At 38.0% G+C, this 59,381-nt stretch overlaps 3 pseudogenes; all 3 read left to right on the forward strand.

The window, feature by feature from the left end:
* The first annotated feature begins 17,021 nt into the window (after positions 1-17,021).
* LOC125248374 lies at positions 17,022-26,277 on the forward strand (annotated as a pseudogene).
* A 5,215-nt stretch (positions 26,278-31,492) lies between these two features.
* On the forward strand, positions 31,493-42,638 carry LOC125248376 (annotated as a pseudogene).
* Positions 42,639-57,453: 14,815 nt separating this feature from the next.
* The window catches only part of LOC125248373, an 8,396-nt pseudogene continuing 6,468 nt past the window's right edge, over positions 57,454-59,381 (forward strand).

A 59,381-nucleotide genomic window follows, 5' to 3' on the forward strand; every position in this document is an offset into this window, starting at 1 on the left:
AGGAGAATCAATGAATTGTGAACAACTTACTGCCATTGTGTAAATAAAATGTAATCATGTAATCCATAAAAAAGTAACTGTAGTCTGATTACAAGTATTTTAAAAAAGTAGTTTACTGTAATTACCAGTACTTGATTTTTGGAATCTGATTAAATAATCCGGATTACATGTAATCTGTTACTACCCAGATCTGCATATAACACTTTCTTTGACACTGGATTTACTAAAATTTCAGTCACACATGGGAATAAACACTCAGAGCAGTAAAAACTTTAAGTTATAAGCCTACAGCTGTCTGTTCCATTTCTATTAGCTATATAAAAATACTTTACTATATTTTACTATACTATAAATACTATAAAATAATTTACTATATACATGAGTATACCATTTAACATTTACTGGAATGCTCTAAGAATCTTTAGTTTTCCTCCTCTTGTCTGTATCCAGGTTTGATTTCACATGGATGCTTTAAAATGATCTCCCTTCTGACTTCTAATCCCTATTAGCTGTGTTTACTCGAATGGTTCTAAAGACTGCGGTCAAGCCAGCCGCAGTTTGAAAATACACGGTCAAGCCAGCCGCCCAAAAAAAAAAAGTGTGTGCGCCTATTACTATAAATACGGTAATTTCAGGAACAGCAGAGAGAGAACGCGCTTTCAGAGCGCTTGAGTTGCCCATATCTATCTATCTATCTATCTATCTATCTATCTATCTATCTATCTATCTATCTATCTATCTATCTATCTATCTATCTATCTATCTATCTATCTATCTATCTATCTATCTATCTATCTTTATTCAGTCTAATATATAAAACATCTTTCTTTCTTTCTTTCTTTCTTTCTTTCTTTCTTTCTTTCTTTCTTTCTCTCTCTTTTTTCTTTCGATTATATATCCATCTCTTTCTTTTTTCTTTTAATGTTTCTTTCTCTTACTATATCTTTCTTTTTTCTAATATATCTATTTCTTTTTTCTTTCTAATGTCTTTCTTTCTAATATTTCTTTCTTTCTCTTAACATATCTTTCTTTTTTTGTATTATATCTTTCTTTTTTCTAATATATCTCTTTCCTTTTTCTTTGTAATGTCTATCTTTCTAATATTTCTTTCTATCTCTCTGTTGTTATTTTCATATATATATATATATATATATATATATATATATAACAATTACTCTTGAATTAAATTGTGTTACTGTCTTACTGCATAAGGATTACTATCTGATTAGGCCTATAAAGACCTCATTTTAAATAAGTAGAAAATACCAATGGTCTGTTTCTATAGGGGACGTCCCATACAGTATGCATACCTCATAAATATCCCTTTTACTGCAGCATTTTGGAGATATGCCACATTATTCGACTTCAAAAGCCTATAAACACCTCATTTCAAATAAGTAGAAAAAACTAATGGTTTGTTTCTATAGGGGACATCCCATAGAGTATGCATACTTCATAAGAGTACATTTTACTGCAGCATTTTGGAGATATGCCACATTATTTGACTTTGGAGGCCTATAAAGACTCCATTTCAAATAAGTAGAAAAAAATAATGGTCAGTTTCTATAGGGGGCGTCCCATAGAGTATGCATACCTCATATGAGTACATTTTACTGCAGCATTTTGGAGATATGCCACATTATTCGACTTCAAAGGCCTATAAACACCTCATTTCAAATAAGTAGAAAAAACTAATGGTTTGTTTCTATAGGGGACATCCCATACAGTATGCATACCTCATATGAGTACATTTTACTGCAGCATTTTGGAGATATGCCACATTATTTGACTTTGGAGGTCTATAAACACCTCATTTCAAATAAGTAGAAAAAACAAATGGTCTGTTTCTATAGGGGCGTCCCATAGAGTATGCATACCTCATATGAGTACATTTTACTGCAGCATTTTGGAGATATGCCACATTATTCGACTTCAAAGGCCTATAAACACCTCATTTCAAATAAGTAGAAAAAACAAATGGTCTGTTTCTATAGGGGACGTCCCATAGAGTATGCATACCCCATATCAGTACATTTTACTGCAGCATTTCGGAGATATGCCACATTATTTGACTTCAAAGGCCTATAAACACCTCATTTCAAATAAGTAGAAAAAACTAATGGTTTGTTTCTATAGGGGACATCCCATAGAGTATGCATACCCATATGAGTACATTTTACTGCAGCATTTTGGAGATATGCCACATTATTCGACTTCAAAGCCTATAAACACCTCATTTCAAATAAGTAGAAAAAACAAATGGTCTGTTTCTATAGGGGACGTCCCATAGAGTATGCATACCCCATATGAGTACATTTTACTGCAGCATTTCGGAGATATGCCACATTATTCGACTTCAAAGGCCTATAAACCCCTCATTTCAAATAAGTAGAAAAAACTAATGGTTTGTTTCTATAGGGGACATCCCATAGAGTATGCATACCTCATATGAGTACATTTTACTGCAGCATTTCGGAGATATGCCACATTATTCGACTTCAAAGGCCTATAAACACCTCATTTCAAATAAGTAGAAAAAAACTATGAACTGTTTCTATAGGGGACGTCCCATAGAGTATGCATACCCCATATCAGTACATTTTACTGCAGCATTTCGGAGATATGCCACATTATTCGACTTCAAAGGCCTATAAACACCTCATTTCAAATAAGTAGAAAAAACGAATGGTTTGTTTCTATAGGGGACATCCCATAGAGTATGCATACCTCATATGAGTACATTTTACTGCAGCATTTTGGAGATATGCCACATTATTTGACTTTGGAGGCCTATAAAGACTTCATTTCAAATAAGTAGAAAAAATAATGGTCTGTTTCTATAGGGGGCATCCCATAGAGTATGCATACCTCATATGAGTACATTTTACTGCAGCATTTTGGAGATATGCCACATTATTCGACTTCAAAGCCTATAAACACCTCATTTCAAATAAGTAGAAAAAACAAATGGTCTGTTTCTATAGGGGACGTCCCATAGAGTATGCATACCCCATATGAGTACATTTTACTGCAGCATTTCGGAGATATGCCACATTATTCGACTTCAAAGGCCTATAAACACCTCATTTCAAATAAGTAGAAAAAACTAATGGTTTGTTTCTATAGGGGACATCCCATAGAGTATGCATACCTCATATGAGTACATTTTACTGCAGCATTTCGGAGATATGCCACATTATTCGACTTCAAAGGCCTATAAACACCTCATTTCAAATAAGTAGAAAAAAACAATGAACTGTTTCTATAGGGGACGTCCCATAGAGTATGCATACCTCATATGAGTACATTTTACTGCAGCATTTCGGAGATATGCCACATTATTCGACTTCAAAGGCCTATAAACACCTCATTTCAAATAAGTAGAAAAAAACAATGAACTGTTTCTATAGGGGACGTCCCATAGAGTATGCATACCTCATATGAGTACATTTTACTGCAGCATTTCGGAGATATGCCACATTATTCGACTTCAAAGGCCTATAAAGACTTCATTTCAAATAAGTAGAAAAAAATAATTGTCAGTTTCTATAGGGGGCGTCCCATAGAGTATGCATACCTCATATGAGTACATTTTATTGCAGCATTTTGGAGATATGCCACATTATTCGACTTCAAAGCCTATAAACACCTCATTTCAAATAAGTAGAAAAAACAAATGGTCTGTTTCTATAGGGGACGTCCCATAGAGTATGCATACCCCATATGAGTACATTTTACTGCAGCATTTTGGAGATATGCCACATTATTCGACTTCAAAGGCCTATAAACACCTCATTTCAAATAAGTAGAAAAAAACAATGAACTGTTTCTATAGGGGGCGTCCCATAGAGTATGCATACCCCATATGAGTACATTTTACTGCAGCATTTCGGAGATATGCCACATTATTCGACTTCAAAGGCCTATAAACACCTCATTTCAAATAAGTAGAAAAAACGAATGGTTTGTTTCTATAGGGGACATCCCATAGAGTATGCATACCCCATATGAGTACATTTTACTGCAGCATTTTGGAGATATGCCACATTATTCGACTTCAAAGGCCCTATAAACACCTCATTTCAAATAAGTAGAAAAAACAAATGGTCTGTTTCTATAGGGGACGTCCCATAGAGTATGCATACCCCATATGAGTACATTTTACTGCAGCATTTTGGAGATATGCCACATTATTCGACTTCAAAGGCCTATAAACACCTCATTTCAAATAAGTAGAAAAAACTAATGGTTTGTTTCTATAGGGGACGTCCCATAGAGTATGCATACCTCATATGAGTACATTTTACTGCAGCATTTTGGAGGTATGCCACATTATTTGACTTTGGAGGCCTATAAACACCTCATTTCAAATAAGTAGAAAAAACTAATGGTCTGTTTCTATAGGGGACGTCCCATAGAGTATGCATACCTCATATTTATCATTTTTACTGCAGCATTTTGGAGATATATCACATTATTCGACTTCAAAGGCCTATAAACACCTCATTTAAAATAAGTAGAAAAAAACAAAGGTCTGTTTCTATAGGGGGCATCCCATACAGCATGCATACCTCAAATGAAACTGTTTTTACTGCAGCATTTTGGAAATATTCCATATTATTTGACTTCAGAGTCCTTTAAACACCTACTTTCAAATATATAGGAAAAAACAGTGGTCTTCTTTTATAGGGACGTATGCATACCTCACATCTATTATTTGTTATTGTTCTATTTTATACACCTATAAAAACCTCATTTCTAATATTTAGAAAAAAACTATTGGTTCTGTAAGACTTGATTTTCAGTTTTAGACAAAAACTGAGATCAAGCACCCTGCAATAAAGCAATAAAACTCAGAGAAATAGCATAGGACAACGCCTTGCCCTAAACTGTCCTCACACGTCTACAGGAAACACACACATACACAAGCCCTCCTTCCTTTCCCCCTGACACAAGTTACTGAAAGTTCTCCAAGATAAATAATGTATCTGGTATATCTATTGTTTTTTCCTTTCATGTTTGGTATCATTTTAAATGTCTCAGTGCGGTTGGTAAAATGGTCTCAGATTCACAGCAGTCACTGGTATTATGAAGAAGGTTGAAAACTAAGGAGAATTTAGTCCTCTTTTTGAGTGGTGTTGTGAAAACCCACTCCTCTCCCCCTAAAACAGGTGTTGGTGTAGTAAAAAATTACAACCCTTTTGTTCTGGTCTGTGTATATAAGGTAAAGTGCAAAGCAGTCATGTGGGATCTTCTGTAGCCAGAAACCCCGTACAGTGATGGGTGCATGTCTTAAAAACACTAATCCACCACTTTGTGTATATGCAATTGTTACTCTTAGAGTCATCTTTGAGCAACTGATGTTATTATTTCTGATTTCTGATTTCTGAATTGGCTTCTAATTGGTTATTTGTGTAACTGGCATGATACACTTTTACCTGACAAATAAAATGGGTAACACTTTATAATCTCACACAATTAAGCATAAGTTAAGCATTAGTTAAGCACTAGTAAATAGTCAATTCATCATTTATAAAGCATTAATAGACATTAGTAAGCCATTATACAACTATAAATGCTTTGTTCTTGATTTATAAGCATATCTATAATGAGTTTATTGATTGTATTTTCATACTTTATTAATGATCAATTTATTATTTCTAAATTATGTATTACATTATTCACAAACCAGTTATTTAGGAATTGTCAGTGGTTCATAAGATCATTTGTGAAGTGTAAGTAAATGATTAATAAAATATTTAAATGTACATTTATGCATCTCAATATTCAGACATATAGTATTAGTTACTCAGTGTGTTAATAAATGCTTTATTAACACATATTCCTAGTGTCAAAACTACCTCAGTACTAACTTTAAAACATGAGAGAACAGCACTGCAGAAGATCACTGAACCTTTAAATCTCATTTATAAAACCTTTACAAAGCATAAATAGTCCTCACTTTAGATGAGCTCACAAAAATTGTTAACTAAACACTTCTAAATATTTTATAATTATCTGAATTAATCATGAATTGCAATAGGAATATGTGTTAATAAAGCATTTATTAACATATTAAGTAACTATTATTATATGTCTAAATAATAAGATGTATAAATTAATGTTTAAATAGTTTATTAATCATTTACTTACACTTAATAAATGATTTTATGAATCACTGACAACTTCTGAATAACTGGTTTGTAAATAATGTTATACTTAATTTAGAAATGATAAATTGGTTATTAATAAAGTATAAATACAATTATTAAACTCATTATAGATATGCTTATAAATCAAAAATAAAGCATTTATATCTGTATTTATAAAATGGCTTACTAATGTCTTTTAATGCTTTATAAGTGATGAATTAATCGTTTACTAATGCTTAACTAATGATTCATAGCGTGCAGTTATTATAAAGTGTTACCATAAAAGGTTATATTTGATTTACTCTGGATTCTCCTGATATAATTATTAGCAGTAAATTATGGGAGGCTAATGTTACCGTAAATCTGTGTCCAGGGTAGAACAAACTGAAGATGCATTAATGAAGGAGCAGTAGGCACTTCATCTGAAGACCTTTTGATTTCAGTTTACCACTGATTTAGTAAGGTGTATGGAAGTGGCTAAATTAAAATACACTTTTGTTCGAGTAAGCAGTAGGCAACTGACTAAAGGTTTAGCTAACTTATTACACCCTCTGACGAAGATCAGACTGGTGAGTTTATGTTTGTGAGTTTACCGCAAAAGCCAGGAAGAGTACCTCTGTGTGGCATTGGGTCCTTGATGAACGAATAATTGAAAGGATACCCAGAATAATCAAATATCTAAGTTAATACATAACCAATGATTAATTTCTTATTGGAAACACAACCTAAGACTAATAATCATTTGAAATCGGAGTCAGATTAAACAAGTGAAATTAAGTGAACTTCACAGGGGCACTGAAAAGACATACATGCGTTAACCTTCGCCCAGGCCGTCGGATTCCATTTTTGGGTTCCCTATACAGTTCGTTTCTAAAGGGGATGTTCCATACAATATGCATACCTCATATGTAACCATTTTACTGCAGCATTTTAGAGAAATGTCACATTAATCGACTTCAGAGGCCTATAAAGTCCTCATTTCTAATAAGTAGAAAAATATCAAGGTCACTTTCTATAGGAGATATCCCAAATACACACCACATATGAAAACATCTTACTGCAGCGTTTTGGAGCTATGTCACATTTTACTACTTCAAATGCATATAAAGTCCTCATTTCTTATAAGTTGAAAAAATAATGCCCAGTTCTCATAAGGGATGTGCCTTACTATATGCACAACACACATGAAACCATTTTACTGCAGCGTTTTGGAGACACACATCTTTATTCTACTTTATTCACCTATAAAAACCTAATTTCTAATAAGTAGAAAAAACGAATGGCCAGTTCTTATAGGGGACATCCCGTACCATATACACACACCACATATGAAAACATTTTACTGCAGCATTTTGGAGATACGCATGTCACATTTCACTACTTCAGATGCCAATAAAGTCCTCTTTTCTAATAAGTAGAAAAAAGTATTGGCCAGTTCTTATAATGGACGTCCCATACTATATGCACAACTCATACGAAACCATTCTACTGCAGCATTTTGGAGATATATCACATTTTACTACTTCAGATGCCTATAAAGTCCCCATTTCTAATAAGTAACAGAAAAACTAATGGTCAGTTTCAGTGGAGGTGTGTCAGGCATTAATGCCCAGCCAATCCCTGTTTCCTATCAGTTGAAAAAAATGGGTGGTATATTCCTGTAGGGGTCATCCCACATTATATACGCACTTCATATGTAGCAATCTAACTGTGGTGTTTGGGAGAAATATGCAATTTTTCAAGGACATTATGAAGTCCTTATAAGTATAAAAAAAAAAAAACATAGTCAGCTCTTGTAGGGGACCTAAAGAAACATCTCAGGTTACGTATGTAACCTTGGTTCCCTGAGAGGGAACAAGACGCTGCATCAAATGCTTTGTGAATGCCTCTGCATGATTGCGTCGTGAAGCACATGTGAAATCAGTCCAATGGCATCATGACGTCATGACCAGGAAACTATAAAGCACACCTAAACCAAACAGAGTCAGCTTCTGATAGGTCGAAGTCGGTCACAGGTACGCCCGTTACCCCTCAGGGAACCATGGTTACATACGTAACCTGAGATGTTTCCTTTCAAGGGAACTCGTTTTAGGAATGAATTCAGCTCGAATTAAATAATTGATTTATAGTGAATTATAAAGAGTCATTTAGTTTACAGCCGAGCAACTGAATCATACAGCGTCCATCTGCTCAGGCCGTAATAAGCTCTTGTAGTGGATATTAATATCCACTATCGTAAAAACTCTAATTAGAGTGCGGTAACTTTAAGATTGACAGTTTAAGACATTACATTTTCGAGCACATAATACAAGACACTTTCTTTTAAAATCTACAAGAGACTTTATTTATTCTAACACAAACTAATCTAACACAAACACGCAAACACACGCAAACATTCATACACGTTGCAGAAAGAAAGGACATGAGAGAAAGAGTTTTGAGAGAGAATGAAATGATGAGCATGATTTTTAGCAAAATATGCACTTTAAAAGACCTGACCTGAATGAACTATGAATCATTAATTTAATGCACCAGTTCAGTGTTAGAATCTGGTGGTACTTGCTTGTTGACTTCAAATGGAGAGAAGGGTTTTTCAGAGTCGATGATTTGTTGCAGAATCTTTTCAGGTCCGGATTGTGGTTAGGTAAAAACCAATCACGTTTGAGCGTGCTAGCAAATGAAATTAAGTCTCTTGTTGTGGCTGGAATTAAAGTTGAGGCGGCAAAAGTCGTTAGAAGGCGGCAAAATAACCCTTATCTATCGTTATCAGTCTCTGGAATCACCGGCTTTGCCAGAGAGCACCATTTAGACATGATTTCTATTAAATGGAATATGATACATTTTACACAGATTTCATTCAAGCCATGATTTAAACATACATTTGAGATTTAAATTAATTTCAAACCAGACCAGACATGCTTTTAATCAATCATTCAAAAGTTATCACACTTTCATGAATTGTGGGTGTTCTAAAGCATAACAGCTTACATGTAGCATGTTTAGACATGATATAAAATTTATGCAGTTGAAAGATGTTTGATACAAATTGTTTGGAACAATTCAATGCTGTTTTAGTTGTAGAAACAGTCTCTGTATGTTTTTCTGTAAAGTTATGTCACTCAGAGAAACAGACCTGCATAATCTCTGTCTCTTTTGATCTGGAGATCAAAGATTCTTTATTTTCTGGTGACCATTTGGTTTCTACAAATGACTTAAAGGTTTGTCTCCTCTCCTTCAGTCAGAAAGCATGGGTGCCATAAAAGTACCTAGCAGGGGTGGTTCTGTAGATGGACTGGAGCCGAAAATTAGATTCTTTTGGGTTTCTGGAATTATGTTTTGAAATAATCATCTAAATGATTAATTTGTCTGGTTCGTCCTTAGTCCTTACATTGTGCTGCGTCAAGCACTTTAGGAACGATATACCCACGCCGCCGTGAAACCAAGTGCCTGTCTGTGTGAAATCGTGACCCCAGGGTCAAGGTCAGGTCCAGGTTATAAAACCTGACAAACGTTTGCGGCGAGGACCAACCTGCCGCATCACACACTTCTTGAAGAGAGACTCCAAAAAGCAAATCCTTAGAGGCAGCCATTCTCCGAGTAGAGTGGGCTCTGATCATAAGAGGTGACGGTTGGCCAGCCAACTTGTAAGCAAATGAGATAGCCTCGAACTATCCACTTACTTAAAGTTTGTTTAGATGCAGGTTGGCCTCTTCAAGGGGACCCGAAACACACAAAGAGTTGTTCAGATTCACACCACAGGGCAGCTCTGTGAATGTAAGCATCTAAAGCTCTGAAAGGACAGAGAAAATTAAGTTTCTCCTGGTCTGAATCCTGGAAAGGAGGAGGACAGGAGGCCTGCAGCATAATAGGGCCTGCCACATTAGTGGGAACCTTAGGAACATAACCTTCCCAAGGAAACAAGAAGGCTTTAACCATGCCTGGAGCAAAGTCCAGGCAGGAGGGAGAGACCAACAGAGCTTGAAGGTCTCCAATTCTGGAGACAAAATAGCGAGCAGAACAGAGTCTTGAGAGTGAGGAACTTCTCAGGAACCTCTTCAATGGGCTTAAATGGAGAAAGAGATAGGCCTTCTAAGACTATGGCCAAATCCCAAGTTAGCACCCTCTGATGTACCTTAGGTCTTAGCCTCAAAGTGCCACAAAGGAAGCAAGTTACCTATGGGTGTCTCCCCACTGATGTACCATCCAGAGGAGTATGGTAAGCTGAGATGGCTGCCACATATACCTTCAAGGTGGAAGGAGATAACCAACATACAACCTCTACAACATGCAGCAAACACATTCCAGCCTCTGCCATGTCTGTACAATTGCATCCAACCCCAGGGGGGCCGGATATGTGAGGGAGTAAAACAATGGACAGTGTGTTATCTCTCGAGATGCAAACAGAGTGCTCCCACAGGAGCTCCACCACCACGAGGTGAAGTCTTCACTCCCCAGGCATCAGCCCCTGCCTCGACAGGATGTCAAATAATGTGCCATATCTCCAAAATGCTGCAGTAAAATGTACTAATATGAAGTATGCATACTTTATGGGATGTCCCCTATAGAAATAGACCATTAGTTTTTTTCTACTTATTTGAAATGAGTTGTTTATAGACCTTTGAAGTCGAATAATGTGGCATATCTCCAAAATGCTGCAGTAAAATGTACTCATATGGGGTATGTATACTCTATGGGATGTCCCCTATAGAAACATACCTTTCTTTTTTCGTACTTATTTGAAATGAGGTGTTTATAGGCCTTTGAAGTCGAATAATGTGGCATATCTCCGAAATGCTGCAGTAAAATGTACTCATATGAGGTATGCATACTCTATGGGACGCCCCCTATAGAAACTGACCATTATTTTTTTCTACTTATTTGAAATGAAGTCTTTATAGGCCTCCAAAGTCGAATAATGTGGCATATCTCCGAAATGCTGCAGTAAAATGTACTCATATGGGGTATGCATACTCTATGGGACGTCCCCTATAGAAACAGTTCATTGTTTTTTTCTACTTATTTGAAAAGAGGTGTTTATAGGCCTTTGAAGTCGAATAATGTGGCATATCTCCGAAATGCTGCAGTAAAATGTACTCATATGAGGTATGCATACTCTATGGGACGTCCCCTATAGAAACAGTTCATTGTTTTTTCTACTTATTTGAAATGAGGTGTTTATAGGCCTTTGAAGTCGAATAATGTGGCATATCTCCAAAATGCTGCAGTAAAATGTACTCATATGGGTATGCATACTCTATGGGACGTCCCCTATAGAAACAGTTCATTGTTTTTTTCTACTTATTTGAAATGAGGTGTTTATAGGCCTTTGAAGTCGAATAATGTGGCATATCTCCGAAATGCTGCAGTAAAATGTACTCATATGAGGTATGCATACTCTATGGGACGTCCCCTATAGAAACAAACCATTATTTTTTTCTACTTATTTGAAATGAGGTGTTTATAGGCCTTTGAAGTCGAATAATGTGGCATATCTCCGAAATGCTGCAGTAAAATGTACTCATATGAGGTATGCATACTCTATGGGAAGCCCCTATAGAAACTGACATTATTTTTTTCTACTTATTTGAAATGAAGTCTTTATAGGCCTCCAAAGTCAAATAATGTGGCATACCTCCAAAATGCTGCAGTAAAATGTACTCATATGAGGTATGCATACTCTATGGGATGTCCCCTATAGAAACAAGCCATTAGTTTTTTCTACTTATTTGAAATGAGGTGTTTATAGGCCTTTGAAGTCAAATAATGTGGCATACCTCCAAAATGCTGCAGTAAAATGTACTCATATGAGGTATGCATACTCTATGGGACGCCCCTATAGAAACAAACCATTATTTTTTTCTACTTATTTGAAATGAAGTCTTTATAGGCCTCAAAGTCAAATAATGTGGCATACCTCCAAAATGCTGCAGTAAAATGTACTCATATGAGGTATGCATACTCTATGGGATGTCCCCTATAGAAACAAACCATTAGTTTTTTCTACTTATTTGAAATGAGGTGTTTATAGGCCTTTGAAGTCGAATAATGTGGCATATCTCCGAAATGCTGCAGTAAAATGTACTCATATGGGGTATGCATACTCTATGGGACATCCCCTATAGAAACAGACCATTTGTTATTTCTACTTATTTGAAATGAGGTGTTTATAGGACCTTTGAAGTCGAATAATGTGGCATATCTCCGAAATGCTGCAGTAAAATGTACTCATATGGGGTATGCATACTCTATGGGACGTCCCCTATAGAAACAGACCATTTGTTTTTTCTACTTATTTGAAATGAGGTGTTTATAGGCCTTTGAAGTCGAATAATGTGGCATATCTCCAAAATGCTGCAGTAAAATGTACTCATATGAGGTATGCATACTCTATGGGACATCCCCTATAGAAACAGACCATTTGTTTTTTCTACTTATTTGAAATGAGGTGTTTATAGGACCTTCCAAAGTCAAATAATGTGGCATATCTCCAAAATGCTGCAGTAAAATGTACTCATATGAGGTATGCATACTCTATGGGATGTCCCCTATAGAAACAAACCATTAGTTTTTTCTACTTATTTGAAATGAGGTGTTTATAGGCCTTTGAAGTCGAATAATGTGGCATATCTCCAAAATGCTGCAGTAAAATGTACTCATATGAGGTATGCATACTCTATGGGACGCCCCCTATAGAAACTGACCATTATTTTTTCTACTTATTTGAAATGGAGTCTTTATAGGCCTCCAAAGTCAAATAATGTGGCATATCTCCAAAATGCTGCAGTAAAATGTACTCATATGAGGTATGCATACTCTATGGGATGTCCCCTATAGAAACAAACCATTAGTTTTTTCTACTTATTTGAAATGAGGTGTTTATAGGCCTTTGAAGTCGAATAATGTGGCATATCTCCAAAATGCTGCAGTAAAATGTACTCATATGAGGTATGCATACTCTATGGGACGCCCCCTATAGAAACAAACCATTATTTTTGTCTACTTATTTGAAATGAAGTCTTTATAGGCCTCCAAAGTCAAATAATGTGGCATATCTCCAAAATGCTGCAGTAAAATGTACTCATATGAGGTATGCATACTCTATGGGACGTCCCCTATAGAAACAGTTCATTGTTTTTTTCTACTTATTTGAAATGAGGTGTTTATAGGCCTTTGAAGTCGAATAATGTGGCATATCTCCAAAATGCTGCAGTAAAATGTACTCATATGAGGTATGCATACTCTATGGGACGCCCCCTATAGAAACTGACCATTATTTTTTTCTACTTATTTGAAATGAAGTCTTTATAGGCCTCCAAAGTCAAATAATGTGGCATACCTCCAAAATGCTGCAGTAAAATGTACTCATATGAGGTATGCATACTCTATGGGATGTCCCCTATAGAAACAAACCATTAGTTTTTTCTACTTATTTGAAATGAGGTGTTTATAGGCCTTTGAAGTCGAATAATGTGGCATATCTCCGAAATGCTGCAGTAAAATGTACTCATATGGGGTATGCATACTCTATGGGACATCCCCTATAGAAACAGACCATTTGTTTTTTCTACTTATTTGAAATGAGGTGTTTATAGGCCTTTGAAGTCGAATAATGTGGCATATCTCCGAAATGCTGCAGTAAAATGTACTCATATGAGGTATGCATACTCTATGGGACGTCCCCTATAGAAACAGACCATTAGTTTTTTCTACTTATTTGAAATGAGGTGTTTATAGGCCTTTGAAGTCGAATAATGTGGCATATCTCCAAAATGCTGCAGTAAAATGTACTCATATGAGGTATGCATACTCTATGGGACATCCCCTATAGAAACAAACCATTAGTTTTTTCTACTTATTTGAAATGAGGTGTTTATAGGCCTTTGAAGTCGAATAATGTGGCATATCTCCAAAATGCTGCAGTAAAATGTACTCATATGATGGTATGCATACTCTATGGGATGTCCCCTATAGAAACAAACCATTAGTTTTTTCTACTTATTTGAAATGAGGTGTTTATAGGCTTTTGAAGTCGAATAATGTGGCATATCTCCAAAATGCTGCAGTAAAAGGGACTCATTTATGAGGTATGCATACTGTATGGGACGTCCCCTATAGAAACAGACCATTGGTATTTTCTACTTATTTAAAATGAGGTCTTTATAGGCCTAATCAGATAGTAATCCTTATGCAGTAAGACAGTAACACAATTTAATTCAAGAGTAATTGTCATATATATATATATATATATATATATATATATATATATATATATATATATATATATATATATATATATGTGAAAATAACAACAGAGAGATAGAAAGAAATATTAGAAAGATAGACATTACAAAGAAAAAGGAAAGAGATATATTAGAAAAAAGAAAGATATAATACAAAAAAAAGAAAGATATGTTAAGAGAAAGAAAGAAATATTAGAAAGAAAGACATTAGAAAGAAAAAAGAAATAGATATATTAGAAAAAAGAAAGATATAGTAAGATAAAGAAACATTAGAAAGAAAAAAGAAAGAGATGGATATATAATCGAAAGAAAAAAGAGAGATATATTAGAAAGAAAGAAAGAAAGAAAGAAAGAAAGAAAGATGTTTTATATATTAGACTGAATAAAGATAGATAGATAGATAGATAGATAGATAGATAGATAGATAGATAGATAGATAGATAGATAGATAGATAGATAGATAGATAGATAGATAGATAGATAGATATGGGCAACTCAAGCGCTCTGAAAGCGCGCTCTCTCTCTGCTGTTCCTGAAATTACCGTATTTATAGTAATAGGCGCACACACTTTTTTTTTTGGCGGCTGGCTTGACCGTGTATTTTCAAACTGCGGCTGGCTTGACCGCAGTGTTCTACAGCACGTAAGAGACTTCTGTGGAGTGGGGGATAGCCATCACAAATCTCCAAGACAGCAAGTACACATCGTAGTACCCAAGTAGCCTACGCAGTGTGACTGCACAATCAGGGCCAGTGTCTGGATGGTACAGATTGTTTGGTTTTTAGGGTTGGTTGAGTTTTACTAAATAGTTCATACAACATTACAGAGTAAGAAATGAAAGTCAAGACAAATGCATGGTCTTGAACCTCTAAGCCAGTGGTTCCTAATCCTTGTCCTGTACATTCTTACAACGCAAACGTTCTAAGCATGTAAATGGTTATTTATTTAAAGTTGGGAATGTTCCCAGTTACATGACAAAATTTGTAATCTAATATCATCTTTTAGTTTGCACGTTTGGTAACACAATCTGACTACTTTTGGGTTACATTTAGATTACTTAAAGCTGCTGTAGGTAACTTTTGTAAAAAAAATATTTTTTACATATTTGTTAAACCTGTCATTATGTCCTGACAGTAGAATATGAGACAGATAATCTGTGAAAAAATCAAGCTCCTCTGGCTCCTCCCAGTGGTCCTATTGCCATTTGCAGAAATACACCGCTCCCGGTAAGAAACAACCAATCAGAGCCAGGAGCTGCGGCACACCGGTAATCAAGCTGCGGTACACCGGTAATCTTGAAGCCTGTATGCGTTGGCGCTGTGCATGGGAGGGGTGTGATCAGCGCGCACGCGAGCTTGATTGATTGACACTGCTAAGACACTCCTCTTGGCTCTGATTGGTTGTTTCTTACCGGGAGCGGTGTATTTCTGCAAATGGCAATAGGACCACTGGGAGGAGCCAGAGGAGCTTGATTTTTTTCACAGATTATCTGTCTCATATTCTACTGTCAGGACATAATGTCAGGTTTAACAAATATGTAAAAAATATTTTTTTACAAAAGTTACCTACAGCAGCTTTAATGCTAACCCTTAAACAGTAAATGAACAGTTAATACTTCAAAATACTTCGCGCAAAAGTGAGCGCGAGTAGGGAACAACGGATAATGTTAACTAATTAAATTCGATTTTCTATATGAGGGTATTCGTCGACGTCACTTTCCCGCCGAAAACGCGCTCCCTCAGCGGACTGAATGGCAAAAGAACCTGCTGCATGATTGGATTGAGTAGAGTAAACTGCGAAAACGCGAGTAAAACTAACGAATTACACTAAAGGTTGGAATTGAATGTGTTCTTTACAACTTGTCAAATAAAACTAATCCATGGATATCGACATGCAGCCAGGAGTCGTGATTCTGATCAATGAATTAGTAAGTAATAGAGCTCAGTTGAATGTGGTAGTTCATTATTAGTTAATCATAACTACTATTTTTTTCATTCCTCCCAGAGGATTACTAAGAACTATAGGTTTATAATTAACATGAATGATGCATAATTTATAATTATGTAACTCCTTCTGATGTATTTGGTAACACTAAAGTAATTACTAGTGGGTTACTATGATCTTCACTTTAGAAAACTGATCCAAATAAGTAGTAGTTCCTTTAGAGTTATGTAGTAACTCTTGAGTTATTACTATCCAATACTTTACAAAAGCCTCAAAAGTTAACAAAGACTTAAGTAGTTAGGCTACTAGAGAGTTATCATGTTTCTCACTTTAGAATATTGATCCAAATAATTAGTAATTCCTTCTGAATGATTTGGTAATACTTCAGTCATTATAGTGGGTTACCATGACCTTCACTTTAGAATTAATTATACATTATGCATCATTCATGTTAATTATGGACCTGTATAAAGTAGTTCTTAGTAGTTCTCTGGGAGGTATGAAAAAACAGTAGTTACTGATTAGCTAATAGTGAACTACCACCTTCAACTGAACACTATTACTTAGGCTACTAATTCATTCATCAGAGTTTCTTGTTAGTTGATAATAGTAACTAGAGTGTTAATAATGTTACTCATTTGTTCCAGTGTAGTTATTCATTAATGAAGGATCAGTATTCTGAAGTGTTACCCTGACATTCAATAAGTAGCCTAAATTCTGTCACGTTTGTTTCACGAGAAAAGATGGGAGGGGCTATGACATCACTGAGTGAGTGAGAGCTTTAGAGAAAGTGAAACTAAACTGATCGACAACAGTCTGAAAACTGAACTATTTTTCTCTTAAACAACAGAAATTTTAATCAGATTATCTAAGATAACAGCTGATACTCACTAATAAGTAAGTGATAGTAATACCCAATATAAGGTTTTTTATAAGGTTTTTTAATGTTAGTGGTGCTTTAGTAACTGGAATATATTGGGCAAAACCAGGATTTATGCATTAGTCAAGTACAAAACTCATTTGCTAAATATTGATGTGTTTGCTTGAGTATGTCATTTGATTGGTTTTAAAGAAAAGTGGAGCGTGTGATTAAGACTTAAGAACCAGGAAGTATACGAGATTCAGAATAAGAAACAGAAGTGAAATCTGAAGTTGAACATTTTGATTACATTAAAAAAAGGTAAGTTAAACTTTTTTTTTTTTTTAAACTGTTGTGTAGGATAAAACTTTTTGCCAATTATGTGTTGTGTGTGGTGATTTTGTCCTATAGGCTTAAAGAGAAAAACAGAGAAATGGCACAATCATCAATAAAACAAAAAGAGGCCAGGAGGAAGAGTATGGATAAATCTCTAACAAGTCAGTAACTAAAAGAAAGAACTCACATCAAATGACAATTATTTTCTTGCATATATTAGCCTAATTGCTAATATAGTTGATGAGTTTTTGCTTTAGTCATTTTCATGTGTAAATCAGTTCTAAATGAAGGTGATTAATTGTGTTTCTTCATCTTCCTCTTCAGCTCTGTCATCCTCCAGTGGTCCTCTGTCAGAGGAGCTCCAGTGCTCGATCTGTCTGGATGTGTTCACTGATCCAGTCAGCACTCCATGTGGACACAACTTCTGTAAGAGCTGCCTGAACCAGTGCTGGAACAACAGTCAGATCTACTCATGTCCATTATGTAAAGAAACATTCAAAAGAAGACCCGACCTCAAGATCAACACAGCGCTTAGAGAGATTGTGCTACTCTTTAAAAGAAAATCTGGTCAGAGTAAATCTGAGGTTCTCTGTGACATCTGTGATGATATAAAGATGAAAGCCCTGAAGATGTGTCTGGTGTGTCAAAACTCTTACTGTCAAACTCACCTGGAGCCTCATCAGAGAGTCCCAAATTTAAAGAAACACAAACTGATCGATCCTGTGGAGAATCTTGAGGACTATATCTGTCAGAAACATGAGAAACTTCTGGAGCTGTTCTGTAGAGATGATCAGACATGTGTGTGTTTGCTCTGCGCTGTGACAGACCACAAGACTCACAACACTGTTTCTGTAGAAGAGGAGAGTCGAGAGAGGAAGGTAACAACAACAACAACAACGTTTTGACACGACATTTGAGTTAGATGGTGCTGAAGCTGTGTTTTCTGTCTGTAGCCTCGGCTGATGAAGATGCAGACAGACGTGCAGCAGATGATCCAGGACAGAATGAAGAGGATTCAAGACCTCAAACGCTCAGCAAAACTCAGAAAAGCGAGTATTCACCACAATGTTTTAATTAAATACAGTTGTGCTCAGAATTATTGACACCCTTGGTAAATATGATCAAAGATGACTGTAAAATAAATCTGCATTGTTTATCCTTTTGATCTTTAATTCATAAAATTAGCAAAAATCTAACCTTTCATTGAAGGAAAAGAATTTAAATTGGGGGGGGAAAATCACATTATAAAATAAATGTTTTTCTCCAAAACACATTGGCTACAGTTACTGGCACTCCTAAAGTTTTTTTATGAGTAAAATATCTCTGAAGTATATTCCCATTCATATTTAAAAAAAAATTAGCACACTAGGGTGACTAGTTCCACTGGAGTATAAACATGAGGAAACACAAAGGCCAAATTCCTGTAATCATTCATCACAATGAGAAAAACCAAAGAATATAGTTCTGATGTGCAGCAAAAGATTGTTGAGCTTCACAAAATGGCTGTAAGAAAACGGCTAAAGCATTGAAAATCCCCATTTCCACTATCAGAGCAATAATTAAAGGGGTACTTCACCCCTGGAAAGATGAATCTGTATTTAAAATTGGTCATTTATGTAGTAGAAATGTGAAATTATTTTTGAATTTGGAGCTTTCTAGACTGAGAAAAGGCAGAAAATGTATTTTTGACTAATGTGGATGAAAGACGACAACTCCCAGAGTGCACTTGTTTTGCTGCCCCTGCGAGGCCACGCCCAAACCACGCCTATCGGTTACAGGCGGAATTACCAGGAAAATTCAAACAACTAGGCTTGCTTTGTTACATATTAATTCTATAAATCGTGAGTTAGTTCATACATTTACAGCGAAATGGTGCTAAATTGCTTTGTACCTGGATGTACACCAAAACCAGGAAAGGACAAGTAAGTTTCCATCATTTTCCGATTAAGTTAAAGATTTGGAGCGATGTAAACAGTGGCTGCGGGACATCAAACACCCGAAGTTTGGAGATGACACCGTTATAGAAAACCTAAAAAACCGCAGAATATGTAGTCTCCGTTTCAAGCACGAGGACTACGAACCAAATATCCTTGCAATGAAGAGAACCATTCTGAAGGACACCGCGATCGATATTCACTTTCCCAGAGGACGAACAGCCTGGGCATCTGGTACTAAGCGTATTCGCCTAGAGGTAAGACTCGCTGATACTAGACTCTATTTCTGATAACACAGTAGCCTATATGTAGTGTTGTAGGTAGCACATAGGTAGCAGTAAAACTGCAAACTTAGCAAAGTAACGTTAGATAGACAATTACATATAAGTTGCATATAAGTTGACTGTTATCAAAGTAAAGCCACTGTTCTGTAAAACTGAGTTAGTCTATTTATCTATTTATGCTAACGTTACCACAAAAGCCTGTTGCTGTATTGGTTGAGATGACTGCAGAGACCGATAAATTTGTGAGATGAACCACTGATGTAGTGCAGACTATAACAAAATATGTTAAGCTTAAAAATATAATTGACACCCACTTTTGATAAAATCTTTGATCTATGTCTGTGAGTAACCTCAAAAGCGCATATGTATGGGCGTGGTGAAAAAATGCGGAACTACCTGCTATTACTGGCTGTAGTTTTAAGCCTCTGGCCAAAAAAGCCTCCGATGACACAAAATGACGATTTTTGCATCATCGGAGGCTTTTTTACAGAATAAAAATGCATAAATCTCTCATCTCGGGCTGATATGAAGGGGGAAAGCACAGTAATTCGAAAATACTAGTGGTATTCTACTAATACAAAGCTTAATGCTAAATCCTGAAGTAACCCTTTAAGAAGTTCCAATCAACTAAAGATGTTACAAATCTGCCTGGAAGAAGATGTGTGTCTATATTGTCCTAATGCATGGTGAGGAAAATTTGAGTGGACAAAGACTCTCCAAGGATCACGGCTGAAGAATTGCAGAGATTAGTTGAGTCTTGTGGTCAGAAAGCCTATAAAAAAATTATCAAACAGCACCTACATCCCCACAAGTTGTTTCAAGAAAAATCCTCTGCTCTCATCCAGAAACAATCTCCAGCATATTCAGTTGTCAGACAAGACTGGAACTTCAAATGGGACCAGCTTCTATGGTCAGATGAAACTAAAAAAGAGCTTTTTGGCGGCAAACCCACCAGATGGGTTTGGTGCACACAGGAATATACTGCTGGATCTTTAATGTTGTGGGCCTATTTTTCTGCTGGAGGTCCTGGACATCTTGTTCAGATATATGGTATCATGGATTCTATCAAATACCAACAGATAAAAAATCAAAACCTGATTGCTTCTGCTAGAAATCCAATAATGGGCTGTGGTTGGATATTCCATCAGGACAATGATCCAAAACAAACATCAAATCCAACACAAAAATGGGTCACTGAGCACAAAATGAAGCTTCTGCCATGGCCATCTCAGTCCTCTGAACTGAACCCTAAAGAGAATGAATGGAGTGAACTGAAGAGAAGAAGCACCAACATGGAGCTGGAATCTGAAGGATCTGGAGAGATTCTGCATGAAGGAATGGTCTCTGATCTCTTGTCAGGTGTTCTCCAAACTCATCAGGCATTATAGGTGAAGACTCAGAGCTGTTCTCTTGGCAAAAGGAGGTTGCAAAAAGTATTGAATAAAAGGGTATGATTAATTGTGAGCAGTGTGTATTAGAGAAAAACATTTCTCTCATAATGAGATCCCCCCCCCCCCCCCCATTTAAAATTATTATTCTCCAATGAAAGCTTGGGTTTTTGTAGATTTTTTAAATAAAAGATCAACAGTATTAACGATGCAGATTTATTTTCACAGCCTTCTTTAGTCATATTTACCAAGAGTATGAATAATTTTGAGCATGACTGTAGGTGAAGACTCTTGGCAAAAGGACATTGTAATAATTTGGTGCCAATAATTGTGGCCAACGTGAACTAGAAAAGATCAATAGATCAAAAGGATAAACAATGCAGATTTATTTTTACAAGCTTCTTTGTTCATATTTACCAAAGTTGCAAATAATTCTGAGCACCAGTGTATGTGTTTTGTAAAATTCCTTAGAAAGTAGAAATGTTACATTTCTTTAGAAATAAATATTAAAACAACTGTGACAGGAATGCAAAGAATGTGGATAGCCAAGATAATTTGAGTTCATATAGAAATCTCTGACTTTTGTTTGCAGACATTGGTATCTTGGCTAATCTGAGCACATGAGACACTGTTGAGATCTTTTCTGAAAGGATATAAATATGAGATTACTGGGGTGTTTTTTAAGGAAAAATATTAGAGAAGAAAATTATCCAAGTCTTTATGTGATGTATCTCCATTTAATCTCATTGCTGTCTAGGAGAAATTATTGAAATATCAAATAGATTGCATTTGTGATTTTTTTAATGTCAAATATAAAAGTTAAATATATTATGTATTATGTTTTCATTTGCTTTCTAAAAAGGGTACAGGAGTAACCAAAATAATTTATTCATTGATTTATCAGGAAGCATCAGAGAAAGAGAAAGCAGAGAGTATTGAGCTCTTCACCGATCTGATCCGCTCCATTGAGAGATGTCAGTCTGAGCTGCTGGAGAAGATGGAGCAGAAGCAGAAAGCAGCAGAGAAGCAGGCTGAAGAGCTCATTAAAGCGCTGGAGCAGGAGATCACTGAGCTAAAGAGGAGAGACACTGAGCTGGAGCAGCTCTCACACACTGAGGATCACCTGCACCTCCTACAGGTCAGTGGAGCTCCTTCTGTCTGCTCACATCACAGCAAAACACTCCCCATGCTGAGGGATTTCTGCTCTCTCCTGCTGTAGATTTACCCGTCCCTGAGCAGACCTGCACACACCAGCAGCTGCTCTGAGATCAGTCGTAGTGACACTCATGTGAGTGTGGAGACTCTGATGAGATCTCTGACTCAACTGAAAGAGACGCTAGATGAGAAACTCACCAAAACTGGTAAGAGAATGTCAGACTTTATTTTGACAGTAATGATCTTATTTAAAGTGGAGAACAAAGGGCACATGAAAGAATCATTAATCAAACATACAATGTAAACTTGCATAATCCACAATGTCTCCAGAGACCCCAGGCAAAAAAAAAAAAAAAAGTTTAAACTAATGTAATTTTACACAGTTTATTAATGTTTTTACTAATGTTTTTTACTGCTATTTGTGCAGTTTATGGAGGATTTATATTTTTTAAATTTATAAATATAAATTAAAGAATATATTTTTTAAATAGGTTTTTATACAAAAACTGTCTTGTTTTTTTAATGTAAAATTAACTTTATAAAAGACCCACATTTGTAACTGTAATTCATGGGGATAACATGGATCACTTGACATGGTTGTAAGATTTAATCTCTTGGAAAATGCAGTTTTAAAAATAAAAAAATATCACTTTTATCCAGTAGATCCAGTAGATTGTGCCATTTCACAATCACAATTATAGCAATAAAAATTACCTTTTATCAAAGTTTAGCATTTTTTTTTTTTTAAATAATGCATTTGTTTTTCTATAATGTAATGTTACATTATAAGAATCAAACCTGAACAAGATGTTACAAAGAGAAAAGTTGGAGTCTTTAGAGTTTATTTTAATCATCTGTTTTTCATATAATTCTACAAATCTACACTTCAGTTACTAACTGTAACAGAACTAAAATTAACAGAAATGATCAGTTATGTTACATATTGAGCACAAATACATGACATGAACATCAAAATGCAATGAACTGAACAGCAATAACAAATAAGTAAATAAAGCACATGGATGTGTGTGTGTGTGTGTGTGTGTGTGTGTGTGAGCATGATCATTTTGCCTTATGGATGTTTTAAAGTGTGCCACTTCATTTCTGTCTATGTGTGTTCTGCGTTGTTTCTGATTTTTAGGGATGAATTTTGTCCATTTTCTAATCAACAGCACAAGTGTGACTTTTTTTTTACACTAACATAAAAACAAGATATCATTCCAATTAATTTTTTTATCAGTAGATATCGAAAGTGTTGACCACCAAATAAAGTCTCATGTCATTTGGACAAAGAGAATTTTTTTTAAATAATTTCAGCAAACGTCATTTGGGGTCAAAAAGACCCCGAACAGAGGGTTAAATTGCTTTATTTTAATCCTTGCTTATAGACATAGAGGAAAGTTACCTCTTTTATTTCAGCAGAGTGATACGTGTTGTATTGTGAGTATTACATGACATCATATCTCTTACTAGTGGAAAGTGAAAAGATATACAACCTGCACCATCAAGTATAAATACATCTTTCAAATTCTTTTTCCGTGTCATCTAGAGTTAAAAAAGCAAACAAAATTTGCAATACATCGCAATATCGAATCGCAATCACAATATATATCGTACTGGCACCCAAGTATCATGATAGTATTGAATTGGGAAATGCATGTATCATCCCAGCCCTAGTGATTTAGAGGCAGCAATAAAGAAAACCAGAGGAGAACAAACATCCATCAGAGAACATAAGCTGAACATACAAATATCTCATAATCTTTTATTGTCATTAGTCTCCACAGAGCTGAAGAAGATGCAGCAATATGCAGGTAAAGTCTTTTGTGTGTTTGATTACATTGATGCAAAATAAGAGTTTAAAATCATATACCAATACATTTGTAAATGATACAACTCAATACATTGTTTAGACTATAAATGTGTGGTATTGAGAAGTTGTGATTCATATCTTTCTCTCTCTCTCAGTGGATGTGACTCTGGATCCTGATACAGCTTCTCCATATCTAATCCTGTCTGATGATGGGAAACAAGTGACACTTGGAGACACTGAGCGTAAACTCAAAAACAACTCAAAGAGGTTTGACACTTGTTGCTGTGTCCTGGCAAAAGAGGGATTCAGCTCAGGGAGATTTTATTTTGAGGTGCAGGTAAAGGGAAAGACAGACTGGGATTTAGGAGTGGCCAGAGAATCCATTAACAGGAAGGGAAACATCACAGCAGTTCCTGAGACTGGATATTGGACTGTTGCTCTGAGGGATGAGAATCAGTATCAGGCTTGGGAATCTCCTCCAGTCTCTCTGTCTCTGAGAGTGAATCCTCAGGTAGTTTGGTGTGTTTGTGGATTATGAGGAGGGTCTGGTCTCCTTTTATGATGTGAAGTCCAGATCTCATATTTATTCTTTCACTGGTCAGTCTTTCACTGAGAAACTTTACCCATTCTTCAGCCCTTATGAAAATAAAAAAGGTAAGAATGCAGCACCGCTGATCATCTCACATGTCAGATAAAATACATTTACACCCAAATATTAATAAGAATATGAAAACAATTTTTAGTGCTATGAATTACTTGTTATGCTTTGAAAATCTGCTGTAATTTTTCTCTTTTTTGGCTGTAAAATGTTCATTGTTTTTCTGAAGGGTCAGAAATGTTTGCTCAAGCCACATTATCTTTCTGCTACTGTAATCCAGTATATACAGGAATAACATCTGATAAACAATAGCAAACATATAAACAAATTTCCCACAGCTCCTGTGGTCGAGTTTGTCAAGCATTTCTTTCCACTTTTTCATTTGAATAAAAATGGGGATGAATATATGATGCAGAAACTGCCACCACAGACTTAAACAGCTTATAATAATGAATCTTAAAGTAATGATTTTATCTAGAAGTTAAAACCTGTGTACAAATATGCAGTGAAGTATGTATGTGAAAATATGTATGTGAAAATATGCAGTATAATTTGTGACTAAACATCTACATAATGATCTAACACTTTTAATATAGAGGTACATTTTGTGTATATTGAGACATTGTGCCTCATTTTCATGAGAAAAGATGGGAGGGGCTATGACCACTTCAGGTGTAAACTGTTCAGGTGCTATTGTTGTTTAATCTTATGATTGTGTGGTTTCATGGAATGTGGAATGATTTTCTTCACAAATAAGAGATAAAAGGAATATCATAATTTCAGTGCTGTAAGGGGTGTTGTTGTGCTGGTCAGATGAAGTCTGAACATTGAAAAGTATAAATTTAACAACGATTATTCAATAAACCCTGCTGAATTTTTTTAAAGGTGCAGTATGTGATCTGGGAAATGCTAACGTTAGCCTGCTAGCATATGATCCCAGCCTCCCTAAAAATTGCTGGCCAAAGCCATGCCTCCTCCCAAACACGTCATGAAGGCACGCACACACACACACACACACACACACACACACACACACACACACAGACACAGCTGCTCTCAATACTAACCGGCAAAGCGTCACAAGAGACGTCTCATGTCTCAAAGCACATAACATTACAATAAATGAAAACAAATTATTAGAGAGCTTGTACCTGACTGCTGCAGATTCATTTCAGTGTTAATACTGTTGACATGGATACGCATTAATATGAATCTGACTGAACAGCTCCAGTTAGAACGTCACAGGTTTGTTTTGATTCAGTAGGAACTGTAAAAGGTGACTGCTGTTTTTTTTTTGCAGTGCTCCATGACTGAGGTCTGTCTGTACAAACTAGCATGAAATGCGCTGACGACATATGATGTCTGCGTGAATGTAAAAACATTTGTAAAAACATCAGTTGACAGGCATGTAGGGCATCGTATTATTTCATTCGGACCAAATCTAGAGATTGGATAAACATTTTATGGTCCTACGCCTTCCATACATGATATACACTATATTGCCAAAAGTTTTGGGACGCCTGCCTTTACGTGCACATGAACTTTAATGACATCCGATTCTTAAAGGTGCTAAAGAGGATGTTTTGTTTTATACATTTTTGCAATATTACTTGAAACTGTCTTTACTAACTGATAAAAGACTATTTATTAGGTGCACTGAAAGGAATAATATTAATATACATCATCTGTGCACGAGGTAGGGCCTTAAAAACATCAGCCAATCGTTTACGCGATGATCGCGTAAACGATTGGCCCTCTGGCTTGTCAATCACTGCCATGACGATCCATGTGAGAGACGAGCGCGGCTGCGCGCTCCAGTAACTTTCCACACTCCACAGGCGCCGCATGCAATGTTTTTGTCAGGAGACAGGAGTAACAACATAATGTTCGACATAATGAATCCAAGGCTTTAAGTCGCGCACACACTTAACGATTGTAAGGCCGATTATGAATGTAAATTGATACTTGTGACTGATCGCGCTCAAACGCGTCCAGTCAGAGCCAGTTGCGTTCAGTCTGCGATTACAGTCGGTGTTCAAATTCCATGTGAAAGTATATAAATCTGCTTCAGGAGCAGGAAACAATCGCTGTATGTTGAGCATAGTCAGAATGTTTTAGCTAGTCGTTAAATGTGTGCCCGGCTTAATAACACAGCGAATGCCGGTGGTAAACACTCGTGTTCCGATACTCGTGCACGAGTTTTGGGAGCCGTTCCCTCTAAATGAGCTGTGAAGGAGGGGGGTTGTTCTTACCCATGCGCTCATTTCAAAAACTCAGTCGACAAAAAGAACCTCTTCAGCACCTTTAATCTGTAGGGTTTAATATGGAGTTGGCCCACCCTTTGTAGCTATACCTGCTTCAACTCTTCTCTGAAAGATTTCCACAAGGTTTAGGAGTTTATGGGAATTTTTGACCATTCTTCTAGAAGCACATTTGTGAGGTCAGGCAGTGATGTTGGACTAGAAGGCCTGTGCCCGGTTGCATAAAGCACCTAACAGAATCAGAATGTATGAACCATGTGTGTTCCATATGGTGTCAAAGTTGGGTTTTGTTAAATTAATGTAAAGTTTTTTTTTAATGAAGTGTTTCATTATTGCAAAATAAATGAGGTGTTCTGCTACTTGTGTGTGTGGATCTGTGAATTGTGTGTAGTGTTTTGAGCCTTGTTTTTAAAATTGTGCTTAAGCAATCGTAAAAAACTGTAAGTTTGGCTGAACTCATTGCCCCCAGACTCCCTCATAGTCATACCATGGACAAGGACATAGTCAACTAGTGGCACGAATTTCATCTGAGACTCCTTGCACCTCATCCTCATCCTCTTCCTCCTCCATCCTCTGGTGTCCTCGACCTTTTCAATCACATCTCTCTGGATCCATTGTTCCAAAACTGAACTGATTCTGGCTCTTTTATCTCTCTATTGAAGGTTCTAAATGACAACATGGTGTAGGCAATGAGAAATGAAGGGATTTGTGGAAATGGAATTGTGGAAATGGAAAGGAATCTGATTCATGTGTCAAACCAGAGGAATAGTGTTTATAGTTTAGGGAAATGGGTGTGCTTTTTGATAAATGGTGTTATGGTTTTGAAATTTTAGTTCAAAAGCCTGATTATAATGTTTAAGCAATCGAGAAAAACTGTAATACGACAGTATCTGTTAATTTCTGTTGTCTTCTTCTAGCTCCACATACGCGCACCCCTTCACACCGAGGCGAGGAGAGACATCCGTGCCTTCCAAAAGGGGAAAAAGGGTCAAGGATCACATTCCCTAAAAGAGACCTTTAAAATCGTGATCTGAGTAGCATTAGGACAGTGTTTTAAAGTTGTAGTTTGGTATTGCAAACTGAAATCATGAAATCAGTAGAGAACTGTGTGGTGTGAGAACAGATATATCCATCCCTGTGTTCAACTCTGGTGTGTTTTGTTTGGTTTTTTGAGCTCCCCTTTTACAACTTGGTGGATATCGAAAAGAAACAAGAAATTAAATGAAGCCCTTAGAGAACATGATGATGGAAAAATACGAGATGGGAGGAAAAATTACATTTCAATGTTGTATCGCAATAGAGTTGCATTCCCATAGGAACGTTGTAGTTGCTCACAAATTTGTTGCATTATCTTGCGCGAGTATCGTGATCCACTGAGAAACTTTGCATTCACAAGGCATTGAAATGTTATTTCCATCAAAAAAGTTTTGCAAGCAAATGCAAAGTTTCTCTGGGGACGCCAAAGTTTTGTGAGCAAACGCAACATTTTTTGAGGGGACGCAAAGGTTTAATATTTTTTTTTCTATCACCATGTTCCTCTAGGGGCTCTGAAAAAGTTTTCATAGGACCAAAATGGAGATGCATGAAAAATGTGAAGTAAATTGTATTTGGTTCAAGAGGCCTGTCCACCTCCGTCAAAGCAATGTAGACCACATAGCCTTGTAGACCACCACTGTCTGCCAGCAGCACAGCTCTCAACAGGGCTCGGCTGAACCTCCGCTCAGCCGGACACAGGGACATGCAGTCTTGTAGTCATCTACAAACCATGGTTACCTCAACTTCTCCACAAACTACCAGTCAGCAACTACAACAGAGAAAATGATTGCATTAGGGTCCTGTAGACTCCGTATGAACATGCTTTGAGAGAGTGTGTGTGTGTTCTTTAATACTAATATAATGTGTGTGTGTTTGTGTGGATGCTGTGTGACTGAGATATGATATATACTATATATCCCTTATGTTGTTATGTCTTAATACCCTCATATTGTTTCACTTGTTGCACTGCTTCAGCTGTTATGTTAAATTGCGACACTGGGTATTTAATTTCAGTTTTTTGGAGTGTCATCATCACCTCCAGTAATGGTTTATCCACCATTTAGATTCGGTTGTCTAGTCTTACCAGCTCAGCCAGCCTCTAAACTGCCTCTCACTTTTGTTAATGGAAAAAAACAAGACGGCTCAATAACATTTTGGAGAATATCTTTGTATGATATATACTAAAACTGTGTGTGGGTTTGTTTAATTTTTCAGTTTTTAAATAAATAATTCACTCATTGATATTATTGCTAGTTGTTTTGTCTCAATTCTGCTTGTGTAAGATTGTTGTGTGTTATATATATGTCATAACCTCGTTGCTGAGGTTTTGCAGAGGGAAAGATTTTGATGTAAGGTTGTGTAATTATTTAGATTAAGCAACCAGTGAGTTGAGTTACTTAAAATGATTTGTTTGATCAATAATAATGACTGAATCTGTTGACATGTTAAAGATTAATCCACCAGGTGTCACTAAATAGTAGTTCATACAGGTTAGAGAAGATCATCTTGTTTCTCTTATCTGAATCTACATTATAACACTTTCTTTAACACCTGTTTTACTATCATTTCCAGTCTCATATGGGAATAAACATTCAGAGGAGTAGGTAAAACACAAGATGTTAATATGTAGAGAATGTAGTTATAAATGCAGTTGTCTGTTCCATTTCTATAATAAAAACACATGTAGTTTTATATGATTAGTTATGTAAGCGATTAAAATGCAGCACTCAAATAGGTCAAATGACCATTAACAGCTGGACAGAAATCCAATCATATTTTATTACTTTTTTTTTGTATTCACCTTTTTCCTGACATGCCTTCTGTATTTAGAATTATGGGAGGCACTTCCGATTTGAGGTAATTTAATACTTTTACACTTTTATGTTATCTTTTAATGTTTGATGGTTGAAGGGCAACTAGAATAATGTCACTTCATTATATCGTAATGACATTCGTAGAGCGAGGCTTACAGTTTAACTGAAGTTATTCCCAAAGCTTCATAGGGAGTAGGAAAAAGGTGGATATTTAATACTTTGCCTTAATTGAGATCTCATTCAGACAGCAGCAGAAGTCACTGTTCTTGCAGTAGGAAATTGCTGATGGACTCCATCATCTACAGTATATAAAAACATTTCAGTCCAACTGGACGTCATTGAAGACATCAACAGTCCAGCCTCACAGTCATTCTGAACTCCAGCATCTCCACTGCTCACAGATCATCTGCTCTACATAAACACACGATCACTACATGAAGAAGTGTGTTTCTGTGGAGTGAGGGATGGCCATTACAAATCTCCAAGACAGCAAGTACACATTGAGGCTGCAATTTGGGTCAGGGGACAATGTTGTGTCTGGATGGTACACCTTGTTTGGTTTTTGCCTCTACTATGATTAGGGTTGAATGAGTTTTACTAAATAATACAGCATTACAGAGTAAGAAACTTAAGTCTTAAACCTCTAAGCCAGTGGTTCCCAGTTCTGGTCCTGGAGGAGTACACCCAACATTGCACATTTTTGACATCTCTAACGCACACATTTGAGGTCTTGGGTCTTTAATGAGCTGATGAATTGAACAAAGGGTTTTTGATGGGGTACTTAAGGATTGAGAACCACTGCTCTTAGCAAGTCTCTATTATTATATTGCATACTGTAGGAGTAGCCCTTCAGGACTAAAGTTGCCCATACCTGGAATAAATGATTGGAAATAGTTTCATGTTTTTAAGTCCATGCACAAAAGTGTTATTTCTCTGAAGCTGAATTTTATTTGCTTGTCTTTTATTGACCAAAATCCATTTCAGACTCTTGAGGAACTTGGAAACAACGACAGTTAAAGGCCAACAGAACAGCGATGGGTTTCTACTATCATGACAGTTTGCTTCAGAATTGATATTTTATTGTTAAATTAAATGTTAACTTTACCAACATATAGGCCTAAGTCGTTATTATTGAACTGCTTCAAAATACAGTCTGTCAATGAAAACACTGTTGAATCTTTTACAGTTACTGTACGAATAAAACAATATTACGCTATGTGACACACACAAGATGATTACATAACCATTTAATAACTGTAAAGGTGAATTAAAGCTTTAGAGGCATAGCAAAAGCATCAATCTGTATTCAGATTTCGGAATGATTACTTTTGTACACACGTTGAGGTGTGTTGACCGACCGCTAAATCTATTCACTACTCGCCTATAAGAATGTACTGGGAAATTTAATATACATTCCTTACTCCTCAAAGATTACTTATTAGAATGTGTGGGAATCCCAGTATGGCGGTGGCTTGGATGAATTAAATCAACTTTATGAATCGGACCACCACACAGGTTGCTTTGTACTGTACTGTTATATAGCCTTGTGCTTTGAGGAATTATGTCTTAAACATTGAAGATGTTTTCTACAGTACAATCTGACATTCAATTGGCCTACGTAAGTAAATGCTGTTATGTTTCATGAGAAAATGGGAGGGGCTATGACATCACTGAGTGAGAGCTTGAGTGAAAGTGAAACTTAAACTGATCAACGACAGTCTGAAAAATTATTCAGTTAATCTAAAGACCACTGCTGATACTCACTAATAAGTAAGTAATAGTAATAACCTATACGATTTTACTGAATGTGTTTTGAATGTTAGTAGTCTGCTTCAGGCTAACTAGAATAAGCAATACCAGAATTTATGCATTAGTCAAGTACACAACTACAGTAGTTTGCTAAATTCTGATGAGTTTGCTTCATTGAAATGAGAACTGTATTGAGAGTATGTCATTTTTAAAGATTCACGAGTTCACATAAAGCCTACATATAAGATAGAGTGAAGTAATGCGTATTTGGCGTGCTGTCCAATTTTGGCCCGAACCCAGAGTTCTCCTCGGGTGTGGTAATGATAGATAGAACTAGAAGTGGGGAGATGGGGTGGTGGAGGGATCCCAGCAAGCAATTTTATGTCTATTAGACGTCTAATAGCAGTCAAAACATAGCCCGGCCGTCTAGGCTAAAACAAGGCAAAATTTGGGCTGTCAGTGAAAATCTAATAGACGTCTAACCATAACTCAAAAATAGACTAGTCATCAATTAGACGACTACATATATATGTCTAATAGACAGTGAATATGGATCTAGGCTAAAATAAGGCTGAATTTGGGCTGTCAGTGAAAATCTAATAGACGTCTAACCATAACCCAAAAATAGACTAGTCATCAATTACACTACTAATGAATGATTACATCTATACATGCAATAGACAACAAAATAATGGCTAAAGGATTCTTTTCACTTAAATATAACAGGTTCTCATAAATGACAATCCGTCCAAACAAATTAAATATAAACGGTTTTATTTAGAAAAAGAACTCAAGATAATACACAATGATAAAAAAATAATAAATTAAATGTTACAAATACAATACAAATAAACATTAAAAGAAAATTACAACGAGTAACATAATAAAAATATAAAAAAAAAAAAAAGTTAAATAAAAAATGTTAACAATATTGTTTGGTTTATAAAACAACCTGATTAATTTTCAGTTCCATAAATTCCATGTTTTATGTAAAGCACTTTGAATTACCTTGAACATTGTTGTTGAAATGTACAAAATAAACTTGCCTTGCCAAATCAAAAACTCATATTTCATAATGATTAAAAAATATACAAGACTTCCATAACAAATAATAGTAGGGTGCACAAGTTTCATGTTTACCCCCTTGTATTTAGATAATAGTGAGTTTTAGGGCACAAGGAAACACTACAGTACATGTGCATGTATGTCAATCTTCTCCAATAGGGTCGTTTTACTCTGAGTCTGCACTGTTACCCGCTAAAATGTCACGGTTCCTACACATAATGTACATAAATAATAAACACATGTCAAAATGAAAAACACAGATACTTACAAGACCAAAAGCAGGAAAGAATTTGCTTTAACATTTGCTGTTGCTTGCTCTTCGTCTCCAACAGTTGTAAAATGCGGAAATGTTTATCGCGAGATCTGGCAACAGTGATCGAGAGCTAACGTTCAAGTCTCGCGTTGCCAGTGGTCATGTCTCAGTAGAGCCACAGTTGCCATCTAGCGGTTGAGAATTGTAAAAAAATTTTAACTTAAAATTAAATACAGTCATATATGTGTGTGGTATATAATTATAATTAATATATGACTTGGCTATACCCTGATATATATATATATATATATATATATATATATATATATATATATATATATATATATATATATATATATATCAGGTCCGTAGCCAGCCAATTGAAGGGGGGGGGGGGGTCTTTTTTTCAAAAAGTGGACCTTTTTGCAGTTTTTATCCTCCTTTTGTATTTAATTATGAGGTTCAAATACTTCATTTTGGTGACCTTTTATATGCACTAATTTGTGCTGGATTAGCTTGTCTGCTGGTATCCTAACGAGCACACTTTTTGATGCACCTAAAATATTTACTGCATTGTTGTCAAATTGCTTCCTCATGTAGCCTACCATTTTTTTTTTTTTTTTTTTTTTTTTATGCAATATATATATATATATATATATATATATATACACACACACATACAGATAGATAGATATGGATGTAATAGATATGTACAAGATTAAATGCCAAGATCGGTAGTTAATAATAAATTGTTTAAATTTATTTCAAAGTCCAAATATTTATTATTCCTTCTTGTAGAGACTGTTTGATTTAGTTTACCCTAAATGTTAATTAATGCATTAATTATCAAACATATATTAACGCATATAAGGCTTCTGTTTTCATGCATGAATCCCTATGACTCCTGTCGTAGTTAAGGATCACTCTTCATTAGTTCATGATTAGTTCATATCTTAACTAATCATGAGTTCATGTTGAAGTAACTATTAATTCAGGTATTAGCTCATGGTTATTCATGTACTGTTATTGTAAAGTGTTACCCTAAATTCTGATGAGTTTGCTTCATTGAAATGAGTGCTGTATTGAGAGTATGTCATTTTAAAGATTCACGAGTTCACATATAATTAGATAGAGTAAAGTAATGCGTAAGGGCTCCGAGCTCGGAATTTTGGGCCGAACCCAGAGTTCTCCCTGGGTGTGGTAATGATAGATAGAACTAGAAGTGAGGAGATGGGGTGGTGGAGTGATGCTGGTAAACTGTCAACGAACAGAGGCCAGTCTGCAGTATACAGGTCCTTCTCAAAAAATTAGCATATTGTGATAAAAGTTCATTATTTTCCATAATGTAATGATAAATATTAAACTTTCATATATTTTAGATTCATTGCACACCAACTGAAATATTTCAGGTCTTTTATTGTTTTAATACTGATGATTTTGGCATACAGCTCATGAAAACCCAAAATCTCAAAAAATTAGCATATTTCTTCCAACCAATAAAAGAAAAGTGTTTTTAATACAAAAAAAGTCAACCTTCAAATAATTATGTTCAGTTATGCACTCAATACTTGGTCGGGAATCCTTTTGCAGAAATGACTGCTTCAATGCGGCGTGGCATGGAGGCAATCAGCCTGTGGCACTGCTGAGGTGTTATGGAGGCCCAGGATGCTTCGATAGCGGCCTTAAGCTCATCCAGAGTGTTGGGTCTTGCGTCTCTCAACTTTCTCTTCACAGTATCCCACAGATTCTCTATGGGGTTCAGGTCAGGAGAGTTGGCAGGCCAATTGAGCACAGTAATACCATGGTCAGTAAACCATTTACCAGTGGTTTTGGCACTGTGAGCAGGTGCCAGGTCGTGCTGAAAAACGAAATCTTCATCTCCATAAAGCTTTTCAGCAGATGGAAGCATGAAGTGCTCCAAAATCTCCTGATAGCTAGCTGCATTGACCCTGCCCTTGATAAAACACAGTGGACCAACACCAGCAGCTGACATGGCACCCCAGACCATCACTGACTGTGGGTACTTGACACTGGACTTCAGGCATTTTGGCATTTCCTTCTCCCCAGTCTTCCTCCAGACTCTGGCACCTTGATTTCCGAATGACATGCAAAATTTGCTTTCATCCGAAAAAAGTACTTTGGACCACTGAGCAACAGTCCAGTGCTGCTTCTCTGTAGCCCAGGTCAGGCACTTCTGGGGAATGCGGCACCTGTAGCCCATTTCCTGCACACGCCTGTGCACGGTGGCTCTGGATGTTTCTACTCCAGACTCCAGAGTCCACTGCTTCCGCAGGTCCCCCAAGGTCTGGAATCGGTCCTTCTCCACAATCTTCCTCAGGGTCCGGTCACCTCTTCTCGTTGTGCAGCGTTTTTTGCCTCACTTTTTCCTTCCCACAGACTTCCCACTGAGGTGCCTTGATACAGCACTCTGGGAACAACCTATTAGTTCAGAAATTTCTTTCTGTGTCTTACCCTCTCGCTTGAGGGTGTCAATGATGGCCTTCTGAACAGCAGTCAGGTCGGCAGTCTTACCCATGATTGCGGTTTTGAGTAATGAACCAGGCTGGGAGTTTTTAAAAGCCTCAGGAATCTTTTGCAGGTGTTTAGAGTTAATTAGTTGATTCAGATGATTAGGTTAATAGCTCGTTTAGAGAACCTTTTCATGATATGCTAATTTTTTGAGAATTTTCATGAGCTGTATGCCAAAATCATCAGTATTAAAACAATAAAAGACCTGAAATATTTCAGTTGGTGTGCAATGAATCTAAAATATATGAAAGTTTAATTTTTATCATTACATTATGGAAAATAATGAACTTTTATCACAATATGCTAATTTTTTGAGAAGGACCTGTATATACCTCTTGTTGTTGGTTGAGTATCTGAATGCTTTCCACTTGTGCTAATTAGTTTAATTATCTGCACCTGCTCCTCCTGAATTTTGTTAATAAAACATCATAAGGTGGAGTGTGTTGTCAAGACCTAAGAAGCAGGAACTACATGATACAAGTTAAGCTTTACATTACAACTGTTGTGTAGGAAACTTTGTGCTGATTTTGTGTTATGTGTGGTGATTTTGTCCTATAGGCTTAAAGAGGAGAACAGAACAATGGCAGAATCATCACCAAAACAAAGCAATGCCAGGAGGAAAAGTATGGATAAACCTCTAACAAGTCAGTAACTAAAAGAAAGAACTCACATCAAATGACACTGATCTAGGCTTTATTTTTTGTATTATTCTAGCATAGCCTACTAATTGCTAAGATAGTTGAAGAGTTTTTGCTTTAGTAATTTTCATGTGTAAATCAGTTCTAAATGAAGGTGATTTATTGTGTTTCTTCCTCTTCGTCTTCAGCTCTGTCATCCTCCAGTGGTCCTCTGTCATAGGAGCTCCAGTGCTCGATCTGTCTGAATGTGTTCGCTGATCCAGTCAGCACTCCATGTGGACACAACTTCTGTAAGAGCTGCCTGAACCAGTGCTGGAACAACATTCAGATCTACTCATGCCCATTATGTAAAGAAACATTCAAAAGAAGACCCGACCTTAAGTTCAACACAGCAATTAGAGAGGTTGTGCTGCTCTTTAAAGGAAACTCTGGTCAGAGTAAATCTGAGGTTCTCTGTGACATCTGTGATGATATAAAGATGAAAGCCCTGAAGATGTGTCTGGAGTGTCAGATATCTTACTGTCAAACTCACCTGGAGCCTCATCAGAGAGTCCCAAAATTAAAGAAACACAAACTGATCGATCCTGTGGAGAAACTTGAGGACTATATCTGTCAGAAACATGAGAAACCTCTGGAGCTGTTCTGTAGAGATGATCAGACATGTGTGTGTTTGCTCTGCGCTGTGACAGACCACAAGACTCACAACACTGTTTCTGTAGAGGAGGAGAGCGAAGAGAGGAAGGTAACAACAACAACAACATGTTTTAAGACATTTGAGTTAGATGTTGTTGAATCTGTTCATTGTCTGTTTGTTCTGTCTGTAGTCTCAGCTGATGAAGATGCAGACAGACATGCAGCAGATGATCCAGGACAGAATGAAGAGGATTCAAGATCTCAAATGCTCAGCAAAGCTCAGAAACGTGAGTACTTGTAAATGTGAGATTACTGGGGTGTTTTTTAAGGAAAAATATTAGAGAAGAAAATTATTCAAGTCTTTTATTTTGAACCCTACTTAATCTCATTGCTGTCTAGGAGAAACAATTGAGATATCAAAGTGATTGCATTTGTGATTTTTTTTTTTTTTTTTTTTTTTTTTTGTAATGTCAAATATAATTAAAGAAGTTAAATATTCTGTGTATTATGATGTTTTAATTTGCTTTCTAAAAAAGTATAGTAAAAATTATTTATTAATTGATTTATCAGGAAGTGTCAAAGAAAGAGAAATCAGAGAGTATTGAGCTCTTCACTGATCTGATCCGCTCCATTGAGAAATGTCAGTCTGAGCTGCTGGAGAAGATGGAGCAGAAGCAGAAAGCAGCAGAGAAGCAGGCTGAAGAGCTCATTAAAGAGCTGCAGCAGGAGATCACTGAGCTAAAGAGGAGAGACACTGAGCTGGAGCAGCTCTCACACACTGAGGATCACCTGCACCTCCTACAGGTCAGTGGAGCTCCTTCTGTCTGCTCACATCACAGCACAACACTCCCCATGCTGAGGGATTTCTGCTCTCTCCTGCTGTAGATTTACCCGTCCCTGAGCAGACCTGCACACACCAGCAGCTGCACTGAGATCAGTCTTAGTGACACTCTTAGTGTGAGTGTGGAGACTCTGATGAGATTTCTGACTCAACTGAAAGAGACACTAGATGAGAAACTCACCAAAACTGGTAAGAGAATGTCAGACTTTATTTTGACAGTAATGATCTTATATTTGAAGGGGGGCGGGGGAAGGCACATACACATGAAAGAATCATTAATCAAACATGCAATGTAATCCACAATGTCAAAAAAAAAATCCATTATCAGTTCAGTTCAATTCACATTTATTTGTATAGCGCTTTTCAGGATACATATCGTTTCAAAGCAGCTTTACAGAGAATGCATGTCAACATTACAATTTAGAGAATGCAGTTAGCTAATAATGTAATAATTTAGGCAATTTAATTTACAATCACTGTTAGCAGTTTAATTGAAGGTAGAAGCAACGAGCTCCTGGAAATAATGAATTACTTATTAACAATAATTAGGATATATAGAAAATTGTGAATGTGCATGTTGAACCAGATGTTGCGTCATCTTAAGTCCTAGCAGGTGTTGGTCATCCGAGGTCTTCTTAAGAGGCTGGATCCAAACTGAAGCTGATGTACTCTCTAGTCACCTCGGACAGGCGTCCCGAGGTAAAACAGAAAAGCAAATGGAGAATAATTAGCGTAGCTGCTGTTCATAACATTAATCAAAGATAGTCATGTGCAACTGATCTGATATGAGATGCATTATATGAATGCTTGGCTAAAGAGATGCGTCTTTAATCTACACTGTAAAACATTGCTGTAAAAAAGGCCAAATTTCTGTAGTAACACCACTATGTCCAGCTGCGTTCAGCACTCGGTTAGTGAGGTCTGATCGCGCTCTGACAACTGAAGTAATGTCTAGCACTCATTGAAGTATAAGCGCGAGACATCACTGCCGTTGTCAGAGCGCGATCAGACCTCACTAAGCAAATGCTGAATGCAGTTGGACATAGTGGCGTTTTAAAGGTAAAAAATGATATAAATACTGTTCGGTTTCTCGCACAAACCGATCGTTTCGTGTCTTATGACATCAATGTGTCGTCACGAGCCGCAGGGTTTAATTTGGATTTGTCTATGCAAGTTTTTTCAACTCTTATTGTTCGAGTTCCCATTCACTCGCATTATTTGACTGACAGACGGCAGCAGTTGGAGTTAAAAATCATAATTTGTGTTCTACTGAAGACACAAAGTCACCTACATCTTGGATGCGCTGGGGGTAAGCAGATAAACTTCAAATTTTCATTTTTGGGTGAACTATCCCTTTAATGTCTTCTTTTATCTTCAGTTGATTTCGTCTTTTTTCTGATCTTGTTTCTTTTCCTTCAGTGATTCTGCTTGTTAACAGCAGGTGTTTGTCACTAATTCTCAATCATCACTTAATCACTGAATTATCTCATTAACTTCAACAGTGCTTCAGTGTTACTCTGACACTCTGTAGTGTGCACATATATAAGTGTTCATTAAACACTGGGGATTTTGTTGTGGCGTTTAAAGGGTTAAAGGTGTAAGATGAATAAACACGCACAGCAAAACACTTTTCTACAGTAATAAACTGTAAATTCATTTTACAGCAACAAACTGTAGAAAAACAATAATTTACTGCCAACTCCAGTTTTCTGTAAAATCATGAAAAAACAGCAATGTACTGTAAAACGTAACAGTCAAATTTATTAAATGAAACAAGTTAATTTCACTGAAGTATTAGTGAAAGTTAATGCAACTCAATAATTGATCAGAGTAAATGTTGAATTGAAGTGTTTATGTGTTTTTGCACTAGATGTTGGTGTTTAATGTTTTGTTGGGATTTAAAGGGTTTCTCTTGTCTGGGTTTGTCACCATTGTGCAGAAGAATAGAGCCTGTGCTTCAGTCAGTGATGATCCAGAAACACTGATGTTATGCTGCATGTCGTTTTTTTTTTTTTTTAAAGGAAGTAAGGGGCCGTTCACACAGAACGCGTTTTTCTATTCCAATGCGCTACTTTCCTATTGTTTTTCTATGTAAACACGCGCTTGGCGGACGTGCATGACCGTTACGCTCGCGTCTCTTTTGCAGCGCCTCTCACATGAGCGCCGCGTTTTTAAGACGCCGTGTCAAGTTAAAAGAATTTCAACTTTTACACTCAGCGCCACTCATCAATGTCAGTTCCAAAACAGTGGACCAATCAGAAGAACTTGGAGGCGGGGCAAGCGTTGCGTGTTGGCATGACAACTGTTTTATATAATGCAACATGGCAGAGGAGGCGCTCATTATCTTATTTTCTTTTTTTCCATGTCAAAACTTGTATCTGTACATTCTGCAGTTTGCCTATTTCTATTTCTGTTATTGTCGTTATTGCATCACGTCTCAAAGGCGCGTCTCGAGACTCTCGCGTTCTATGCTGCGCTTTTTTTAAAACCACTCCTGAGCGCTGCGTCTCGCGTTTTTAGACGCAAAGACGCGTTCTGTGTGAACGGCCCCTAACCGTGTAGTTGCTGATGCAGTGACAATCTCTTAGCTAATTGTAATTGCACATGTGCTGTTATTAGCTAGCAATTGTCTGCAAGAGATTATAGCTGACATGATGTTTTTAGTTTTAATGATTTAGTTTAATTTGGTTATTTCTTTTTTTAGTGGACTCAAACGAAATACGTTCAAGTGAATAATATGCTCATAGTTATAAATATAAGTTTATGAATTTAAATGGCAGTCATACAAATTTAAGGCAGTTGATTTCTGTGAATTAAATTAGTTGCCGAGTTTTAATTGAGTGCATGGTATTTTTACAGCAACATACTGCAATGTAGATTACGGTAAAGAACTGTAAAATTAACAGTAAAGTACTGGCAACTTTTTTTGCCAGTAATTACCTGTAAATTCACAGGAAAAATTTTTTTACAGTGTAGATTTAAACTGGGTGAGCGAGTCTGAGCCCCGAACATTATCAGGAAGGCTATTCCAGAGTTTAGGAGCCAAATGTGAAAATGCTCTCACTGCTTTAGTGGACTTAGCTATCCTAGGTACAACCAGAAGTCCAGAGTTTTGTGATCTTAATGAGCGTGAAGGATTGTAGGGCGACAGAAGATCGATAAAGTACACAGGAGCTAATCCATTTAGAGCCTTATAGGTCATTAGCAATACTTTATAATCAATACAGAACTTAATGTGACTGAACTCTACACTAGAATTACAAAAGGAAACAAAAAATTGTAATACATAGCAATATCAAATCGCAATACTTCATAATAATCACAATACATACCGTATTGGCACCCAAATGTTGTGATAGTATTGAATCAGGAAATAGGTGTATCGTCCCAGCCCTAGTGATTTATAGGCAGAGGTAAGGAAAACCAGTAGAGACACAAACATCCATCAGAGCACATAATCTGAACATGCAAACTGTTTTAAAGTTCTCTCATAGTCTTTTATTGTCATTAGTCTCCACAGAGCTGAAGAAGATGCAGCGATATGCAGGTAAAGTCTTTTGCTCGTTTGATTACATTGTCACACAATAAGAGTTTAAAATCATATACCAAAGTACATTCTTTTAAATCTTAAATTTGTTGTATTGAGAAGTTGTGATTCATATTCTCTCTCAGTGGATGTGACTCTGGATCCTGATACAGCTCATCCAAAACTCATCCTGTCTGATGATGGAAAACAAGTGGCATGTGGAGACATTGAGCTTAAACTCCCAGAAAACCCAGAAAGGTTTGACACTTGTCCCTGTGTCCTGGCAAAAGAGGGATTCAGCTCAGGGAGATTTTATTTTGAGGTGCAGGTAAAGGGAAAGACTGAGTGGGATTTGGGAGTGGCCAGAGAATCCATTAACAGGAAGGGGATGATCATAGCAGCTCCTCAGGATGGATACTGGATTGTAGTTCTGAGGAATGAGAATCAGTATCAGGCTTGGGAATCTTCTCCAGTCTCTCTGTCTCTGAGAGTGAATCCTCAGGTAGTGGGTGTGTTTGTGGATTATGAGGAGGGTCTGGTCTCCTTTTATGATGTGGAGTCCAGATCTCATATTTATTCTTTCACTGGTCAGTCTTTCACTGAGAAACTCTACCCAATCTTTAGCCCTTGTTATAAAGAAGGTGAAAACGCAGCACCGATTATCATCTCGCATGTCAGATAAAATGCATTTACACCCAAATATTAATAAGAATATGAATATAACTTTTTAGTGCTATAAATACTTGACAAACAATGTTTTCCAGCTTTGAAAATCTGCTGTATATATTTTTTTTCTGCTGTAAAATGTTCATTGTTTTTCTGAAGGGTCAGAAATGTTTGCTCAAGCCATTTTCTTTCTGCTGCTGTAGCTGTGAAAGTGAAATTACATGTAAAAGGTTGTATCTCAACAAACATCTGTGTTCTAAGATGAAGAGATCATCTAGTATAGGTCTATACAGGAAGAACATTTTATAACAATCACATATTTAATTTCTGATTAAAGATGAGGCAGTGAGGACAGATGTACAGGAGCAGGTACCTGCATGGTACTGTTTTCTGTTTCAAGTGCATTTCTGAAGTACATTCATGCATGCTTTTTGAGTCCATATTTCCCACAGTGACTGTAGTGGAGTTTGTCATGATTCTCTTTCCACTTTTTCATCTGTATAAAAATGGGGATATAATGCAGAAACTGCCAGCAGAGTTTTAAACAGCTTATAATAATGAATCTTAAAGTAATGATTTTATCTAGATGTTAAAATTTGTGCAAAGGCAAACATTATGACAAAAAAGCAATAAAATTTGTGACAAATCATCTACATAATGATCTAACATTTTCAATATAGAGGTACATTTTGATGTGCTTCATATCCATGAGAAAAGAGGCTAATAAACAACAGAACATTTATTGGCAGTCTAAGACACTGTTATGATATAGACACGGAGGCAGAGATAAAAGCAATCCAGGTGAGTTTATTTGAATAATATGAGAACACAGAGAGGTTATGACTGTTATCAGGTACTTGAGAGATGAATTGAGAGTAATACTGTCCTTGTATGGCTTGTTTATCCAGGAGCTGAGATGAGATGAAGAGAGACGTTGGAGACACTCACACACACAGAAGGGTAAGCACATGAAGGGACCAGGAGACGAAGGAGATGAAGGAGATCGCTGGAGCAGGTAAGTCTGATGAAGGGGAGTCCTTAAGGTAAGCATTAACACAAGGTATTGCAAACGAGACCGGACAGTGAGTGTGTGTGAGTGTGGTGGTTTTGTAGTGCTGGTGATTGCAGAGTGAATGAGATGCAGGTGGCGGTGATTAGTATGCTGGTGATTGGGTGCGTGGGTACTGTGGTGAGGTGGAGCCTGGCGTGTCTGTGACAGTACCCCCCTCCCACGGCCCGCTCCTGAGGGCCGCGGACCCCGACGTCGTGGTGGTCTTCCCCTGGGTCGTGGGGCAGGTCTGTCTGGATGGTTGGTATGGAAGTTCTGTAACAGAAGAGGATCAAGGATATCGTTCCTGGGAATCCATGAGCGTTCCTCGGGGCCATAGTCCTCCCAGTCCACGAGGTATTCGAGTTTACCACCACGGCGCCGGGAATCCAGGATCTCGTGGACCACGTAGGCTGTGCCGTCTTCTAGGAGAAGTGGAAGGGGGGGCTCGGCGGCTGCCACGTCAGGCTCTGTGGAGGGAACAACAGAAGGGTGGTGAGGTTTGAGTAGGGATACGTGAAATGTAGGATGGATTCTACTATACTGTGCCGGGAGTTGGAGACGATAGGTGACGGGGTTGATCTGCCGAAGGATGGTGAATGGGCCAATGAAGCGGGGACTCAGCTTCTTGCAGGGCAGACGCATCCTGATGTCCCGTGTGGACAGCCAGACCTTCTGCCCCGGCTGGTAGACAGGAGCCTCGGAGCGTCGAAGGTCGGCTGCCATTTTGCGTCTGCGCAGGGCCCTCTGCAGCTGGTGGTGAGCTGAGTCCCACACCCTCTCGCTCTCCCGGAACCAGTAATCGACTGCCGGAACGTTGGAGGGTTCCCCGTCCCAGGGGAACATCGGGGGTTGGTAGCCGAGTACGCACTGGAAGGGTGTTAGTCCAGTTGAGGCTTGGCGGAGGGAGTTCTGTGCGTACTCGGCCCAACCCAGGTACTGGTTCCAGGAGTTCTGGTGGCCGTGACAGAAGGTACGCAGGAAGCGGCCGATCTCCTGGATCTTCCGTTCCGTCTGCCCGTTCGACTGAGGATGGTATCCAGACGATAGGCTGACGGTCACACCCAGGAGGGAGAAAAAGGCTTTCCAGACGTGGGAGATAAACTGGGGTCCTCTGTCGGAGACGATGTCTTCAGGTAATCCATAATAGCGAAAGACATGATTAAACATTAGTTCTGCGGTGGCCATGGCGGTAGGTAGACCCTCCAGGGGTATTAATCGGCAGGACTTTGAGAAGCGGTCTACTACCACCAGGATGCACGTGTGACCGTCAGACTCGGGGAGGTCAGTGACGAAGTCCACTCCCAGGTGTGACCAGGGTCTCTCAGGAACGGGCAGAGGAAAGAGCTTGCCGGTGGGAAGATGGCGTGGGCTCTTGGAGATGGCGCACTCCCTGCAGCCCTGCACGTACCTCCTGACGTCGTTGGCCATGTTGGGCCACCAGAAGCGTTGTTTGAGCAACGAGAGGGTCTCCTTGACCCCCGGGTGACCAGTGCCAAGTGAAGAATGGGTGCTGTGCAGGAGTGGAGTGCGACGTGCCCGTGTGATGTACTGCAAGCCCGGTGGGCAACCCGGCGGAGTGCGTGTGGAGGCATTGGCGGAGGGAATGGTTTCTTCGGACCACTGGATAGGATTCACGAAGATGGACTCCGGCAGAATAGTATCAGGCTTTTCAGGCTTTTCCTCAGGGGCATAGAGGCGAGATAGAGCATCAGCTTTCGTATTCTTAGAACCAGGACGGTAGGAGATGGAGAAGTTGAATCTAGAGAAGAACATAGCCCAGCGAGCTTGGCGAGGGTTGAGTCTCTTAGCGGCCTTCAGATATTCGAGGTTCTTGTGATCAGTGAGAACTTGAAACGGGTGAGTAGCTCCCTCCAACCAATGCCTCCACTCCTCAAGGGCAAGCTTGACGGCCAGGAGTTCGCGGTCACCGATGTCGTAGTTGACCTCCGCCGGGTTGAGCTTGCGGGAGAAGAAGGCGCATGGATGGAGTCTACTTGGTGTCCCCTGCTGCTGTGAAAGGACCGCTCCCACTCCGGTGGTAGATGCGTCCACCTCAACTATGAATGGGAGGTCCGGGTTAGGGTGGACGAGGAGGGGAGCGGTGGTGAAGGCTTTCTTCAGGGTCTCAAAGGCGTTGGTGGCTAGTGGAGACCAGGACAGAGACTTGGGCTGGTGACGGAGTAGGTTGGTGAGTGGACTGACGATAGTGCTGTAATTCCTGATGAACCGGCGATAGAAATTGGAGAAGCCTAGGAATCTTTGGAGTTCTTTGATAGTAGTAGGAGTGGGCCAGGACTGTATGGCGGAGACCTTCCCCTCGTCCATCCGGATGCCACTGTGATCAATCACGTACCCCAGGAACTGGACGGAGGGTTGATGAAATGAGCATTTTTCAGCCTTGAGGAAGAGATGGAACTGCCGTAAGCGCTGGAGGACCTCCGCAACGTGGTGGCGATGTTCGGCCAAGCTCCGGGAGTAGATGAGGATGTCATCTATATAAACCAGAACGGACTTATGGAGAAACTCCCGGAGCACCTCGTGGATGAAATCCTGGAATACGGAGGGGGCGTTGACCAGGCCATACGGCATCACGAGGTATTCGTAGTGTCCTGTGGGCGTGACAAAGGCGGTCTTCCACTCGTCCCCCTCACGTATCCGGATGAGGTTATACGCGCTGCGGAGGTCCAACTTGGTGAACACAGTGGCACCGCGGAGATGTTCCAGGGCCGCTGGGACGAGGGGAAGTGGATAGCGGAACTTTATGGTGATCTTGTTGAGTGCACGGTAATCGATGCAGGGCCTCAAGCCTCCGTCCTTCTTTGCCACGAAGAAGAAGCTTGAAGCAGCAGGGGAAGTAGACGGGCGGATGTAACCTTGTTCGAGTGCCTCTTTGATGTATTCCTCCATGGCCTTCTCCTCCGGTATGGACAGGGGGTATATGCGTCCCCTGGGCACTGGTTCACCCGGCAGCAGATCGATGGCGCAGTCCCATGGCCGGTGTGGAGGAAGCTTGGAGGCGCGTTGCGGGCAGAAAACGTCGCTGAAGGGGGCGTAGTCAGGGGGAACATCCACGGAGCGCTTCTCAACAGGGCTCTCGATGGACGTGGCATTCACGAGAAGAGACTTGGAGAGTGGAGGTTTCGGAACAGGAAGCGCTGGGAAGCAGTCTGGGAAGCAGTGATCGCCCCACTTCAGGACTTCGCCCGTGCGCCAGGAGATGTTGGGGTTGTGTTGTTCCAGCCACGGGCGCCCTAGAACCACGTCAGCGGTGGATTCCTCCAGAACCAGCAAATGGATGTGTTCAGTGTGCAGGATACCGATGCTGAGTTGAAGTGGACCCACGCAGTGACGGATGTGTCTGCGGCTTAGGGGTTTGCCCGTGATGGAGTGGATTTGATAGCTCGTCGGTGAAGGAGAGATCTTAAGGTTGAGTTGTCTACAGAGGGTGCCTGAGATGAAGTTTCCGGCTGACCCTGAATCAAGGAGCGCCACCACTGGAACAGAGATGTTAGCAGCAGTAAGGGTTACAGTTGTAGTGAGTGGTTTCATTTTCTGAATGGAGGGAAATATTGCACTCACCACGGGTCGAGGAGGACGGATTGGGCATGTGGAGAGATTATGCCCCATAGTTCCGCAATAGAGACAGAGATTCAGGGCCAGCCTTCTTTGTCTTTCGTTTGGGGTGAGACGAGAATGATCTATTTGCATGGGCTCGTTGGCTGGTTCTGGGGAGCTGACGGGTTCGGACCGACGGAGGAGGTTGGTGGTGGATGACTGGCCCTGGTGTTCTTGAATGCACGACTGCATACGGGACCCCACGCGGATGGCGAGTTGGATGAAGCGTTCTAATCCCATGGAGTCCTCGTATGCAGCGAGATGCAGCCGCACGGAGGGTTCCAGCCCCTGACGGAACGTGGTGATGAGGGCTTGCTCGTTCCATCCGCTGGTGGCGGCTAGCGTTCGAAACTGCAAGGCATATTCGTTAACAGATAGGTTTCTTTGCTTTAGATTATAAAGTTTCTCACCAGTCGAGGAATCAGTCAGAGGTTTCCCGAATACTTCCCGGAAGTGGGAGACGAACGCCGAATAGGATTGGACGACTGGGCCTTTCTGGGTCCATAACGAATCTGCCCATTGCAGAGCCTTCCCTTGCAGTTGTGAAATAATGAACGCTATTTTAGCCGTGTCTGTGGTGTAGAGGTGCGGCTGCATCTCCAGGACCAGCTCACATTGGAGAAGGAATCCGCTGCATTCCTCCGCCGATCCAGAGTAGGGCGCCGGTTTGGCCATGGGACTGGCGGTGAATGCAGGTGAAGGAGTGGTGCTGGTGGGTGCGGAGACAGCCGTGTTGAGGGATGACGATGTTGAGGGCTGTGGTGTGAGTGCTCGACGCAGCACGTCCACGAGTTCCTGGAATGGATCGTTAGTACTCATGCCGTTAGTTGTTATGGTCCGGTCTTCTGTTACGATATAGACACGGAGGCAGAGATAAAAGCAATCCAGGTGAGTTTATTTGAATAATATGAGAACACAGAGAGGTTATGACTGTTATCAGGTACTTGAGAGATGAATTGAGAGTAATACTGTCCTTGTATGGCTTGTTTATCCAGGAGCTGAGATGAGATGAAGAGAGACGTTGGAGACACTCACACACACAGAAGGGTAAGCACATGAAGGGACCAGGAGACGAAGGAGATGAAGGAGATCGCTGGAGCAGGTAAGTCTGATGAAGGGGAGTCCTTAAGGTAAGCATTAACACAAGGTATTGCAAACGAGACCGGACAGTGAGTGTGTGTGAGTGTGGTGGTTTTGTAGTGCTGGTGATTGCAGAGTGAATGAGATGCAGGTGGCGGTGATTAGTATGCTGGTGATTGGGTGCGTGGGTACTGTGGTGAGGTGGAGCCTGGCGTGTCTGTGACAGACACATGTACGCACTGCTGAAAACACACAGGTACGTGATGGAAACATAAAAGAGATTTTACTGAGCAGGTTATTAGTCTGCTTCATATCAAACTGGAGTAAATTCAAAAAAAGTCTCAGTTTTATTGAGTATTGAATTGTAGTAAGAGGCATTGTATGATTATATGTTTGATGTTTCACATGCTCTCATAAGAAACGGGTACATGAACTGAAGAAAAACTAAGGGATCAAGTTATGTTTTAGTTTTACATTCAGATTTTATCTTTTTTAACTGTTTTAAGTAAAAAAAAAAAACAGTTAAATAATCCCCTTTTGTTTGCAGTAATCTATAATTACTTACAGTTTTTCGCAATCGTTTTGACACATTTCTCCAAATGAATGTAGTTGCTCTCAAAACAATTAACACAGCAAACTAAACACTCTTATGCTGGCAAAACAGTTCAGTATTCACTGCATAATGAAGCACTACATTTATTTCTATTAATGCATTGTTCAAAAATAAATAACAACAAAACTAATAGTGTGTTCTCTGTTGATTTGATAACTTCAGCTGTAGATACACAAATACATGAATGAAAATACATGTTTTTTCGTGTTCTTTAATCATGTTCTTCAACGTTCTTTAATGACAAGTTTAGTTGTATAACGATGAGTTTTTTGCCTAAAAAAAAAGAGTAAATAAATAAATGTACTGCAATCGTTGAATCAATGAACTTTATAGATCTTGCCTCTCATTTTCATCTGGCCAAAGGATTTATATTTTCACGAGTCATGCATCATGGGAAAAAAAGCCATAAATGCTGGATCCATCCTTCTCCACAGGCCTCTTCCATCACTTGAAGAAGACTAAGGGTTGTCATCATATACTATGCTGGAAGGAACGCCATCCTGAAATGTGGGTGATGCTCAAGCCACTCTTGTACCAGTGCTGAATGGTGAAAGTGGACATTGTCCCATAACTACACAATTTTGCTCAATTTGCTCCTGATCATCCTGCAGAAAGTGGATTTCATTGAGGGAGTTAAAACTATTTATGAGCCTTTCTGTGTTGTGTGGCCCCTAGACAGCGTTGTGTGCCACAACACTAGTGGATTGGAGCACTTCTTGTCCAGGCACATTGACTGTGGCACAATGTTTATATTGGGCTGAACTCTCTGTCCAGCTTCCCTCAAGGAAAGACCATAATTTATGACATGGTATATTAGGTTGGCTCTGATTTCATTTGAAACCCATTTGTATCCTATCATTCTACCTCTCCTCCCTCCTTTCACACCTTACTCACCCCTTCCTCTCTGTCCATGTCTTCTTATAATTTCTTCTCTTGCTCTTTCCAGTAATACCATTGCCTTCCACTCTACCTCTCTCTTCTCCCTCTACTCCTCCATCTTCTTCTCTTCCTACATCCTCAGCTCTTCTTGCTCCACCTCCTCTTCTTATACCGTTGATTCCTTTCCCCTCATCTCTTTCTACCTCTTCCACTGTTCCTTTCCCTCTCAATATTCTTCTATCCTCTCCAAAACCTCTCACTCTTAAACCTCTTCCTTTTCCCATTCTTCTTCTTTTTTGTTTTTCTTTTTCCCTTTTATAGTTTTTGTAATTGAGATAGCTCTGTAAACAACTGTGTTGTGTGTATTACTAACTCAGCAGATATTTGGGGCAAATAGAGAACATTCCAAGTGCAACTGAGAAATAACAAATAACTGACAAGTTTTGTTTGTTGTGTTTGGAAAAATGGTGCACAAATGATTGTGATTTTTGTAAAACCAGTAAAAAGAGCTGAAATTGTTTTCGCCTGATATATTAAAGTTAGTTGGATGTATGAACTACTGTGAAAACATTTGGGAATTTTGTTTTGAGAAAATGATGCATGTGATTTGTAATTTGCATGAAGTGAAGGAAAATTTGCAACCTGTTTAGGACAATTAAAAAGAGTTCAGATTACTGTGTTAACAGTTTTGAGAACAATGACCTGAGTTTGGAGAAATGTGTCGAATCGATTGAGAAAACCTGTAAATTAAGACTCTAGCTTTCTGGCACACTCTTGTATTTGAGGGTGCTAAAACTGGACATCCATCATCCTCTATTGAGACCTCACGTCGGGCTAGAGCTCATCGATTTTGTTTTATTAGCTCTATTTAGGTTTCCTGAGCACAAATAGATAATGCACCGTATTGTATTAGTAACGGTCCATAAAACGGTCCCAAACGGTTTACACGCTGTTAATACGACAGTATCTGTTCATTCCAGTTGTCTTCTTCTAGCTCCACATACGCGCACCCCTTCACACCGAGGAAAGGAGAGACATCCGTGCCTTTGAAAAGGGAAAAAAGGGTCAAGGATCACATTCCCTCAAAGAGCCCTTTAAAATCGTGATCTGAGTAGCATTAGGACAGTGTTTTAAAGTTGTAGTTTGGTATTGAGAACTGAAATCATGAAATCAGTAGAGAACTGTGTGGTGTGAGCAGGGACGTGCACAGGGGGGTTGCTCAGGTTGCCCGGGCAACTGCCCATATGCCCTTCTCGACTCACGTTGCCCTTCCAAGGTGGAAAAAATAAATTAAAAAAATCGTACAATGGATGCAGAATTTCACGTAGGCCTAGATAAAATAAATAAATAAATAAAATAAAAATCGCAAAGCCTCATTCACTTCCATATTCGGGCACCCGTCCGAAAGTGAAAGTCAGTAGGGGAAGGGCAAACTCTGTTTATGTGGCTGCAGCGCTGCACGCGACCGGCACCTGAGCTGCCTGAGCCTGCATGTGCGGCACTAGAAGGAGATTGTCGCGGTTGTCGGGTGAGACGACTTAACGTTGTCGGAAAGGTGAGTAAGGTTATAATCGTTAACGAAAAAACGAAAACTAGGTGGGAAAAAACATCGTCGTTAACTGAAATAAAAACGAGGCATTACAAAAAACGATAACTAACCAAAACTGTAACGTGTGTTTGGCAAAACTAACTAAAATAAAATAAAATTATAGATTAAATGTCCTTAGTTTTCGTCTTTGTCAATGTCTTTCATAGAGCAAACGTTCAGCTGCATTTCATTTCCCTGCGTCTCATATACTCGCGCGCGCACAGCCCCTCCCCTCCGTGCACACCGCGCCTCCATGAGAACGAGTGTTGGAAGCAAGTTCGCGAAAGGTTGGTATCTCGTGAAAACCTTTACACAATCACACATTAAAAAGTGGTATAAAAATATTTTTAATTCTGAATATAATTTTGTCAGTGTGTTAATGTCGACCCGACAAGCGATTGCTACTTTAGAAAGTTAACTAGACGCAAGTTTGAGGTAAAATGCACTTGGGTTGTCGATGTCAAAACACTATTTAAGCTGTGATTCAAGTAAGGAATAATTGACGACGGGCCGTTGAATTATTAGAAAAATAGGTAGGGGAGTGCCCTTTTTTTTTAGGTCAGAGCAACTGCCCCTCAAAATTCCTGTGCACGTCCCTGGGTGTGAGAACAGATATATCCATCCCTGTGTTCAACTCTGGTGTGTTTTGTTTGGTTTTTTGAACTCCCCTTTTACAACTTGGTGGATATCGAAAAGAAACAAGAAATTAAATGAAGCCCTTAGAGAACATGATGATGGAAAAATACGAGATGGGAGGAAAAAATTACATTTCAATGTTGTATCGCAATAGAGTTGCGCTCCCACAGGAACGTTAGTTGCTCACAAATTTGTTGCATTATCTTGCGCGAGTATCGTGATCCACTGAGAAACTTTGCATTCACAAGGCATTGAAATGTTATTTCCATCAAAAAAGTTTTGCAAGCAAATGCAAAGTTTCTCTGGGGATACCAAAGTTTTGTGAGCAAACGCAACATTTTTTGAGGGGACGCAAAGTTTTAATATATATTTTTCCCAATCACCATGTTCCTCTAGGGGCTCTGAAAAAGTTTTCATATAAGACCAAAATGGAGATGCATGAAAAATGTGAAGTAAATTGTATTTGGTTCAAGAGGCCTGTCCACCTCCGTCAAAGCAATGTAGACCACATAGCCTTGTAGACCACCACTGTCTGCCAGCAGCACAGCTCTCAACAGGGCTCGGCTGAACCTCCGCTCAGCCGGACACAGGGACATGCAGTCTTGTAGTCATCTACAAACCATGGTTACCTCAACTTCTCCACAAACTACCAGTCAGCAACTACAACAGAGAAAATGATTGCATTAGGGTCCTGTAGACTCCGTATGAACATGCTTTGAGAGAGTGTGTGTGTGTTCTTTAATACTAATATAATGTGTGTGTGTTTGTGTGGATGCTGTGTGACTGAGATATGATATATACTGTATATCCCTTATGTTGTTATGTCTTAATACCCTCATATTGTTTCACTTGTTGCACTGCTTCGGCTGTTATGTTAAATTGCGACACTGGGTATTTAATTTCAGTTTTTTGGAGTGTCATCATCACCTCCAGTAATGGTTTATCCACCATTTAGATTCGGTTGTCTAGTCTTACCAGCTCAGCCAGCCTCTAAACTGCCTCTCACTTTTGTTAATGGAAAAAAACAAGACCGCTCAATAACATTTTGGAGAATATCTTTGTATGATATATACTAAAACTGTGTGTGGGTTTGTTTAATTCTTCAGTTTTTAAATAAATATTTCACTCATTGATATTATTGCTAGTTGTTTTGTCTCAATTCTGCTTGTGTAAGATTGTTGTGTGTTATATATATGTCATAACCTCGTTGCTGAGGTTTTGCAGAGGGAAAGATTTTGATGTAAGGTTGTGCAATTATTTAGATTAAGCAACCAGTGAGTTAAGTTACATAACATGATTTGTTTGATCAATAATAATGACTGAATCTGTTGACATGTTAAAGATTAATCCACCAGGTGTCACTAAATAGTAGTTCATACAGGTTAGAGAAGATCATCTTGTTTCTCTAATCTGAATCTACATTATAACACTTTCTTTAACACCAGATTTACTATCATTTCCAGTCTCATGTGGGAATAAACTATCAGAGCAGTAAAAACACATGTTAATGTGTAGAGAATGTAGTTATAAATGCAGTTTTCTGTTCCATTTCTATAATAAAAACACATGTAGTTTTATATATGATTAGTTATGTAAGCGATTAAAATGCAGCCAAATAGGTCAAATGACCATTAACAGCTGGACAGAAATCCAATCGTATTTTATTACTTATTTTGTATTCACCTTATTCCTGACATGCCTTCTGCATTTAGAATTATGGGAGGCACTTCCGATTTGAGGTAATTTGTTAATGTTTTTACAGTTTTAAGTTATCTTTTAATGTTTGATGGTTGAAGGGCAACTAGAATAATGTCACTTCATTATATCGTAATGACATTCGTAGAGCGAGTCTTTCACTGATTGTTTACAGTTTAACCAGGTGGGTAGAGTATCCAAAAACTGTACTCAAGTAAAAGTACAAGTACTTATAGAAATATTTACTCAAAGTAAAAGTGAAAGTAATAATCCTAATAGTTACTTGAGTAAGAGTAAAAAAGTATCCAATAAAAATCTTACTCAAGTAGCTCGTTACTAGTTACTTTTTTTTATATATATATATATATATATATATATATATATATATATATATACACACACACACACACACAATAGCATGTTATTATTTAATGTTTATTATTTAAATAGATATTTAATTTATTATCATAATTAGATATCTTTGCAACAAACAAACATAGAAGAGACAAGCATTATTTCTAGCATCTGTAACCCGAATGACGAGGCTGAATCCAGCTTCTTATTCGCAGCTTCTTATTGACGCTATCCGGTCCACCTTAAAAGACGCGACGCTTCCGCGTTTGTAGCTTCTTATTCACGCTCAGTTTAGGGACAGTGCGGTTTTTCTGTTTTCTGCTTTTTGTGTCTATTTTCAGGATTAAAGGAAAATAAACTATTATGAAATGCAAATAGCACTGATATATCAGCGAAAATATGCTGCAAAAATGTAAAGGCACTTAAAATATAATTATAGTATTCTTTGTTTATTGAACGTGTCATCAGCTCAATTTGAAGGACCGTGTGGTTTTTCTCTTGTTCACGCTTTTTATGCTATATTGTCTATTTTTAGAAAAAAAGAATAAACTATTCTGAAATGTAAATAACACCGAAATATCTGTGAAAATTACTGTACAATTACAAAGGTAGCCTATATAAAAACAATTACATCATTCTTTTTGCACGTCATCATTTGAATGCATTAATGAATCAATTGAATAAAAAATATAAATTAATGTATAAATTAATGTATAAATTAAGATATATGCCCATATAAAGAAATAGGTAAAGAAATACTACATACTTTTGTTATAGTGTATGGCGTTATTTTACTGTCAATTGTCGAGAGCACATTATTGTGACGCGAGAGCATATCAATGTAATGCGCGAGCGCAAATCTGTCCGCTCGCGCGCGGATTTCCTTTGCTCTCGCGCAAATCTGGACGCGCGCGCTCAAACTGCACATGTGCGCTCACGAATCTCTCCGTGCTCTTGCAGAAATTAATTTGCCTTTTGGATTAAACGCTGTCAAAAGTTATAAACCAATCAGAAGAGACGACTGATCCATGAAAATGCTACATGGAATCTTATTGGCTGAGAGTGAACTGCGCCTGGAATTCTTTCGACAAAGATATGTATTTTATTTATTCACAATTTAATAATATTTATCAAATGTAACCTAGTCTAACTGCATCACATTACAGGTCAAACCCCTATTTATCTAAACAAACAAACAAAAAATGTTTCTTAAAGTTATTGTGGTCATACGTTTTGTGTTGAAATTTAAAAAAAAAAAATAGGTAACATTTTACAATAAGGTTTTTATTTGTTAACATTAGTTAATGTATTATCTAACATGAACTAACAATGTGCAATACATTACTGTAATTATTAATCTTTGTTAACGTTAAAAATACAGCTGTTGGTTGTTTACTTCACAGTGCATTTAATAATGTTAACAAATACAACATTTGATTTTAATAACGTATTAGTAAATGTTGAAATTAACATTAACAAATATTAATAAATGCTGAAGAAGAGCAATTCATTATTAGTTAATGTTAACTAATGCAGTTAAATAATGTTAACGCAACCTTATTGTAAAGTATTACCAACAAACATCTTCTGATTTAAGACCGAACAAGATCAGGGTCAAATCGTCATTCCCTTAATACTTAATGTGGAGATCACATACCACCATTGTCAATTTCTTTTGAGGTCTGGAATTAATGATTCTGATACATCAAATACATTTTAACAGTCACTGGTCACCACCTACTGGCAGAACAGTGTAACAACATTAGTTTCAACATTCATTTAGCTACTTATTTTAATTGCTGAAATCAGTGTATATTCAGACTATAAATTGTTATTGCAATACTTGCATTATTATTTAATGTTTGCAACACAGATGTAGCAATAGTATGTTGTTGAAAACACTTTGTGAAGCTGTTTAAAACATATAGCTTACATGACCACTGCTTTCAGCAGCAATGCAAAAGCAGGTTTAAATATTCTGGTATGATTGTAATTTCAAAAGGTTTAATAGACATAACCGAATCGTTGTCATTTAGGAATAAGATCGCGTTCTTTTGCTTAATCATGCATACACAAGAGCTTAGGTATTTTTGTATGTCATGTTTTATACCAGACGTCAAAAGAAATTGACAATGGTGGTATGTGATCTCCACATTAAGTATTAAGGGAATGACGATTTGACCCTGATCTTGTTCTGTCTTAAATCAGAAGATATTTGTTGGTAATACTTTACAATAAGGTTGCGTTAACATTATTTAACTGCATTAGTTAACATTAACTAATAATGAATTGCTCTTCTTCAGCATTTATTAATATTTGTTAATGTTAATTTCAACATTTACTAATATGTTATTAAAATCAAATGTTGTATTTGTTAACATTATTTAATGCACTGTGAAGTAAACAACCAACAAACAGCTGTATTTTTAACGTTAACAAAGATTAATAATTACAGTAATGTATTGCACATTGTTAGTTCATGTTAGATAATACATTAATGTTAACAAATAAAAACCTTATTGTAAAATGTTACCTTTTTTAAAAAAAAAAAAATTTCAACACAAAACGTATGACCACAATAACTTTAAGAAACATTTTTTGTTTGTTTGTTTAGATAAATAGGGGTTTGACCTGTAATGTGATGCAGTTAGACTAGGTTACATTTGATAAATATTATTAAATTGTAAAGAAATAAAATATATATTTTTGTCGAAAGAATTCCAGGCGCAGTTCACTCTCAGCCAATAAGATTCCACGTAGCATTTTCATGGATCAGTCGTCTCTTCTGATTGGTTTATAACTTTTGACAGCATTTAATCCAAAAGCAAATTAATTTCTGCAAGAGCACGGAGAGATTCGTGAGCGCACATGTGCAGTTTGAGCGCGCAGGACACGTTTGAGCGTGCACACGCAATATCTGAGCGAGAGGAGAGGCAGTTCATAAGAGAGCACTGTATTGAGCGCGCGCGTCCAGATTTGCGCGAGATCAAAGGAAATCCGCGCGCGAGCGGACAGATTTGCGCGAGAGCAGAGGAAATCCGCGCGCGAGCGGACAGATTTGCGCTCGCGCATTACATTGATATGCTCTCGCGTCACAATAATGTGCTCTCGACAATTGACAGTAATCTGTTTGGTTGTAAAATGTCGGCTATTGGCTCGGCTGTATCATGAAGTAAAATCAAATGAAATCGATAGGCCTACCGGTGGAATTGTTCACAGACAGCATACGCAGCTCAACTAATAAAGATCTTCATCGCTGGCAGACAACTGTATGCATTTGCAGATTTGCTTTTAATTGACTAGGTCCACTGCCACTTCATCCGCTCCGAGTGAGAAACCGCTTCAAACGATTCAGCGCGTGCAGGAACTGAACAAATCATTCAAACTGATTCGCGAATCAATTTAGACAGCTTTACCAACTTGTTTGATCAAGTCTTTGAACAGAATCGACTCAAAAGAGTGATTCATTTGTGTATGGGGCATCGTTCATGAAAAAAGAGTGAGCGCGCATGGAATAAACTACGCATTTCTTAACATTTACAGTATTGAATTAAAATAAAGTAACGAGATGAACGTTGCCCATTGTAGCGAAGTAAAAGTACAGATTTTTCATTACAAATATACTCAAGTTAAAGTAAAAGTACCCACATTTTAATCTACTCTAAAAAGTACAAAATTTCCAAAAAACTACTCAAGTAAATGTAACGAAGTAAATGTACTTCGTTACTACCCACCTCTGAGTTTAACTGAAGTTATTCCCAAAGCTTCATAGTGGAAAAAGGTGGATATTTAATACTAATACTTTCAGACAGCAGCAGAAATCACTGTTCTTGCAGTAGGAAATTGCTGACTGGCTCCATCATCTACAGTAGCAACACAGGTTGCTTTGTACTGTACTTTTGTTATAGCCTTGTGCTTCTGAGAAAAAAAAAAGGTGCATGACAAATTATGTAAATAGATGTTATGCCCACAAAATAACCTTTTTATTGAATTTGAGGAATTATGTCTTAAATATTGAAGATGTTTTATACAGCACAATCTGATATTTAGTAGGCCTACAAATGCTGCGTTCACGTCACCTCGTATTTACCGGAATCTTGAGATAACAACACGTGACGTTATATTCGTCCTTTTTGGTCCTTGGACTGGGAATTATGCGTTTCCATGGCAGCACTATCAACGCCTAAATGAATCTACAGCGGTCAGGTGGTACAGCGGCCACGTGGTACATGTGGGAGCTTTCAGGAAACTCCCAGCTTACAAGCTGTAATTACGAGCTCTACGAGGACGTGAACGCTTTTTACAAGTTAGAATGTCGTAACTACAGGAATTACGAGGCCGCGTGAACGCACCTAAAGCTAAGTAAATCTGTTATGTTTTATGAGAAAAGATAGGAGGAGCTATGACTTCACTGCTGGTGAGTGAGAGCTTTTGAGAAAGTGAAACTTAAACTGATCAATGACAGTCTGAAAACTGAACTGTTTTTCTCCTAAACGACAGAAAATTCTTTCAGATAATCTGAGACCACATCTGATACTCACAAATAAGTAAGTGATAGTAACGTTAATAGCCTATGGCATTTTACGAATACGAATGTATTTTTAATGTTAGTAGTCTGCTACAGTAGGCTAACTGGAATATATTAAGCAAATATATTAAGCAAAACCAGGATTTATGCATTAGTCAAGTACACAACTAGTTTCCTGAATTCTGATGAGTTTGCTTTATTGAAATGATCGAGAACTACATGAAATTCAGACTAAGAAACACAGAAGTGAAATACGAAGTCGAACATTTTGATTACAATAAAAAAAAGATTAAAGTTGATATTACAGCTGTCGTGTAGGATAAAACTTTGTGCTGATTTTGTGTTATGTGTGATGTTGTCCTATAGGATTAAAGAGGAGAAAAGAGCAATGGCAGAATCATCACCAAAACAAAGCGATGCCAGGAGGAAGAGTGTGAATAAACCTCTAACAAGTCAGTAACTAAAAGAAAGAACTCACATCAAATTATTTGGCTTTATTGTAAAGTATTATTATTATTCTGGCATATAATAGCCTACTAATTGCTAGCCTAATTGTTGATTAGTTTTTGCTTTAGTCATTTTCATGTGTAAATCAGTTCTAAATGAAGGTGATTAATTGTGTTTCTTCCTCTTCAGCTCTGTCATCCTCCAGTGGTCCTCTGTCACAGGAGCTCCAGTGCTCGATCTGTCTGGATGTGTTCACTGATCCAGTCAGCACTCCATGTGGACACAACTTCTGTAAGAAGCTGCCTGAGCCAGTGCTGGAACAACAGTCAGATCTACTCATGTCCATTATGTAAAGAAACATTCAAAAGAAGACCCGACCTCAAGATCAACACAGCGCTTAGAGAGGTTGTGCTACTCTTTAAAGGAAACTCTGGTCAGAGTAAATCTGAGGTTCTCTGTGACATCTGTGATGATATAAAGATGAAAGCCCTGAAGATGTGTCTGGAGTGTCAGATCTCATACTGTCAAACTCACCTGGAGCCTCATCAGAGAGTCCCAAAGTTAAAGAAACACAAACTGATCGATCCTGTGGAGAAACTTGAGGACTATATCTGTCAGAAACATGAGAAACCTCTGGAGCTGTTCTGTAGAGATGATCAGACATGTGTGTGTTTTCTCTGTGCTGTGACAGACCACAAGACTCACAACACTGTTTCTGTAGAAGAGGAGAGTCGAGAGAGGAAGGTAACAACAAAAACATGTTTTAACAACACATTAGTGTTAGATGTTGTTGAATCTGTTCATTGTCTGTTTGTTCTGTCTGTAGTCTCAGCTGATGGAGATGCAGTCAGATGTGCAGCAGATGATCCAGGACAGAATGAAGAGGATTCAAGACCTCAAACACTTAGAAAAACTCAGAAAAGTGAGTTTTAATTAAATACAGTTGTGCTCAGAGTTAATGATATGATCAAAGATGACTCTAAAATAAATCTGCATTGTTTATCCTTTTGATCTTTAATTCATAACATTAGCAAAGGTCTAACCTTTCATTGAAGAAAAAGAAGTTAAACTTTTTTTTTGTGGGGGGGGGGGGGGGGGGGATGTTTGTAATGGCAGTCTTTATGTGACCCCGCTAGAAATTTTACGCTCCCAGAACATTCTCAGAACATCCCCACTGGTGATA

Source organism: Megalobrama amblycephala, linkage group LG16, assembly GCF_018812025.1.
Source record: "Megalobrama amblycephala isolate DHTTF-2021 linkage group LG16, ASM1881202v1, whole genome shotgun sequence".
Taxonomy (NCBI): Eukaryota; Metazoa; Chordata; class Actinopteri; order Cypriniformes; family Xenocyprididae; genus Megalobrama; species Megalobrama amblycephala.